General features: G+C 34.4%; 7 protein-coding genes and 1 long non-coding RNA gene across 13 annotated transcripts in view; 4 read left to right on the plus strand and 4 right to left on the minus strand.

Moving 5' to 3' along the window:
• Positions 1-4,176: 4,176 nt before the first annotated feature.
• Positions 4,177-5,407, minus strand: LOC148194990 (uncharacterized). The gene is made up of 2 exons (XM_088094084.1): positions 4,739-5,407; positions 4,177-4,236 (listed from the first exon to the last, which is right to left on the minus strand). Exons 1-2 carry the CDS (start codon positions 5,405-5,407, stop codon positions 4,177-4,179), a joined length of 729 nt encoding a protein of 242 aa, XP_087950210.1.
• Positions 5,408-13,823: 8,416 nt separating this feature from the next.
• On the plus strand, positions 13,824-23,209 carry LOC124825789 (putative serine/threonine-protein kinase SIS8). 3 transcript variants are annotated; one of them, XM_088094592.1, is made up of 13 exons: positions 13,857-15,841; positions 16,594-17,031; positions 17,248-17,351; positions 17,796-18,988; positions 19,128-19,168; positions 19,459-19,527; positions 19,892-19,992; positions 20,310-20,388; positions 20,495-20,593; positions 20,687-20,755; positions 21,113-21,162; positions 22,212-22,388; positions 22,765-23,209. In XM_088094592.1, the coding sequence occupies exons 1-13, from the start codon at positions 15,398-15,400 to the stop codon at positions 22,895-22,897; spliced, it is 2,997 nt and encodes a 998-aa protein (XP_087950718.1). In that variant the 5' UTR covers positions 13,857-15,397; the 3' UTR covers positions 22,898-23,209. The 3 variants fall into 3 exon arrangements, 2 of the variants coding, with proteins under 2 accessions (XP_087950718.1, XP_087950719.1); XM_088094593.1 differs by having other exon boundaries at positions 15,700-15,841; positions 16,575-17,031; XR_015780849.1 differs by lacking the exons at positions 20,687-20,755; positions 21,113-21,162; positions 22,212-22,388; positions 22,765-23,209 and adding an exon at positions 20,190-20,235 and having other exon boundaries at positions 13,824-15,841; positions 20,495-20,555.
• Positions 23,210-24,150: 941 nt separating this feature from the next.
• LOC148194991 (peptidyl-prolyl cis-trans isomerase FKBP17-2, chloroplastic-like) lies at positions 24,151-25,500 on the plus strand. Its single transcript, XM_088094594.1, is given in 4 exon segments — positions 24,151-24,205; positions 24,208-24,499; positions 24,800-24,844; positions 24,945-25,500. Coding segments are annotated over 4 exon segments (732 nt in total). The 5' UTR covers positions 24,151-24,165; the 3' UTR covers positions 25,300-25,500.
• Positions 25,501-26,538: 1,038 nt separating this feature from the next.
• LOC124828517 (eukaryotic translation initiation factor 3 subunit C-like) lies at positions 26,539-30,808 on the plus strand. The gene is made up of 4 exons (XM_047301829.2): positions 26,539-26,697; positions 27,124-27,180; positions 27,269-29,062; positions 29,709-30,808. Exons 2-4 carry the CDS (start codon positions 27,157-27,159, stop codon positions 30,678-30,680), a joined length of 2,790 nt encoding a protein of 929 aa, XP_047157785.1. The 5' UTR covers positions 26,539-26,697; positions 27,124-27,156; the 3' UTR covers positions 30,681-30,808.
• Positions 30,809-45,273: 14,465 nt separating this feature from the next.
• On the minus strand, positions 45,274-48,100 carry LOC148194992 (uncharacterized). The gene is made up of 2 exons (XR_015780819.1): positions 47,391-48,100; positions 45,274-45,547 (listed from the first exon to the last, which is right to left on the minus strand). It is a non-coding gene; the product is annotated as an uncharacterized LOC148194992 (long non-coding RNA).
• A 5,650-nt stretch (positions 48,101-53,750) lies between these two features.
• On the minus strand, positions 53,751-55,714 carry LOC124839332 (transcription termination factor MTERF6, chloroplastic/mitochondrial). The gene is made up of 2 exons (XM_047315121.2): positions 55,576-55,714; positions 53,751-55,271 (listed from the first exon to the last, which is right to left on the minus strand). Exon 2 carries the CDS (start codon positions 55,263-55,265, stop codon positions 54,273-54,275), a length of 993 nt encoding a protein of 330 aa, XP_047171077.1. The 5' UTR covers positions 55,266-55,271; positions 55,576-55,714; the 3' UTR covers positions 53,751-54,272.
• A 2,308-nt stretch (positions 55,715-58,022) lies between these two features.
• Positions 58,023-59,568, plus strand: LOC124839331 (uncharacterized). The gene is made up of 2 exons (XM_047315120.2): positions 58,023-58,126; positions 58,299-59,568. The coding sequence occupies exon 2, from the start codon at positions 58,302-58,304 to the stop codon at positions 59,439-59,441; it is 1,140 nt and encodes a 379-aa protein (XP_047171076.1). The 5' UTR covers positions 58,023-58,126; positions 58,299-58,301; the 3' UTR covers positions 59,442-59,568.
• A 2,659-nt stretch (positions 59,569-62,227) lies between these two features.
• Positions 62,228-72,089, minus strand: part of LOC148194993 (uncharacterized) — a 15,577-nt gene continuing 5,715 nt past the window's right edge. For all 4 annotated transcript variants that reach the window (XM_088093854.1, XM_088093855.1, XM_088093856.1 and 1 more), the window contains 3 exons: positions 70,328-70,849; positions 68,870-69,207; positions 62,228-68,179 (listed from right to left, as the gene is read on the minus strand). In XM_088093854.1, coding sequence (XP_087949980.1) covers positions 68,021-68,179; positions 68,870-69,207; positions 70,328-70,849 — 1,019 coding nt within the window. In that variant the 3' untranslated portion in view covers positions 62,228-68,020. The remainder of the gene's footprint in view (positions 68,180-68,869; positions 69,208-70,327; positions 70,850-72,089) is intronic.

A 72,089-nucleotide genomic window follows, 5' to 3' on the forward strand; every position in this document is an offset into this window, starting at 1 on the left:
GTTGTAAGCTTTCATTTGAACCGAACAAGTTAGAATTCTGTGACTGGTAAGTCCTCATCTCTGCACTTCGTTCATTCAGTTCATGCGAACCAAAATTCTGGTTGCATGCGTGGGTTAGGGGTCTGATCTGTCTATGATTTTGGTGTAATAGATTAAGTGGAAGTTGTTGAGTAAACTTCTGGATAGAAAGCTGTGAGAGCAAGAGTGAAACCCTAGCATTTGGAAGTTCACTGCTGAACCAGGTAAGGGAAGCTTAGTAATTTAATTTAATGCTGTTTTAATGTTAATGACAGTAATGAAGTGCACTGGATGTTGAATTGTATGAAATATATGAATTTTAAGTATGCATGTATGAGTATGTTGCACTGGTTGTGTATGAATGTTAATGTTTGAAACTGTATATTAATGCTGGTATGTCTGCACTGGAAAATGATTAATTCGGGTTGATCAGATGTTGAGAAATGTTGAATTTTATGCAGAAAATGTGCTGTATGATTTGGAATATTATTGAAGCTATGTAGAATTTGGAATGATATGTTTGGAACTGGAAATTTCTGTATTGATGATGGAGTAATATGAATTCTGTAATGTATGAAATGTAGGATGGAAATGAAAACTTTAAAATTTTGAATCACATGAAAATCTGTGAAGTTATCGAGTTGAAAAACCTGGAAATTTTACCTTCTCTGATCTATCATGTACGCTCGTCATCGAACGGTCTTATACCGTTCGGTTTCCCTGGAAAATTTCTTAGAATAAGGATTCTTTCATTTGGAAAGGACCCTGATCTGGAACGAGCGTTATTAGTTGTCAAGAGTTAGGCGTGAGCGTTCGGCTTAGCCTAGCGTGTCCAACTATTGAAAATAAAGTGAAGTATAGTTAGGACGCTCGGTTTTGGTTTACCAGCGTTCGTCCTAAGTGGCGCTTTGTATTATACTGAGCGTTCGTCCAAATGAACTCTCGATCTTAGATTGAGCGTTCGTCCTAGTTAGCGTTCGGTCTGATACCGAACGTTCGTTCAAATGCACGATCGTTCAAATGCACGTTCGTTCAAATGGTGTTCGGTCATTGACCTGACGTTCGTCCTAAAGAGGGTTCGGTTTCTACTGAACGCTCGTCCTTACCATTGTTTCGTGGGCGAATCTTGTAACGTTCGTTCAATTGATTAATTAACGTTCGGTCTTTGACTGGCATTGTTCGTTTCCGAATTTACAAAGGCTCTGATTATTTACTTAAAGTCATGAAAAACTGTAATGGTTCTTTTCATTTAATCTCAAGTCTTTATACTTAGAATTTTTCCTAAGTATTATTTGGATCTTTTAGACTCAATTTCAATTAAATTAGTTAATTGTATCAGTGTCCGTGCATGAATAAGGGTGCGTTTCTTTTGTTCAGAAACGTGAATGTATGAGTGCTGTAATATGTTCTTCCCCATCTATTGAGAGATGAACGTCCTTTAAAAAATTAAGAGAGTGGAACACAGAATGAAAATTTGATTAAGAGAAGTTGTGAATATGCGAGAATGGTTATGTGAATGAATTCTATCGGATTGGATTGTGAATGAGCGTTCCAAGGAGGAACGTCTCCATGATGTGAATATGAGAGGTAGTGTAGTATGACCATGGTAAAATCGCTGATGGCTGTTCATCCTGATATTCCGTGATTGCTCATCCTCATGTAGAGGAGAGTAGTTCATGCGTGGGAATGGCAGGAGACACTAGTCCTACATAGTACTTTGGGCTGATAAGGGTTAACCTCGGGTGGCAGCTGATGCGAATTCCAGTTATTACGTCACCCGGGTGCACGAACGCCTGCGGTTACATGGATCATACAGTCCGGACAGTCTTTAATTATGAGAATTTGCATGAGTTACTGTATGCGTGGATATATATGTATCTAACGATGTATGAATGGTATGATTGATTTACTATGTTTAAAAATTATGCTGATTGTATTGAATTAAATTACCTAAGCTTACCCTTGCAATTTCCTTGTGTTGTCTACTGTATATGTACGTCCGTCTTGTCAATGCGATGATCATCCGTTGTGGATGTGAGCAGATGGAGAGGCACCTCTTGAAGATATGCTAGAAGAAGAAAATTTGGAGGACGCCAACCTGTTAGAAGTAGAGGTTAAAGCCGAGCCTTAGCGCGCTCGTTAAGTTTTAGTCTTTGGTTTATCTGTATAGTTTTTTTTTGGGACGTTCGGTCAGTTATTTTGTAAAACCGTTCGTTCTGATTTATTTCCTGTTACTCTGAAACGCTCGTTAGTTTGTACTGCAGCCGTTCGGCTTCGGAACCTTGAACTCTGTTTAATTTTAAAGACTGTTTACTGTACTGTTAATTGTAATTAATTCTGATCTATGGTAATTACTATATTTTGGGATGTTACAATATATATATATATACTTATTTTCTTATATAAATAAAAAGTAAATAAAAATTTCATCCTCGTGTAATATAAAATAAGATGAAAATAAATTTTATTTAGAAAATAGACAGTAAAATTGACAGTTTGTATTTTTTTAAGTTAAATATATTTTTAGTCTTTGTAATTATATGTAAAATTAAAATTCATTTATTTTAAATTTCGATATATCAAATAGGCTTGTTAAATAAGTTTATATTGAAAAACTTGGTCCGAACCATGTGGATTGGAACTAAAAAAAGTCCCTCTATATTATGACCAATTTATAGGCTTTTATTTTTAGTATGAAAAAAATATAATAATATACTGTAAATTTGAAAATAATACATTTATAGTTTAATTCAATTACAAGTCTGAAAACTCGTCAACAACTGAAAATAATTACAATTACTTTATCTAAACATTAAGAGTTTCAAGAAACAAAATATTTCAAGCAACCCTTTTATTTCTGCAATGACATAATAATTGTTGCACTAGCCGTGAAATCCTGAATGTAAGGATTATCAAAGATTTTTATTAATCATAAAATATTATTAGTCAAATATCATTCATCATAGGTCATGTATCCTTCAAGTTGCTATATTTAAATTTAAGTGATTTAATATTTAAATTAATGTCCTTAATATATCCAGAAAATATTAGAACAAACAAAAAAAAAGTGAGGTGAAAGCTATTTGAGATAGAGGATAGGGTTTTGAATATAAGAATCTGAATTAATATGGATGTCATCCAACTTTAAACATAATAACGTGTAATCTTTTTAATTTAACAATGCTAATTATTTTTTTTACTTGTTAAAATGTATTATAATTAATATTTAAACTGAAATGTGATAAAATAAACAACTCAAATATCATTTTAAGATGTATTTGACATGAAAAAACTTAACAAAATTATGTTTAAAAAATTATATGTATTTATTTTTAAAGTTTAAAAAATAAATTAATAAAACTAAATTTTAAATTCGCATCAAATTTAAAGAATAAATAATATTTATTTATTTTAACTTAAAAGAGAGATAAATTAGATAAGGTTTCGATTTAAGGTAAAGATATTTATTTTACTTTTATTGTAATTATTTAAAAGAGGTGAGATGATAAAGAGAAGTTATTATATGATGGTTTAATCATTCACGAAGTCCTTTTTTTCGCGTGGAATCTCAATTTAGTCCCTTTGTTTTTGGAAATCTCAATTGGGTCCCAAATTTATGAAAATTGCAACAATTGGATCCTTTCCGTTAAATTGTCTCCAACGGCGTTAGTGTGTGTCTGACGTGGCACGCTGTAGTCTGATGTGGATGACGTGCAGTTAACAACTCACCTCCAAATTTTCCTTTTAAGAAACAGCCATCCAAACCTATAATCTTCCTACATGACACGAAGCTGTCCTTACAGGCCTTCATACACACATATAGTCTCTTGAAAATTGGAGTGTCCTCATTAGGTTCAACATGAACTTTCACAGTTGAACCAGGATTTGACCGAAGCAACTCATTGGCATAGTCATACACTCTTCTATATTGTTCTTTAAAATCACCTTCTATTTGTTTGGATGCCATTGCTTTTGCCCTACAGGTTGTCGACCGTGAAACACCAATGTTCCACTTCTTAGAAACTTTGTTATGGAGGTTATACAGATTAATATTTGGATTGTCTTTCATAGTCTTCTCTAACCTCCCACTCAACCATTTTGAAGTCATTAGACGGATGTTAAATTCTCTACTGCAAGTGTGGTTGTCTACTATTTTCCTTAGCTGCCATGTCTTTTCAGCTGCCTTATATGCACAATATGCATTCCAAGGACATTTCCCTTTTGCCCCACAACATCTGACACCCACTCTTCTTTTGTCATTTTTATAAACCTTTAATTTTCTACCATTCTCTACTCCATAGGTTCTTATAGCTTCTGTAAATTCTTTTTTGTCACTGAAATACGTGCCCACTTCCCATTTATATTGTTCCATACTTTTGGGCATTGAAAAAACACCAAAATCCCCATGGTCATCCCTGTCATCATCTGTGTTATCACTTTCCACAACACTCTTCAAACTGTCGGATTCCCAATCACTGTCAGATAAACCCCTAGGTCCACCAACTTCAACTTCATTAGTACCTTCAAATATATCAAATCCCACTACATCCTCTTCGGACCCATTCCAACTGCTAACATCATACTCATCACTTTCTACTCCATTACCCTCTACCTCACCCTCTACTTCTGCCTGCCCCTCCACATCAGACTGGACGTCTACATTCACACCATTTCCCTCTACTTGAACCTCTGCCTCCACACCAACGTCCTCTACCTCAACCTGTGCCTCCACACCAACATCATCTACCTCAACCTGTGCCTCCACACCAACATCCTCCACACCAACATCCTCCACTGCATCCTCCACTGCATCCTCCACACCAACATCCTCTACATCCTCTACCATACCCTCTATATCAGCCAGTACATCAACCTCAACTTCTATCATTTCTGATTCAGGTTCTACAGCAGGTGCTATTGTCTGACCCTCTGCTTCACCCACTGCCTCAACATCTGCTACACCAATCTCTATCTGAACTTCCTTTTCAGCACTCTCTCTCTCAACTTCTCCCTCAACACTAGGTCTATCAATTTGGGGTTCAGATATGCATTCCAACTGCAGAAGATACTCAGGTTCACACACCCTATGTATAACATAGAGGTGAGCTTCACCATTCAACATAGCAATATTGATCAGATGACAAGCACCCTTGTCATCTAATAAAGGTTCCAAACAATCTTCTAATACAGGACCACGACCCAATGAATACCATAAGTCCTTTATATTCCTATAACCCATCTCCTTTAGAATGCTTAATATTTCAAAATAACTCCATCGATCAGGGTCTATTTTTATAGTTGTGGTTTCACCATAGTGATATCCAAATGTCCCATTATTCTCAAATTTTCCCCCATGGTGAAACACGACTTCAATGTCTGAGTTGGCCATATTATCTAATATAAAATTGGTCACAGTTAGTTAATCTATGCTTAACCCTTAACCCAAATGATATCTAAGCAAAAAACAAAGCATAAACATACTACTGTACAGACCATAAACAACTCAAACAAAACAAAACCACATTTATGACATTAAATAAAGCAAATGCCACAACACAGTACCACACACTATGAAGGGGGACCACAACGACAACGTCGCAACACAAACAAAGCAAATGCACTGACAATGGGGCACACAACACAGACAAACCATAAAATAAATCAAAACTTCTGGGGGGACCACAACGAAAGCAACGAAACATAGAACAAAACCTACCATAAACGCACCTTCCAAAGTCGCTTTTCGTTATTTACCCCACCAATGGTCGTCCACTCACAAATGCTTTGTCTACAAGTTCTCACCAGTTCCCGCGATGACTTGTAATCTCGAAACACTGCCTGCCTCTGCCTTCTTTCTCGGTCATGCCCTAGTCTCGAACAAATGAGCCCTAAAACCTTTATCCCCAATTTTTAATACAACCACAAATGGAAATGGGAACCCTAACACCACGTAAGCAAGCAAACTATTCCGTATTGACACCTCACCAAATACGACTGCCACATCATCAGTCCACTAACTCCGTTTCCCTCTATTTAACGGAAGGGACTCATTAGATTCAAATAATTACAAGTAAGGATCCATTCAACTCACTTTTCTATAAAGGGACTAATTTGAGATTTCCGAACCAAAGTGGGGACAAAATTGGGTATTATGCCTAAAAGTTACGATCTAAATTATTGAAATTAATACCGTGTTTTTTTATAGTTCGCGATGTTATTATAATGTTTAAAATTATACATTCAATTTTTCGCATTTTATTTATGTTTGTTTTATTTATTTATATTTCTTTCTATTGTAATAGTTACTTGATATAATAAAATAAAAAAATTACATAAATTGAATAATTGTCTTAAACTACTTGGGTAAATATCAAATATTCTTATTGATTCACTTTTCATTGAATTAATTTTAATATTAAATAATATATTTTGATATGCATAAAAATTTTACATTCATTTAAAATTATTATTATTATTATTATTTTTTAAAATACAAATATTTATTTCTTTATGATATTTATTGTGTGTTAAATAAATGTATATCACCTGTTGTTATTTAATATTTGCTTCAATTATTCTTCTCTCAATATTTCTCTTCCATTTAAACTTTTTTTTGTTATTTTATCCTGATGAAGCTTCTTATTCTGATATCTTAATAATGTTTATATTCAACTCTTCTTCTCGGTTATCCTTATCTTAACACATTTATTTTCTATCCATACAATAATTGTCAAAATTTTCAACTTGATTATCATCAACAAATACTATATAATATATAACAATTTATTTACAGAAATGGTACTATATTTTTGAAAATTGAAATTGCTTGTGTTATAAAAGTATGTATTTGCAATAATGTTAATAAAAGATTATAATTTTTTATTTTTTTTCAGAGGAGAGTTTTAGAAACTCAAGCGGAGTCGCAAATGACTGGAAAGGAGTTCACTCACAAATGTGCTGGAAGTATCAACTCAACAAAATCTAATCTCCTTTCTCAAATCCATGGTCCATTAACAATGTTTTAGGCTTTTTTCTTTTTTAGTGATTTGGGGAAGATGATTTGAATGAATTTGAGGGTAATTTTTTTGTTGTTTTTTTGAGTGGATTTGTGGGTAATTGAGAGTGGATTTGGAAGTAAAGTTTGTGAGAATTAGTGTAGGATTTGATTGATGTAACATATTTAAAAAATTAGTATAATTGTTAAAAATTAAAGATTACCAAAATGCCCATAATTATTAAAGTAATATAAAATGTTATTTATTAATGTTATATTTAATTATAAAAATGTTTATAAAGAGACCAAAATTATAAATAATTTTTAAAATTAATTTTTAAAAATTATAAAAATTATAATGTAGTAAAATGAATTTATTTTAAATGTAGTATTTGTTTGTAATATAATTTACTACCAAGTAGTATAAATTTATTTGTTACAAAAGTGAGATTGATTAATTTTAAACAAACATATAATTAAACAAAGTTATAATATTACACGACTTTGCAAAAAAAGTGGCAACATAATAACATACAAATATATTTGTAATAGTTCATGATGATGTTGCTTCAGTGAGGTATCGTTGTAATGTATTGAAACGATATTGTATTGGCATCCTATTAGACGTCTTGTATGGGATGGATGCGAAGATAAAAAGTTGAAGCACCGTCTGAATAAATTCTGATTGTCAATGTTCATAGTCCGTAATAAGTTTTCAATTTCTTCTATAGTTGGATTAGATGATTGAATCCTAGCATTTACCAGGGATATTCGATACTCCATGGCCTGTGTATGTCGTTCAAGAGCAGCACATAGTCTTCTTGATTGATTAATTTGATTTTGCAGTTCATCAATGATTCGAGAATCCATCTAATTTGCATATCATTAAGTTGACAATAAATAAAAATAGCAAAGTTGATGTGAAAGATAATAACATTGAAAAATATGTAATGCAATATTTCAAACACATAAATCAATTTAAGAAATAAAAAGTCATGTAATAGATTATCGGAATAATAATGAACTTAATCATCTAAATGGTGAAGAATCAAGTTAACATTCTAATTGAGTTGAGCAAATTGGTGGTTCATGTCGAGGGAAAGGTTTGCCAAGTTATCTTCAATACGTTGAACCTGCATCTGCATTTGTTCCATACCTTGTATTCTATGCAAGTCTTGTACCCCTTCCCACATTTGACTCATCATATTAGGATTTGAAAGAGGTGGAGGAGGTTGCACAGGGTTGTCATGATGGTGTGGTTGCTCTTCTTCTTCATCATCATTGACATTGTGTTGTCAAACACCGTTGACATTAACAATATTCAACCTCTTCAAAGAATTAATTGAAAAATGATGTTGGTTCCCAATATGAGTGCTGGCATCGACATCAACATGTACTCCAATATATTGCATGATTTGGGTGATAAGAACACCATATGGTAGGGGTGTGTCATTGGTCTTGCATTTAAGCATATGCTACATGATGTGATGAGGCCAATTGACTCATCATATTAGGATTTGAAAGAGGTGGAGGAGGTTGCATAGGGTTGTCATGATGGTGTGCTTGCTCTTCTTCTTCATCGTCACCGACATCGTGTTGTTAAACACCGTTGACATTAACAATATTCAACCTCTTCAAAGAATTAATTGAAAAATGATGTCAGTTCCCAATATGAGTGCTGGCATCGACATCAACATGTACTCCACAATATTGCATGATTTGGGTGATTAGTACACCATATGGTAGGGGTGTGTCATTGGCCTTGCATTTAAACATATGCTGCATGATGTGATGAGGCCAATTGATAGCTATATTATTTTTAAGCACCCATAACATAAAGATATCCTCCTACAATAACCTTGCAAAGAAGTTTGAATCATAAGAAGGAACCACTTCGCTGCCCTCATGCACCACAATCCCCCACTTTCACCTCTTTCGTACCAATGCAACACACAACCATTTCTTTCGTACCAATGCAACGCACAACCACCTCTTTCGTACCAATGCAAGTGAATAAAAACTGCTTAACATACGAAACAGTGGAACTCATAATAATTTCCTTTCATTATGAACAAACAAAACAAAAGACCAATTTACACACATACAACACAACAATCACTTACTCGAATCACAATAAACAAGGATAACTTTGCAAAGAGTCCATGATATTCACGAAGGCATCAAACTCCTCTCAATCTCCAACTCCACTGCACGTCATAACCTGCAACATTATAATCGCTTGTTATATCATTTTTCAGAAACAACAACGTTCATGGTGACCTCATCAACGTCCACCACCTTAACATCGTTGTCTTCTTTGAGAACAGCTCCACCAGCGACCACATTCGTCTTCAACAACTTCACCAGCTAACCAAGCCCCCAGTTTTGCTTCGTAAAACTTGCAACACAATGAAAACGTTAGAGGTGATGACTTACAACGAACTCCTTCCACTGCCATGGCCGGATCAATTCTCCGCCTCCTGCATGCACTGCTTCATGGACCTCTAGATGTCAATCAAGGTTCTGACCAGAGGACTCAACATCAACCATGTTATATATCAGATCACCCAATGGACGAAGCATGGAAGAACGATCAAACTTGGTGTTGCACAATAACACAGCTCGTAACCAAATCCGCCTCTAGACCACGCTCACCCAAAAACCTGTAACCGAATACAACCTCCAAGAACTGAATACACCATCCACCATTCCTATAATTTTGCAGCGTAACCGAATACGCAGTCCCCGTAACCGAATACACTCATTCCAAATTTTTTTCTGATAAATGGAATCAGATACAGTGTCTGGAACCGAATCTTCAATCTTCGTCTTCAACCTTTGCTTTTCCATCTTCATCTGCTCTTCGTGCTTCAACCTTTTGTTGCCCATCTTCAACGCATCTTCACCTTCTTCTAATGGTAACAACCAAGGTCCACGATCACCACACACCACTCTCCATTCGTGGTTGTGAGGTTTCAGAAAAAAAAAAAAAATGATGACGTGGCGAGCCTCGAGCGCGCCACCTCAGCGACGCACGCTGGCAGTGGGAACGCACGCTGGCAATGGGAACGCGCGCTGGCAGTGTGAACGCACGCTGGCGAGGTGGAAAGACTCTGATAAATCCTCCACCCTCCACACGCTGCACCATTTTCGTTTCTGAATTCCCTCTTGCTTCTCTCTACGTTCGCTGCACCTTCTCTCTAAGGAACCACCGTTTCATCTCCTCCAATTCTGGGATCCGGCAGAGGAAGGACGAACGTCATCCAAGGCTTCCCGAAAAGCCGTTCGTTTCAGACTGAGCTGGTAAGCCTTTTCCCACTCTCTGGACGTTCGTTTTCCGCGTATGCAAAATCAATTCTGAGTTGTACGTTCGTTATTTTCTTAGAGTGGAGTGGTTTTGATTTTTGGTATTGGGGTTCGTCTGAATAGTGGATTAACGAGCATTGGTGATAAGGACTTGAGTGGAGAGCGTCTGTGTGCGTCTGTGAACGTTCGTTCATTTCCAGGTAAGGAAAGCTTATTTGATTTAATTCATGTGGTGTGCCTAGTATGAACGTTCGTTAATTTACTGCATGAAATTAATGGATGATTATGTTATTTATTGTTGACTGTTATCAAATCATTTAATGTTTAATATGGTATATATATTTCAATGTAATAAAAATATGTTAGAAATCTATATTAACTAAAAGATAAATTAAAGTTTTTATAATAAAAACTTTATTTTCCAAATTAATTTTATAAAATGAAATTAAATTTTAAATTTACTTCAAAATAATATTTTGATCGTTTATAGAAATAAAATGAAGTAAAGAATTAAAAAACAATAATATATTTAATGCATATAGAACAAATAGAAAAAAATAAACAACCATAGACATAGTGAAGTAAAATTAGAATAATTGATGAGAATAATGAAAAGGGTTAGTAGTTAAGGACAAAAAGCGCCGCCCTTGCCATTATCATTTCTCTTGTTTTTATAATTATCGTCCTTTAAGCATTTATTATCATATCATTGCTTTACCTTTTTCATTAATGTTCTTATCTCTTTCTTTTTTTATTTATTATTTATTCAATTTTACGATTTTTGATTTGCACCGAGTCATGTCACTTTGAACAAATCCAATGGAATTCTTCTACTTTATTAATTTCTTCTATAAGAAACTTCTACATTTTTCTCCAACGTCATATCCTATTTTTATAGTAACTATATTGCTTGATATTGAATTAATTGCATTTCAACTAGTTAATCAGTCCACTCAACTATAATAAACAAGTAATGTTAGTTTAACCAGTCAAAATCATTGTTCTTTAATTCAACATAATGACAATAAAAACTAAGTTTAAATCAAATGTGAAATATTGACTATATATCTCTTCAAATATACAAACAACAAATCATAATAAATCATAAAACTTAACAAAACAAAGTTAATATATAGTTTAGCAATATCTTAAAAACTTACTAATACACGTTTAACGATACATGTTAATCGATAATTAAATTTCTTAATTAGAAAAACACTTTTAAATACTTTCTAATCATATTTTATATTTGATTTTTTTTTATTTTAAAAAATTTGTGATAAAAACCTTTTGTTGTAAAAAGTTTCAGTATATTACCAAATGTTTTTCTTTGAATTTAGGACAAATTTAACCAAAATTTAGGGATGTTAATTGGATTGGGTTACTCATAATTTAATCTAATCGAATTAGGTTGAATTTTATTTATAATTTGATAGAACCCAAACTAACTCACTTTTATATAAATTAGATGAAGAATTTTATGTACAAACTAAAAACTCTTACCCTTATATTTGTATTAGAAATAAATTATTTTATATAATTATTTTTGTATCTTAAATTAATTTGTCATTTTTTCAAGAATTAAAAAGTTGATTAATTTAAATTGGATTCCAGAAAGTTCTATTTTAAAAGTAGTTTGACAGAAAGGATGACGAGAATGTCCTGTTAATTAGGGCACCGCGAGAACGAAATAGCCACGTCACCCACTTTCCACCCTTCCAAGATTTTGGTATTTAATCCCAAACATAAAATATAATAATCTAATTTCTAATTTTTATAAATTTCATAAATTTGTCAGTGTGTTACTTACAAATAAAACTAATTTTTAATATGTTAGAAAAAAAATATCTGTTTAATCTTTGAGAAATTATCCGTTTTTTCAAAAGTACTATTTTAAGATATTTATAAATATATTAGATTGTAATTTAAACTATCAGATAAATTTATTTTATCCGGAATTTGAATTGTTTACACAGATTTATTTAATAATTGTTGAGAGAAGAAATTTTTTTGTAGAATATTTTTTAATATTCAAATTAGTAAAATATTAATTTTTTTAAATAAGATGAGAGTAAATATTTATGAAGTAAATATATTAATTATATTTATAAAATTAATATAAATACGAGCACCTGTTATATTGAAATAATACTTATTTAAAAAATAGAATAACAATATAATAAATAATAATAAAATAATAAATAATAACTCATATAATCTAAAAAAATATATGTTTAAATTAATTTTTAACGAAGAAGTTTAAATTTTTTTTATTAAACTATATTATTTAATATGTCTATTATTAGAAAATAAAATTTAAATAAATATAAACAACCGTTATCATTTACTCATAAGTCACTGTTGTTCATGGGCAACGACTTTAGGGTTATGCATCTAAGAAATTTGTGGCCAATAAAATTAGTGGTCATTAATAAAACAGCAATAAGTGTTGTATTGCAGAGTAACAGCTCACGTCACTTTTTCTTCAGTTTTCCTTCTTTATCTCTAATGTATTTATTTATTTATTTATATATAGATAATGAAACTTTAATCAATTTTTTCACAATATTTTAAAATTATTTATGTATCATTTTATAATCTAAAATTATTCTATTATAAAAATAATAAATCATAAATACTAACGTAAATCAATCATAAAATAACACGTAGATAATATTAAAATATTATGAAAAAATATTATCAAAATATTATTATCTTTATTTATAATAGATCACTCCAATTGAATGTCAAAATTCAAGAAAAAATTGAATGAAAAATATTTAATTCAATTTAATTTCAGATATAATTTCCAAATTGATTTAATCTAATATAAACCAAAGTTATATACATATACGTTAAAATTAATTTAATCTAATATAAATCAAAGTTATTTTAAATTACTATATCAAATTTCGTTTTTCCAATATTCAAATCAAATTGTATTTTCTTTATGAAATTAAATATTGTTGTTTTCAAAACTCAATCAAACCGACTGTATGGTCAACACCGCTATTTTTACCAACCAAAACTAATTAGTCAATACCTCTTCTTCTCTTTCATTATTTTATTTCTGGTAATTACAGTAATAAGTACTTTTAAAAAAATTATAATTTTGCAGTTATTTATAGCAATGCTTAAGACTGATGTTTATTTTAGTATTAATAAAACTCACAATAATAAATAAACACCTATAATTACACTTCACAATAGTAATTTTATACAATAAAAGAGTTTCGGATAAAACATAAAAAAAATACACTAATAAATTATACTGCATTGTTTTTAAATTATATGCTGTCAGTCTATATAAGTGTTTAAGCATGTTGTTATATACAGATTTAAAATTAATAATTTATTTGGAAGTAAAATTAATGTATTTAAGTTGCCCTATTTTATAATTTTATGAAGAATCCTAGACGTGTTTTAACAGGGAATTTTTTCTTAAAAAAAATGTTAAATAAAACCACATAATCTGATTTCTTAAAAAACCAAATGAATCTCGTAAAAAAGCTAACTTTTTTTAAGTAGAGGAATTTTAATTTTCGAAAGGGCTAAACTGAATGCGTATCACCGTTACGTACGAAAAGAGAGAGAGAGGGTAATGCATCACTGCTTTATCAGCATTTCATTTTGTGAAAGAAACCTGACAACTAAGGATTTAAGGAAGTAAAATTGACTAAAGAGGTTAAATTTAACGGGACATGTGAGACAAGGTTGTGTTAAAACATGTTTAATATTTGATGAGATTTGAAATATAGATGTTACAAGTGCCCTCCATGGACAGTAATAAAGTGAAGCGATGTGTACAGTGAGTTGGTGAATGATTGGAGAAGAAGAAGAGTAACGAGAAAAGGAAATGAGAAATGATATTGTGGAAAAGTAGAAATGGTGGAGGCTAATAGGTAAAGGTGAAATGTAGTACGAAGTCTAGTAGACTCTCCACCATGTATAAATTATGGAGAATGGTGGGATGGAATTTTTTATGGTGTAATACTGTGTTGGAAGCACTAGGAGTGTAGCACACACTAGATTTAGTTGAAAAAGGAAAAAGGAAAGGGGTAATAATGGGTACCGTTATCCGCGAGTAGCATAGAACCGAACAGAATTGAAGAGAGCATTGAAAAGGTGGGAGCAGAGTGCGGGCTACTCAAGTAGAAGAGATGAGATGAGATGAGGGTGCACATGAAAGTGAGTTTTTTAGCCACTTCCACTTCAATGAAATGCCCTTTGTCCTATACTTGCATATCACTAAGGACAAAGATTGGGTTTGCTTGAAATAGCAAAAGTTGAAGACTCAAAGCAACCATTTTTATTTTCCAACTTGTTCATTCTGTATGCCAATTCTGAGTAGTTCACCACAAGCACCCAACTCATGCCACCACCATCACCACTTTCATTTGGGGCTCCACTAAACACACAAACACACAGAGATAAGGAGGAGGAGGAGGAAGAACAAAAGAAAGCAAATTTGTTGTTTGTGTGTGTTTGTTTCCCAGTCCCACCACCGAGTTTCCCTTTAATTTTCTCTCTGGGACTGTGAAGTACTTGTGACCCTCTATCTTCTCAAGTGGGTCATGCTTTGTGGCCCCTACCTTCTCCCACTTGCTCCTAGTCTCTGCTGTCTTAGCCTCTGCCCTTTAATGTTGTCTTCGCGACCCTCTTGTCTCTTCCATTTTTGTGCTCTTATTCCTTCCACAAACAGAAACAAAGATCCATTCTTTCTCCATATAGGGGCTAAGTGATTTTGGTTTCCCTGCTTCCTAAAGGTGGTGAATGGTATCAAACATCTGTTTGTGTTTCTTTTGGAATATTTTAGTCTTGTCTGCTAAATAGGAGACTGCTCCAGCTCAATTAAACCATCTGGATCGCCTCACTTGGAAGCTTGCAAGGCCTGTTGCTTGGGGACTGTTGTTTGGATTTGATTGTCTTGGTTCGGGAGCTGTTTCACAAAAAGGGGTTCTTTGGATAGTTTTCTAGATACCGGAGACCATACTTCGAATCAGAGAGATTCATGCTTGGTCGAAGAACGAAATGGAGAGGTTTCCACTTCTTTAGTATTCAGTACTCTAGGGAATAGATATGAAGAACATTCTTAAGAAGCTTCATATCATGTCTAACCAATCGGATGATGCACAGGGGGCTACTTCATCAAAGAGCACCAAGTCCAGTGACGGTTCATCTTCCACTACCCCTAAGAAGCTTTCGAATTGGTTGCATTCAGTTTCTAATAGGCAGAGTCCCAGTCCTCCGTCTCCTAATCTTGCCAGAGGAGAAAGAATGGACCCATCTGATTCAGTGAGCAGTGGTGGTTTGGATGTTGTGTCTGATTCAGCAAGGCGTGATTCGGAGTCTAGCGCGTCTAGGGATCCTGAAGTGGAAGAGGAATATCAGATACAACTGGCTTTGGAGCTGAGTGCAAAAGAGGATCCTGAGGCTGTACAGATTGAAGCTGTTAAGCAGATCAGTTTGGGATCTTGTGACCCTGATAATACACCAGCTGAAGTTGTGGCCTACCGGTACTGGGTAAGTCATTTTGTTAGTCCATTGACTTCAAGGCCAATGTCACATTCTTCTAGTTGTACTTATGAGGGTGCCACAAGAGCAAAAGTATCATCTATTACAAACCGAGATTTGCAATTCAGAGATGTTGCTTCATTTTCATAACTTGAATCATGGAATTGTGATATAAAGCCTGAAGAAAGGGAGGTGTGTGTGTGGTGTGGGGTGGGGTGGTGGTATTTTGAAAGCAAAGGATCTGTGACTCTTTATATTGCATTTGACCTCACTTGTTTTTTGTCTTTAAACGTTCTTATCTGTATGAGATGACTAAGATAACAACTCATGATTGTTGGAAGAATTTTTCCATCATTAAATATATCAATAGCACTCTGAACAGTGCCGTAGGGCTGGAGCTTCCAATATCACTCAGCATATTTGCTCTTAGAAGTTGGAGTTTTATAATGGTTACTATTTCATCCATATCATATACATTGAAAAAGGATAATCAAGTTGTGCTTGAGATGCAATAAGAAATCTCAATTGTGACTTATACGACATATTTCCTGGCATCAAACGATTTATATTAGTAATGGTTTGCTGACATCTTGGGATAGTAATTTTAGAGTTAATGATGCTGAATTGATCAGGATGTCGATGCATGAACTGATGAAAGCTAACTTCTTTCTTTATGCCACTTAATCACTTAACTGTAATATGTCCTACTTTATATTCCTTTCTGACTTATCTCATATCGTAGATTTATCCGTGCTTCACAGAATTACAATGCTCTTGGTTATGATGACAAGATCTCAGATGGTTTCTATGATCTGTATGGCATCTTGACTGAGTCAACCTCTGCAAGAATGCCTTCTCTAGTAGATCTGCAAGGAAAATCAACCTCAATTGATGTCACATGGGAAGCAGTCTTGGTCAATAGGGCTGCTGATTCCAACTTGTTGAAACTTGAACAAGAAGCCATGAAGATGGCTGCCAGTTCAGGAAAAGATTTTGAAGTAGTTGTAAATAGCAATTTGGTACACAAGCTTGCAATAATGGTAGCTGACTATATGGGTGGATCAGTTAAAGATCCTGAAAGCATGTCTAGAGCCTGGAGGAGTCTTAGTTACAGTCTAAAAGCCACCCTTGGCAGCATGGTTTTGCCTCTTGGTTCACTGACCATTGGATTGGCTCGGCATCGAGCATTGTTATTCAAGGTGCTTTTCCTAATATTCTTCTTTCAGGTTTACATTCAATGAAGAATGGTCTGGCCGAGTAAGCCTATAGTAACATTGGTTATGGTTAGATTTAATCCAAAAAATATTATTTCAATGAGCAGTCTGAAACGCTATTTGCTATGAAATTTTTGTTATACTCTTCTAGAAGCTTCCATGATTCATCTAATAAAATTATATTTATCTTTCTAAATGTAGGTTTTAGCTGACAGTTTGGGCATTCCGTGTCGATTGGTGAAAGGACTGCAGTATATGGGTTCTGATGATGTGGCAATGAACTTTGTCAAGATTGATGATGGAAGGTAAGCACTCTAAAAGTTGGATTTTGTGGTATAGACAAGTGAGCAGCATTATTTGTTCATATATAGTTCTCTGAGGTAAGGTAAGACTGCTTACAACTGTCTATCCTCTCTAGACCCTAATGAGTCATGGTCATTGAAACAAGGTTTCTATACCCAAGTACAACAGTTTTACCTGTCTTGAATGGCAATGCTAAATTTCAGTGGAATGGGCATGAAATCTTGTTTCATAATGTTTCCTTTGTCATATATTGTTCCTAACTTGAAAATGTGTTATATTACTATTTCTAATACTATTTAATTTCTTTGTTCATGTCAGGTTTTCAATAAATCCTTTAATATTGCCTAGAGCTGAATGTTCTCTTATTCTTTTTGTAACTTCCTTAAGTAGAAGTTGCAAAGCCTTGCTATCATGTATCTAAAAGTTATGACTGATATGAATTTCAGGGAGTACATTGTGGACCTAATGGCAGCTCCTGGAGCACTTATTCCATCTGATGCTACTGCATCACACATTGAATGCGATGGATCTTCTTTTTTGGCCAGTCCTTCATCAAGAGAGCTAGATTCGTCCAATGCAGCATCGTTCAGTAGCGGGGTTGGAAGTTCATCTGAAGAAACTTCAGACTGTGGAGGGAAAGAATCTGGTTTGAGTGGGTTTGCTACAGGCAAGGAAGATTTAAAGAAACCATCAAATGAATCCAAAAGTACCCCCTATGCAGAGAAGATCAGAGTGAAGGATTCTTCCGGTAGAACTAACTATCCATACACGCATGGACGATCTCCTTCTTGGACTGAGGGCATCAGTTCCCCTGCAGCACGTAGAATGAAAGTCAAAGATGTTTCCCAATACATGATTGATGCTGCTAAGGAGAATCCTAACTTGGCTCAAAAACTTCATGACGTTTTACTTGAAAGTGGTGTTGTCGCACCTCCAAACTTATTTTCTGAAATGTATCATGGGCAGTTAGGTACTCCAACTGGGACAAATTTTCCTACTGAACAGAAAGATGAAAATAAACAACCAAGTGTGCAGCAAGAAATTAAGATTGATGACAACCTAGTTCCTGCTCGATTTTTGCCTCCTTTGCCTTACCACAAAATTCTTCGCAAAGCAGCTCCCGGCAGTCATCTAGATTCTAAGCCTGTAGATGGCTTAGGAATTGGTCTTCCCCTTGATACAGGGGAAACTGTTGGACAGAACATACCATCTCAGGCAGAAGCAGCTCGGGTAAAGTACGGGAAAAATGTCCCAGTGGCAGCGGCTGCAGCTGCTGCAGCTGCTGTTGTTGCATCTTCTATGGTAGTTGCGGCGACAAAATCAAACACTGACTCTAATCTTGAGATTCCTGTAGCAGCAGCTGCTACTGCTACTGCTGCAGCTGTTGTAGCAACCACTGCTGCTGTCAGTAAGTATGAGCAGGACAGTCGAAGTGATGGGGATACAGAGGGTGGTGGTTCTGAGTCAAAGGGTAGTGGTGATGGAGAGCCTAATCCTTTAGGAGAAAACTCGGAAGGTGAGAGAAAATCTGACAGATCAGTAAGTAATGACAGCAACAAATCTGATTCTGCACTGGATGAGGTTGCCGAGTATGACATTCCATGGGAGGAAATCAAAATGGGAGAGCGTATTGGACTAGGTATTGGTTGTGCATTGTTCTATATTAGTCGTACATTTTTCTGTTTGACAGTGCTAGTGTTTAGTGGAGCACTTGGTTGTTGTCCTTGTTCTGTAGAAAATCTCAATTTGCTATTGCGTGGCTTGTGTTTGACATGCAGGATCATATGGGGAAGTTTACCGTGGTGAATGGCATGGAACTGTGAGTATCATACCATCATGAACCTTATCTATTGGATTATTTAGTGTACTACAGAAGTTTTTCATCTTTTTATTATTATTGGTAGTCTAGTCATCGTTGTTTGGATTGAAATGTGAGCCTTCACTACTGCAATTGCACCTTTGTATATGCAAGTACAACATTTTATAAAATGTGATTTTGTTGCAGTATTTCCTACCTAATTTATTTTACCACTTGTCAATATATGTATAGCCGTTGTTTCCTATTACATTGTGTAGATTTACAGTATGTTCCCTCTCTTATTTTTTCAGGAAGTTGCCGTAAAAAAGTTCTTATATCAAGATATCTCTGGTGAATTACTTGAAGAGTTCAAAAGTGAGGTAAGGACTTCCTACCTACGGTTTTCTTCTTTTTCCATTTCTACTTATGTATGGTCCCATATGATCAATGATTCCATCTGAGTGTACAATAGTTTGGTCTCGTCAATAGATAATATCAGTAGAGACTTTAGAGTTTTAGTGAGATAAGTGGATCAAATGGAAGATAGTTTGATTGAGTTGTTTCTTTAATATTTCTAATTTAAGATTTACCATTTCAAAATATTGTGTGAAGTAATTTTGTGTCAATTCTTCAGCTATTATGTAATATTGGTTGTTTTTGTTGTGCCACCATCTCATTTACATCTTTATTTGGTTCCCTGTTGAATGATGGAGGTGCTTGTTTAATTTATGTAAATTGCAATAGGTCCAAATAATGAAAAGACTGAGGCATCCAAATGTTGTTCTCTTCATGGGAGCAGTAACTCGGCCTCCAAATCTTTCAATTGTTTCTGAATTTCTTCCTAGGTAACTTGAATTTCTTCATTTCCTGAGCTTAATGAGACTGATCTTGTGGATTCTCAATTTTTTAGAAGTCGATATTTGCTTGCCCTACCAGCTTAATCAATTAAATAGACAAATAGTTGTTATTGTTCTGAGACAAGAGTAATGCTTCATCTTCAAAAAATTATTTTCTAAAATCACTTTATACTGATGTTTGTTAGGCTGGTAACGTAAGAAGTCAGAAATTATAGATAACCACACTCAAGGGTATTTATTATACTTGATTAATATCTTTCTGAGTTTGATTCTTCGAATACTGAGATGTAGATAATCTTTTGCAGAGGGAGTTTGTATAGATTAATTCACCGACCTAACAATCAATTAGATGAGCGAAGGCGGTTGCGGATGGCCCTTGATGCTGTAGGATCTTGTTGTCTCTTAGTGAATGCAGTTTCACTCGGTAAATTATTGCTGTAATAACCAGAGATGTCATGATTTATAACCTTTCTCTCTTTTGATTATTCAGGCCCGAGGAATGAACTATCTGCACAGCAGTACTCCAGTGATAGTGCATCGTGATTTGAAGTCCCCAAATCTTCTTGTTGATAAAAACTGGGTTGTAAAGGTTCTGATAACTAATCTTGTGATATGTGTTCCTTATAGTGTTGTGATTGACTTTATTTGTTGATAGGTTATCACTCTTTTTGCTGTTGAATAGGTATGTGATTTTGGCTTATCACGAATGAAGCATAGCACCTTCCTTTCTTCCAGATCAACTGCGGGAACAGTAAGCTATCATAATTTTGATTCCTTTGTCCAATAGCTGTTGTAAAATCTGTCCCCTTTATGAAATAATATCATGCTAATAATCATATGTTAGAACACAAATTAAAGACACTTGGTATATCCTTTACCAAAAAAATAATTTTGGAAGGCTGAGGATTTTCTTCCCTGTAAATTTTTAAACTACGGTTTTTCTGTTATGCTTTGGCTCTGTCGTTTTGAAGCTCCTAATTTGGGCATTGTTTATGACATATATTTTCTTGCATCATCATTCTTTTATCTGCAATGATGAAAGGCCACCTAGTAGAACTTATTGGAATTGGATATGCAAGCAAATACTTATGTGTATGATATGTTTCAGGCTGAATGGATGGCTCCAGAAGTGTTGAGAAATGAACTTTCAGATGAAAAGTAAGCTCTGTTATTCTTGGCAGTTGTTGTTTTGCTTTAGGGACACGAAGGTGTTGTGAAAACCCTTCCAATCCCACCACTCTTCCTCTATTTAACATTGCCACAAATGAATGACTAGCACATTGTGCATGCAAATATTTATGTAGATTTCATTAGTTTAACAAGTAGGCTGGACAGACTGATTCTTTAGCCTATTCTAAATATCAATAGCCAAATTTATGAATTTAGATTAAGTGCACGTTTGATTCAGCTTATTTTGAAGAAATAATTTTTCATGTTTGTTAGCTTTCTGAAAGAGCTTTTGGAAAAGTTATTATTTGCTAGAATTTATACTATCCCAAGCAAGCTAATTATACCAAACAGGAACTAACTGCATGTCAAACTCGGTAATTAAAAAGTTGGATAATAATAACCTTCAGATGCTATATGGAAGGTTCTACAATGTTCAGGTATGGTTTTTAAGGCTTTACACTGAGGAAAAACATATTTGAGGTTGGAGCAATGAATCACGATAGGGTATTGGACAGATTGAGTTCCACGACTGGAGATCAAATGTCTGTCTTCTATAGTTTGATCATGAGGAATCTTTAGATTTCTTAGCATCAGGCTGATGATGAGAAACAGAATCATCAGTTGATCTTGGATACTGCAGCTAGGTCGAATTCTCCAATGTGGTCCATATCTCTTTTTATTTTTTCTGAAATGATAATATTAATAAAAACATTCATGGTCTTGCACCTAAAAACTAAAGATTTTGGGAGAGTTGGTTCTTGATGCTAACATCCACATTTTTTTCCTAGGAGGAATGTAATATTCCATTTTTTCTCTTTGCAATTAAAATTATTCTTTTATCAACAAAAAAATAAGCTTGGTTAACTTGGTTAATCCTCTGGAATCTTCGGTTTTAGGTAAAACAAAACAAGGTTTTTCTTTGCAGTTCACTAAAAACTGTTCTATCATTGTCTTGTCTCAAACCAATTTTCTTGTTGGCTCAGCCACTTCTTAAAACTCAATGCTTTTATGATGACAAGTTGCTACTCATTTTCTAGGTGCGACGTTTTCAGCTATGGCGTCATATTGTGGGAGCTCTCTACGTTGCAGCAACCCTGGGGAGGAATGAATCCAATGCAAGTTGTTGGTGCTGTGGGTTTCCAACATCGCCGTCTAGACATTCCAGATGATGTAGACCCTGTCATTGCAGATATTATCAGACAATGCTGGCAGACGTGAGTGTACTTTCAATCATTTTGTCCTTCCATTCTGAACTATGACTCAAATATGTTTATACTGTTCTATTTAACAATATAGAATTGTGGCATATCACTCTGAGAAGCTGTTCTTCTCATTCTGTTTAGACTGTTTGACGTTCTCCAACTCTATGGATGAATTTCTAAGTTTAAACGGTGAAACAGTTGGAGATGATATGTTTTCTTATTTGAATGTGATCTTTTAAAGGGCATAAACATGTTTCTAAGGTTGTACATACGAGGTTGCAATAATATATCTCAGTCATTGCATGTAATAAATTTATGCACGTGATAGAATATTTTTCTTTTCTACAATAAGATGTATGACTGGATATTCTACTTTTCTGAATTACAGAGATCCAAAGCTGAGGCCAACATTTGCTGAAATCATGGCTGCTCTGAAGCCATTGCAGAGGCCAATTACTGCTTCTCAAGTGCCTAGATCAAGTGCTCAGTCATCACGAGTTACTGAATTTCCCGCAGGATAGAAGAAAATTATACCACTAACATTTTGTTTTTCATTTTACTGCTATAAATGTGAGGGCAAATTGTAGAGTATTTACCGTTTGGGATTGACAAAAGTGATTGGTTCAGCTAACTTACATTCTCATTCAAGGTTTTCACTCCTCTAGTTCCTTCTCCTTCTTTGTTTTCCTCCATTTCCTTTTCTTTTCTGTGTTATCCACAGTGCTGTTAGTGTCAGGTTGTACCATTTGTTTGTACAAAATTCTTTGAAACATGTTGTAATCAGTGTCTAAATTTTGTTGTTCATAAATAGTAACGGAAAATTGCAACTGTAATTTGGATAGAAGAAAGGATTAACATAATTGAAAGTTGCTTGCTTCTGTAATTAGTGACCATGTTAACTGGGTTAATGTGCTAAGTTCTCTGTGAGCCTTGCATTTCTCTCTTGGACTTGCACACTGTTAAAGGAAAAATAATGTTATTTATTCAGTTGTTTGTGTTTCTAGAGACTGAGCAACAACATAGGTTTTGTATTTTAGTGGAGTTGGTCTCACTTGGTTGATACATTAACTAGTATAATTTATATTTAGTGAATAAGTTTAAATATATTTTTAATCAATTAAACTCAGATTAAGTTTTAGTTCATCTATCCAAGTGTTTCATACTAAAATGTAAGCAAACATCTGATTTAATATCTGATGATAACACATTATTAAGGCAACGACTAGTAATTGCTAATTATATAAATAAAGTTTGTAGCGGTATTTAGATCAAAAATATTAAAATAAATATTTTCAATTTAAAAGATTAATTTCAAATTTGAGGATCAAAAGAAAATTTACCTCAGATTTTAAAAGACTACTGACATATGAGGCAACAATTACCATGCTTCATATTCCACAAGCAAATATTGTTCTCTTTAAATTTTCTGCAGAGTATGTTAAGATATATATATATATATATATATAATAGATTGGGAAGATTGAGAGCCATGATGTAGCTATAGTTGGCATTGGTAGGGAAACTTTTCCCTTTTCCCCTTTAAGACAGAAAGAAAGAAAGAAAGAAACGTGTTATTTTTGTTTTACTGTAAAAGCAGAGAATCAGTTCTGCATAATTTATACGTAACAGCTAAGGTTTTATAGTTTATGTTATCATCTGTGACATGTGCAACTAAAGGCTAAGATGGATCCTGAGAGGGATAAGGTGGGGACCACAATCTCCTAACTGGACCTTGTGAGATATTTCTTTTTACCTTTTCTATCTAAACCAACTTTCGTTCATCCTCAAGATGGCTACTTTTTTTGGTTCCCCACCAATTTTCTCCCTTCCCCTTCCAGAACTCATCACATTTCTTCGTCAACAGGAACTCCACCACCAACTCCTCCACCAGTTCCTCCACCACAATCTCAGCCCCCGGTGTCCAATGAAGCTAAGCAACAGAAGCCCATCAAACCAGTCACTTCATCCACTAAGGTTGAATCCACAGATTGGATAGCCACTTCCTTGACCAGAAGGTTTGGGCTAGGAGCAGGTCTTGCATGGGTTGGTTTTCTTGCATTTGGTGTCATCTCAGAACAAATCAAGACTCGCCTTGAAGTGTCTCAGCAAGAGGCAAATACAAGGTCCGTGTTCCTAGTTTCTATAGATCTTAGGATTTGGTTTGTACTGTAATGTAAAAAGTGTCCGAGTCTTACAAGAACTACATTTATCATATCCTTAATCACTACTTAAGTTTTACTTAATCTTTTTGGCCAGCCCTTTTCTATAAGTAGACCTTTTTAAGGCAGGTTAGAACTCATTGCAATTAAGATGACTTTTCAACATCAACCCTCTTTTCTTACATTCACCAAAATTATGCAGCAAAGCTTATATATATTAGTTGGTTCTTTAGTGATGACTGATGAGATTCTTGTATTGCATAGGAATGTTGAGAAGGTGGAAGAGGTGCTGCTGCCTAATGGCATAAGGTTCACTATCTTTCACACTCTATCATATGCTAGGTGGTAATTTTATACAGTTATAGGCCTCATTTTCTGATGCGTTATTTTCTGATGCGTTGAATTACAGGTACTATGAATTGAAAGTTGGTGGTGGTGCTTCACCAAGACCTGGTGATCTGGTTGTGATTGATATCATGGGAAAAGTTGAAAACAATGGAGAAGTGTTTGTGAACACATTTGAAGGAGAGAAGAAAGCATTGGCTCTAGTGATGGGATCAAGGCCATACAGTAAGGGAGTGTGTGAAGGGATAGAATATGTGCTAAAAACTATGAGGGCTGGAGGCAAAAGGAAGGTAATAGTCCCTCCTCAGTTGGGGTTTGGAGAGAATGGTGCTGACTTAGGCACTGGTGTGCAAATTCCTCCATTTGCAACCCTTGAGTATATTGTAGAGGTTGACAAAGTCTCCATTGCTCCTGCTTAATGATTGAATGCAAATTTTCCTCTAGTAAGTCCTACCATTGTTCATAATTCCTTAAACCGATAATGCAGGTTGCTCAGCTTGTATCATATAAGATTATTATCCATTTTTTCTCTCATTCTTTTCAATTGGATTGAAAGGTAATATACATTTCAACAGTGAACAAGTTTGTCTAACTGCAATAATATCAACTGTTAGCAGTAATATTCAACTTGTACCGCACTTCTTATCACTCTGCATATGCTAAATTCTAGTTTTTGCTATTAACATTATTTAGAAGAAGTTAATCAATAGCATTGGCAGCTGTAATGAAGAATCAAAAGATATCAGTTTTCATTTATCAGTAAAGGGTCAGCTAAAACAGATGAACCAGAATCTTGTGAGGGATTTGGATGAGTTAGGATGCTTTGTACTTTTAACCTAAATCTCAAGGAATGATTGGCCTGAGATAAGTATTTGAATGTGGTTTCATTCCAAACAATTGAAAAGAAGTACCTCACCAATTTTTGAAAATATGATTTTATATAAAGCATGGATTATCGAAAACATTTCATCCCCTGCAAAACAAAGTAATAGCCACCCAACGTTAATAGGCTTAATTTTAGAAAAAAACTTTTTTGATTAAACTAAATTTCTACTATTACTTAAAAAAACATAGAATGAAGAAAAAATGGATTTTTTTTTAGTTTAAGTTTTTTATAAAAAAAATTGAAAAACAATTCGTAATTTTAGGTTTAGAGAAAATAATAAACCAAAAAATTTATTTATTTTATCTAAATTATTTTTAAAAAGTTGCAATATAAAAATATTATTTGAAATATTTTATTTATTATTTCAAAAATAACATATACTAATAATAGAAAACGCTTTGTATTATAATTTAATAGCACATGACCATATTCCTAAGCTTGCTAAATTTATTCTAAATTTTGAAAACTTCACATCATCAACAAATTAAAAATGAATTCATGTGCTTTTTTTTCTCTTATATCATAATTATTTTAAAATCATATCAATTACTATTTTTAATTGAATTAGAATGTAAAAGTTTTTATCTATATCTGCATTAAATGTATTTATTTTTACAATCAAGTGAATATTATATTTATTGTTTTCCCATTTTTCTTTATATATATATATATATATATATATATATATATATTTATTTTTAATTTTTAATTTTTAACTTTTGCTTTCTCCGTTTTCTTCTCTAGTAGTGCCCTCTAATAACCCTATTTCCTTAACACTCCCAACATAACACGTTACACAGCACGTAGGCTCTGGCCAGTTTAGTATACAAAACCCCTAATTCTTCTTCACCAACGTTGATTCACTCATCACATTCCAAATCTCATTCATTCTCTGTCTTCTCCCTAATCTCTTCGTTCGTATCGCAAATCGGTAGGCACGCCATTTTGATCTTCTTTACTCTGTCCGCATTAATCTGTTTATGTATGCATGTTTCGTTTTCTCTGTTCCATTTTTCGATTTATTTCGTTTCCTTTTGCGCTCGAGTGAAACAAAGGCGTCTACTTGGGTGTCATTGTATCACCCAACGTTGTGGGTTTTTCTCATAGTTGGTTTGTTTTGGTTGAGAATTTTGTTACGCTTAATTGACAAATTTAGTGTTGAATATTGAGTCATGGGATTGTTGTTGAATAACCGATCGTCCCTGTGCTTTTCTTTTCCGTAAATTTGGAAGAAGACTCAATAGGATAGGGTTTTTCATACTTTTTTGTGAGACGATTGTTTTAAAAAAATATGTTTTTTTATCTGATTTTATGCTTTCGCCATACAGCCACAGTTTTATATTATGTTCATTTGCAGATTCTTGACGCTCCTCGCGACTTTTGACAAAGGATGGCTTCGAGATTCTGGACCCAGGTTCTTAGCACATTCTTAATTATGTTTTGATTCATTGAGTTGTGGAAAGTATGCGATATCAAATCGTGTTTTATTTACTTAATGGCAGGGTGGAAGTGATTCCGAGGAGGAGGAGAGCGATTATGACGAGGAGGTCGAAACGGCGGTTGGTGATTCTGCCAATCAAGCAGTGACAAGCAGGTACCTGCAGGACAATGCAAGTGACAGTGATGATTCCGATGGCCAAAAACGTGTTGTCAGGTCGGCTAAAGACAAGCGTTTCGAGGAGATGGTTTCCACTGTCGACCAGATGAAGAATGCCATGAAGATCAACGACTGGGTGAGCTTGCTAGAGAATTTTGACAAGATTAACAAACAGCTTGAGAAAGTCATGCGCATCACTGAGTCGGTGAAGGTCCCCAACCTTTACATCAAGGCACTTGTGATGTTGGAAGATTTCTTGACTCAGGCTTTGGCTAATAAGGATGCCAAGAAGAAAATGAGTAGTAGCAATGCTAAAGCCTTGAATTCAATGAAGCAGAAGCTGAAGAAGAATAACAAGCAGTACGAGGAGTTGATTAATAAGTGCAGGGAGAACCCTGAGAGTGAGGAGGAGAAAGAGGAAGAGGAGAGTGAGGAAGATTATGAAAGTGATGATGAGATTATTGATCCAGAGCAGCTTCGAAAACCAGAAGCCAAATCGGATTCTGAAGCTTCTCAATATGACGATGAGAAGCCAGATGAAGGTCCTTGGGACCAAAAGCTTAGCAAGAAGGACAGACTTTTAGATAGACAGTTCATGAAAAACCCTAGTGAGATCACTTGGGACGCTGTTAACAAGAAGTTTAAAGAGGTTGTGTCTGCTAGAGGAAGGAAGGGAACTGGGAGGTTTGAACAGGTTGAGCAGCTCACTTTCCTAACAAAAGTTGCTAAGACACCTGCACAGAAGCTGGAAATTCTGTTCAGTGTGGTTTCTGCTCAGTTTGATGTTAATCCAGGTCTGAATGGATACATGCCGATAAATGTATGGAAAAAATGTGTGCAGAACATGCTGATCATTCTTGATATTTTAGTCCAGTACCCAAACATAGTGGTCGATGATTCTGTGGAACCAGATGAGAATGAAACTCAGAAAGGTACTGACTATAATGGACCAATTCGGGTTTGGGGTAACTTAGTTGCTTTCTTAGAAAGAATTGATGTTGAGTTTTTCAAGAGCTTGCAATGCATAGATCCTCATACACGTGACTATGTGGAGAGACTTAGGGATGAACCCACGTTTCTGGTTCTTGCTCAGAATGTTCAGGAATATCTTGAAAGAGTTGGAAATTTCAAAGCCGCATCTAAGGTGGCCTTGAGGAGGGTTGAGCTCATTTACTACAAACCACAGGAGGTTTATGATGCCATGAGAAAATTGACTGAGTTGACCGAAGCTGGGGAGAACGGAGGGGATGCAAGTGAGGAGTCTAAAGAATTTGAACCAAGAGTTCCAACTGCATTTGTTGCTACCCCAGAGGTTGTGGCACGAAAACCCACCTTCCCTGAGTATAACAGGACCTTGATGGATGTATTGGTATCTTTGATATACAAATATGGAGATGAGCGAACTAAAGCACGTGCAATGCTCTGTGATATATATCAGCATGCACTTCTTGATGAGTTCTCAGTTGCCCGTGATCTCCTGCTTATGAGCCATTTGCAAGATAGTGTTCAGCATTTAGACATTTCAACGCAGATACTTTTTAACAGGGCTATGTCACAGTTAGGTTTATGCGCTTTTCGGGTTGGACTGATTTCTGAAGCACATGGCTGTCTGTCTGAACTCTACTCTGGTGGAAGGGTGAAGGAGTTGCTGGCACAAGGTGTGTCACAAAGTCGTTATCACGAGAAGACTCCAGAGCAGGTATTGACCTCCTATTTTCAATTGATTGATACTGTGGAAGCTTATTAGGTGCCTGTCTTTGTTCAGAGTTCAATGCATTTGTTGTTATTACTAAGTTACTGAAGGAGTATTTGTAAGATAAGCTTATGTATACGTGTATGATTATGCTATTTTTCTTATCATGATGTTTTCAAAAATATATCTTAAAATACCTAGATCCTCCTCAGGCATTACGTGTTAAACTTAATTTGTTTAGTGAAACTATGCTTTGTTAATCGATGCATTGCAATTAATCAGAAAATTATATGAATATGTTTAACTGCTTAGATGTGCCATGTAAATTAGTACTGAAGAGGTAAACCTTTTTATATGAAAAATGACATCATGGGGAGAATTTATAGCCAAAGAACTGAAAGAAATTGAAGTAATGTAAAACTAATAATCATTTGGTCAGCATGCTGGTACTCAACTCGTCAAGAGAGGGCTGATCTGGCTTTCTTGTTTTTTTGTTGGTTCTGCAATTATCAGGTTGCTTCCTGATAGACACTAACTTTTCATCTTGTGATTGGACAACAGTATTTTAATGCATTTTAAATCAATTCTTTGTTCTAGAATTGGATAAATTACATTTTAATGTTGCTGATAACTCTTCTCATTTATCTTTCAGGAAAGGTTGGAAAGAAGACGGCAGATGCCATATCATATGCACATCAATCTTGAGCTACTGGAGGCCGTACATCTTGTATCTGCTATGCTGCTGGAAGTTCCCAACTTGGCAGCCAATGTTCATGATGCCAAACGGAAGGTCATTAGTAAAACTTTCCGACGCTTGCTTGAAGTAAGCGAGAAACAAACATTTACTGGTCCACCGGAAAATGTGAGAGACCATGTTATGGCTGCTACAAGGGTTCTTCGCAAGGGAGACTTCCAGAAGGCGTATGACATTATTGTGACTCTTGATGTATGGAAATTTGTGAAAAATCGAGACAGTGTGCTTGAAATGTTGAAGGACAAAATCAAGGAGGAGGCATTGAGGACATACCTCTTTACCTTCTCTTCGTCTTATGAATCCTTGTGCTTAGATCAGCTCACAAAATTTTTTGATCTCTCTGTTTCTCGTACTCACAGCATTGTCAGTAGGATGATGATCAATGAGGAGCTTTATGCAAGCTGGGACCAGCCAACCGAATGCATTCTTTTCCAAGATGTCGAACACTCTAGGCTGCAGGCATTGGCATTCCAGTTGACCGAGAAGTTATCTATTCTTGCGGAGAATAATGAAAAAGCAACAGAAGCAAGGATAGGTGGTAGTGGACTAGATCTGCCTCTAAGGCGGAGAGATGGCCAGGACTACGCAGCCGCCGCAGCCGGCAGTGGAACAACATCTTCAGGTGGTAGATGGCAAGACCTGTCCCTTTCTCAGCCAAGATCAGGCAGTGGGCGTACCGGGTATGGTGGTGGTGGTGGAAGACCAATGGCATTAGGCCAAGCAGCTGGGAGTGGCTATTCAAGGGGACGAGGAACAGGTGCTTCATATGGAGGTTCAGGGAGGACTGCTCAAAGGGGTTCAGGATTAAGGGGATCCCATGGCGATGTGTCTACTCGCATGGTTAGCCTCAAGGGAGCAGCTCGTGCTTGAACAAGTTTTAGATTTTCTTCGTATCAGTTTTGATAATATGACTAGGGCTCTATAGCATTCTGCTTTTCTTTTTTGTAGCATTCTATTTGGTTTTGATTTTATCTAAATTTCCATTGCATTGTTTATTATATTTTTAGCCCTTCTCAATTCAATTTTGTAATAAGGTTTTTTACAATTACTATTTTTAACATGATAGTATTAATTACCATATACATACATAATTTCATTTGTAGAGAACAGTGTTAAAAGATGTTTTCTAACTTATGGAACTATCTTATTGTCCATATTATGTAGGTGTAAAATCAATTATGGGACTATCTTATTGTCCATATTGATTAATAACAAGATTGATTATGTATTTACTTAATATTTTTTTCATCAACTTATTATCTATACTAGGTGAACATATTTTCTTTTTCATTTTACCTTTTAAATAATTACTTTTTCAAAGTAAAATATGACCTTACTAATTTTACCCATTTTACTTTTTATGTTCATTATTTTAAGTTTAACCTTTTGTTTAAACTGAATTATTTTTTAAAATTAAAATAATTTATTTTATCAAATAAAAAAACACATACACCACGTGTTTTATGTCAATATTCTTTTCAACCCATAAATTTACAATATACAAGATTTATTAAGATAGAAAAAGAAGAAATTAGGAGTTGGATTAGATAGGATTTAGGCAAATCTATTATCCAATTCATAAAAAAAATATTTGATTGGGTTGAGTGTTTTTTGTTATTACTAATTCAACTTAAAGGTCAATTAGGTTAAAATTTTGATTTTTTTTTTGTCACCATCATAACTTCTGTATCAATCTAGTTAAAAGAAAATGTGCTTTTACAAAAATTAATTTAAGATTTTAAGTTAATAAATATTTTTTAAACTAATTCAAGTAAGTAAATAAATGAAGTTATAATAAAAATAACATATTGTTCATAATACAAATATAAAAATAAGTTTTATATCATTTTACTGAATCTATCACTTAATCTATAAAAATGAAAATTATTTTAAATCTATAACAGTAAATTAGCAATCTAGACTAAATGCATAACATCAAATCTATTACTAAACATTTTCAATCTAGTTTTTTTTTTAACTTCTAGTTAATTTTCTATTCAATTTTAACTATATGTTAATTGATTTTATTAAACATCGGAAACATATTCTAGTGTTAAAATCCTTCTATATATATATATATAGATATAAAAAAAATTAGAAATGTCAAATGTAACATCCCAAAATATAGTAATCACTATAATTCAGAATTAATCACAATTAACAGCTACATTAAACAGTCTTTACACAAATAACCGCTGCGCCAAAAGAATACAGCACTTATATAAATAAACAGTACTGTTCAGTAACTTACAGCAGAGTTTACAGTGTTCAGAAATCCACCAAAATACATAAAACAGATCTGCATACAAAATTCTGCAGAATTATATACAGAACTTCCAAAACTCAGTACAGAAAACATAACCTCTACTACTAATCTAATCCTACTGCTCCGATTTTACTTCAACCTCCACAAGGTTAGCATCCTCCACCTTTTCTTCGTCCAACACTTGCTCAAGGGATACACCACCATCTGCTCACATCCACAACGGATGATCATTGCATTTTGACAACACGGATTATACATGGACAATAGACAACACAATGGAAACGCAAGGGTAAGCTTATAATATTTAATTTATACAATCAACACATACATTTATATTTAAATCCACACATACATCATGCAAGCTCATCAATTAACAATCATACAGATACTTATATAATAGACAGACTGTCCGGACTGTATGAACCGTGTAGCTACAGGCGTCCTTGCACCCGAGTGGTGTAGTAACTGGGTAACACCAAACAGCTGCCACTCGAGGTAAGTCCGTTCTTACGTCGCCCATGTTAACTTATGGACTAAGGACCTCCTGCCATTCCCACGCATGACTACCCCCTTCTACTTGAAGAGGTGTATCACGGAATATCAGGATGGACCAAGCCAGCTTAGCATGCCCACAGTCATACTTTACAAAAATCAACAATCAATCATATTAGAGACGTTCCTCCTTGGAACGCTCATCATAATTCATTTCCAATAATTCATTCCACATATAATTCACCATATTAAACAGTTCACTGAATCCATATTTCCATTCTGTATTCCACTCTCTTAATTTCACGAAAGTTCATCATTTAATAAATAGAAATTTACATGTTACAGTACTCTGCATCCTTGTTTCTGAACAAGAGAAAAGAACCAAGGAACTCACCTAATACTCTTTAAAATTTATAATTTGAAAATACTGATCTTTAAAAGACATGAATGATACTTAGAAAGATTTTGAATGTAACGAGTCCAGGTAGAATCCAAAGGATAACACCAGTAAGACATTGTTTAGATAAACAGTCAATATAATTTGATTTCAGAAAACAGCACTGCCAGAAAAACGAACGTTAATTAGCAATTTGGACGAACGCCAGTTACGTTCGCTCAGAGTTCAATGGTAAGGACGAGCGTTCAATTATAAAACCGAACCCTGCTTTGAACGAACGCCAGGTAAATGACCGAGCACAATCAGAACGAACGCTGGTAAAACCCAAGCGTTATCTAGGACGAACGTTTCGATATAAGACCGAACGTCAACTTGGACGAACGTTCAATATAAGGACGAACGCTCTCTTAGAATGCACGTTCGACATAAGGTCGAACAACAATAAGAACGAACGCTCAATCATGAGGACGAGCGTCAATAAGGACGGACGCTCGACTTAAGGCCGAACGTCACTTTTTTATAAAGTTTTAAATACTTAGCTGTACTGAGCAGATCGAAAGCTCATTCACCCAATTGGGGGACGCTCGTTCTTGAGCAGAATTCATTCCAAATGAATGAATTCCAATCTAAGTCATGCTAACCAAACACCGAACGGTCTAAGACCGTCCAGTGACGAACGTCCTTTTAGCAACAGAGAATGATCAGAAATTCAGATTTTTCACACTTAGTAGAATTTTTCCCAGATTTCAATTTTTCTAACTTTATACTTTCATTTCAGATTTAATTCACTTCCAACATGTTATCATACAGTTTTCAACATCTAATTCATTCCAAGTATCCAATAACCATACTCAGTTCATGCATCATCAATTCAACATGTAATCAAATCAAATCCAACATCAAATATCATTCATCCAAGCCGTATCAGTTCATGACAGACCCATCCAAACTAGAATTCATATCAGATATCATAAACCATTCTTAACAGCTCAACCTCATAATTTTCATACATTCCAAACCAACATGCAGATCAATCACATTATCAGAAAACCAGATTTCATAACTGTGGTCATTTACACAGCTCGAACATCATACATTTAATACATGCACATCAGATCATAACACATACAGTATAAATTAAAATTATAGGCTTCCCTTACCTGTTACTGCAGTGAAATTCCAATTGTTTAAGGTTTATCTTGATCACTCACAGTTCTCTACCCAAATGAATTCACTCCACGACTTTCACTAAATCTAAAATACCAAAATAACATAAAGATCAAACCTATAACTCATTCATGCAACCAGAATTTTGATTAGCATGAACTCAATGGACAATTATGCAGAATGAGAACTTACCAGTTCAGTTCTCAATTCTGTTCGAATCAAGTTGATGTTCACGGTGCAGTGACAGTGTTTACAGTATCTGAAACAGAATTTGAGGAGATGATGAATGAGTAATTTTAGAGAGAAGATGAGAGTTCTCAGAAACTCAGATTTTTATCCTTGCATGCAACTGATACAGTGTTCCTAGAAATTTTAAGATTAGATTGTGGTTTGGAGCTTACCAGTTACAGAATCAAAAGAGGTTCGGATCAAAATGGAGCTTGCTGGCCCGTGAATGTTCCTATGGTTTCAGAAAACGGATTGGAGTTGAAGGAAGTGAGTAATGGTAGAGAGAAGATAAAGGTTCTTAGTGAGAAGTTGGAGAAGATGAAAGGTTTGGTTTTCTGAGGAAGACGAAGTGTGAGTGTGAGTGAAAGAGTTTTCTCAAAACTCAGAATTTTGAGTGGATTCCACATCAAACAAGAGAGCGTTTCATAGTCTGCCACTTGCACACCAAACCCTGCTTGGAATTCTCTCCCGTGACACTTGGCGTGTGTGCATGCACAGATTGGTGCGTTTTTAATGCACTGAGTGTGTGTGACGTGGTGCAGTTTCCAGAGAATGGTGGAGCTTGATTTCAGTGCATTGCAGGAAGAGATTTAGCAGATTTGAAGTAGGATTAAATCAACTCAGAATTATAGTGCACTAATCTGGTTTAACACAGAATTATCATTGTTTAATTATATAGGGTCTTACATTCTCCCTAACTACAAAAATTTTCGTCCTCGAAAATTTATAAATTACAAGCAAATAAGTGTGGATATAATTCCTTCATTGCACTCTCTACTTCCCACGTTGAATCTCCAGTCTTAGCATCCCACACCACCTTCACTAGACGAAGGTCTTTTCCTTTATGCAGTTTGGTGCGTTCATCTTCAATGCGGACTGGTTGCAGCTCCAATGTTCTGTCTTGACGCAGTTGGATGTTTTCCAGCTCCAAGATATGAGAAGGATTAGATATGTATTTCCTAAGCTGAGACACATGGAAAACTGGATGTAGATTTGATAATTGAGGAGGCAACGCAAGTTCATAGGCTACTGGTCCAATCTTCTTCAATATTTGATACGGCCCTATGAACTTGGGAGACAACTTCTTTGGACGTAATACTCTTCCCACTCCAGTGATTGGATTCAGTCTCAAAAACACATGATCACCTGCAGCGAACTCCAGTGGTCTCCTTCTCCTATCCGCATAGGATTTCTGTCTGCTCAAGGACGTTTTCAGTCTCTCCTGGATCAACTTCACTTTATCAGTAGTTTGCTGGATGAGCTCAGGTCCAGTTAGCACGTTCTCTCCATCCTGAAACCAGCAAAGTGGCGTTCTGCACTTCCTCCCATAGAGAGCTTCAAACGGCGCCATCCCAATGCTAGCTTGAAAGCTGTTGTTATATGTGAATTCCACAAGAGGCAGCACCTCATCCCATGCGCCTAAGTGATCTAGGACGCACGTCCTCAGTAGGTCTTCTAGCGTCTGGATTGTACGTTCAGATTGGCCATCCGTTTGAGGATGATATGCTGAACTCATCTGCAGCTTGCTCCCCAACTCGGCTTGTAATGATTGCCAAAAACGAGATGTGAATCTCGTGTCTCGGTCAGAAACTATGCTTGAAGGCACTCCATGTAGACGAACAATCTCATTAATATACAACTTGGCCAAATTGGTCATGGACATCTTCAGATTCACTGCCAAGAAGTGTGCGCTCTTTGTCAACCTATCCACAATCACCCAAATTGAGTCATGGTTCCTAACTGTCCGTGGTAGATGGGTCACAAAATCCATGGAAATGCTGTCCCACTTCCATTCAGGAATTTCCAGTGGTTGAAGCAGACCTCCTGGACGTTGGTGTTCAGTCTTGGCACGTTGGCAAGTCAAGCAAGATGCTACAAATCGTGCAACATCACTCTTCATTCCAGGCCACCAGAACGAACGCCTAAGATCTTGGTACATCTTAGTCATACCGGGATGTATGCTAAGACGGCTATGATGTGCTTCCTCCAGTATAATCCGCTTCAGCTCTCCATCATTGGGAATGCACGTTCTACCAAGGTAACGTAACATACCATCCGTTCCAGCATTAAATTCTTTAGCCTTGTCTGTACCAAGTGCATCAAAGATTTTCACCAAGTTTTCATCTTCACGTTGCTTCGTCCATATACGATCAAACACATTGCTTGATATCCTAAGGTTGCAGCACTTGATGCTGTTCGGTTCTAACTCATACTGCAACCTTAGATCTCTGAAACTCTCCACTAAGTGCAGCTCCTTCACCATCATTAACGAGACATGCACTGCCTTCCTGCTTAATGCGTCTGCCACTACGTTTGCTTTACCAGGATGATAAAGCAACTCAAAATCATAATCTTTTAGGAATTCCAGCCAACGCCTCTGCCTCATGTTCAACTCCTTCTGGTCAAATAAATATTGAGGCTCTTGTGATCACTGAAGACTTGGAAAGTGGATCCGTATAGATAATGCCTCCAAATCTTCAATGCAAACACAACTGCTGCCAGCTCCAAATCATGCGTTGGATAATTCTTCTCATGTATCTTCAATTGCCGAGAAGCATACGCCACTGCCTTCTTCTCTTGCATGAGAACGCACCCCAAACCTTGGTGAGATGCATCACAGTAAACTTCAAACGGTTTGGCAGTGTCCGGAATCACTAAAACTGGAGCGCTTGTCAACTTATTCTTCAGCTCTTGGAAGCGTTCTTCACACAAATCCGTCCAAGCAAAAGGGTGATCTTTCCTCGTAAGCTGCGTCAACGGTGCTACTATCTTGGAAAACCCTTCAATGAAACGCCTATAGTAGCCCGCAAGACCAACAAAACTCCTCACTTCCGTGATTGAACGAGGACTTTTCCATTCCAACACTGCACGCACCTTAGCTGGATCCACTGAAATACCTCCAGCCGAGACCACATGTCCCAAAAACTGCACCTCCTTCATCCAGAATTCACACTTGGACAGTTTGGCATAACATCCCAAAATATAGTAATCACTATAATTCAGAATTAATCACAATTAACAGCAACATTAAACAGTCTTTACACAAATAACCGCTGCGCCAAAAGAATACAGCACTTATATAAATAAACAGTACTGTTCAGTAACTTACAGCAGAGTTTACAGTGTTCAGAAATCCACCAAAATACATAAAACAGATCTGCATACAAAATTCTGCAGAATTATATACAGAACTTCCAAAACTCAGTACAGAAAACATAACCTCTACTACTAATCTAATCCTACTGCTCCGATTTTACTTCAACCTCCACAAGGTTAGCATCCTCCACCTTTTCTTCGTCCAACACTTGCTCAAGGGATACACCACCATCTGCTCACATCCACAACGGATGATCATTGCATTTTGACAACACGGATTATACATGGACAATAGACAACACAATGGAAACGCAAGGGTAAGCTTATAATATTTAATTTATACAATCAACACATACATTTATATTTAAATCCACACATACATCATGCAAGCTCATCAATTAACAATCATACAGATACTTATATAATAGACAGACTGTCCGGACTGTATGAACCGTGTAGCTACAGGCGTCCTTGCACCCGAGTGGTGTAGTAACTGGGTAACACCAAACAGCTGCCACTCGAGGTAAGTCCGTTCTTACGTCGCCCATGTTAACTTATGGACTAAGGACCTCCTGCCATTCCCACGCATGACTACCCCCTTCTACTTGAAGAGGTGTATCACGGAATATCAGGATGGACCAAGCCAGCTTAGCATGCCCACAGTCATACTTTACAAAAATCAACAATCAATCATATTAGAGACGTTCCTCCTTGGAACGCTCATCATAATTCATTTCCAATAATTCATTCCACATATAATTCACCATATTAAACAGTTCACTGAATCCATATTTCCATTCTGTATTCCACTCTCTTAATTTCACGAAAGTTCATCATTTAATAAATAGAAATTTACATGTTACAGTACTCTGCATCCTTGTTTCTGAACAAGAGAAAAGAACCAAGGAACTCACCTAATACTCTTTAAAATTTATAATTTGAAAATACTGATCTTTAAAAGACATGAATGATACTTAGAAAGATTTTGAATGTAACGAGTCCAGGTAGAATCCAAAGGATAACACCAGTAAGACATTGTTTAGATAAACAGTCAATATAATTTGATTTCAGAAAACAGCACTGCCAGAAAAACGAACGTTAATTAGCAATTTGGACGAACGCCAGTTACGTTCGCTCAGAGTTCAATGGTAAGGACGAGCGTTCAATTATAAAACCGAACCCTGCTTTGAACGAACGCCAGGTAAATGACCGAGCACAATCAGAACGAACGCTGGTAAAACCCAAGCGTTATCTAGGACGAACGTTTCGATATAAGACCGAACGTCAACTTGGACGAACGTTCAATATAAGGACGAACGCTCTCTTAGAATGCACGTTCGACATAAGGTCGAACAACAATAAGAACGAACGCTCAATCATGAGGACGAGCGTCAATAAGGACGGACGCTCGACTTAAGGCCGAACGTCACTTTTTATAAAGTTTTAAATACTTAGCTGTACTGAGCAGATCGAAAGCTCATTCACCCAATTGGGGGACGCTCGTTCTTGAGCAGAATTCATTCCAAATGAATGAATTCCAATCTAAGTCATGCTAACCAAACACCGAACGGTCTAAGACCGTCCAGTGACGAACGTCCTTTTAGCAACAGAGAATGATCAGAAATTCAGATTTTTCACACTTAGTAGAATTTTTCCCAGATTTCAATTTTTCTAACTTTATACTTTCATTTCAGATTTAATTCACTTCCAACATGTTATCATACAGTTTTCAACATCTAATTCATTCCAAGTATCCAATAACCATACTCAGTTCATGCATCATCAATTCAACATGTAATCAAATCAAATCCAACATCAAATATCATTCATCCAAGCCGTATCAGTTCATGACAGACCCATCCAAACTAGAATTCATATCAGATATCATAAACCATTCTTAACAGCTCAACCTCATAATTTTCATACATTCCAAACCAACATGCAGATCAATCACATTATCAGAAAACCAGATTTCATAACTGTGGTCATTTACACAGCTCGAACATCATACATTTAATACATGCACATCAGATCATAACACATACAGTATAAATTAAAATTATAGGCTTCCCTTACCTGTTACTGCAGTGAAATTCCAATTGTTTAAGGTTTATCTTGATCACTCACAGTTCTCTACCCAAATGAATTCACTCCACGACTTTCACTAAATCTAAAATACCAAAATAACATAAAGATCAAACCTATAACTCATTCATGCAACCAGAATTTTGATTAGCATGAACTCAATGGACAATTATGCAGAATGAGAACTTACCAGTTCAGTTCTCAATTCTGTTCGAATCAAGTTGATGTTCACGGTGCAGTGACAGTGTTTACAGTATCTGAAACAGAATTTGAGGAGATGATGAATGAGTAATTTTAGAGAGAAGATGAGAGTTCTCAGAAACTCAGATTTTTATCCTTGCATGCAACTGATACAGTGTTCCTAGAAATTTTAAGATTAGATTGTGGTTTGGAGCTTACCAGTTACAGAATCAAAAGAGGTTCGGATCAAAATGGAGCTTGCTGGCCCGTGAATGTTCCTATGGTTTCAGAAAACGGATTGGAGTTGAAGGAAGTGAGTAATGGTAGAGAGAAGATAAAGGTTCTTAGTGAGAAGTTGGAGAAGATGAAAGGTTTGGTTTTCTGAGGAAGACGAAGTGTGAGTGTGAGTGAAAGAGTTTTCTCAAAACTCAGAATTTTGAGTGGATTCCACATCAAACAAGAGAGCGTTTCATAGTCTGCCACTTGCACACCAAACCCTGCTTGGAATTCTCTCCCGTGACACTTGGCGTGTGTGCATGCACAGATTGGTGCGTTTTTAATGCACTGAGTGTGTGTGACGTGGTGCAGTTTCCAGAGAATGGTGGAGCTTGATTTCAGTGCATTGCAGGAAGAGATTTAGCAGATTTGAAGTAGGATTAAATCAACTCAGAATTATAGTGCACTAATCTGGTTTAACACAGAATTATCATTGTTTAATTATATAGGGTCTTACATTCTCCCTAACTACAAAAATTTTCGTCCTCGAAAATTTATAAATTACAAGCAAATAAGTGTGGATATAATTCCTTCATTGCACTCTCTACTTCCCACGTTGAATCTCCAGTCTTAGCATCCCACACCACCTTCACTAGACGAAGGTCTTTTCCTTTATGCAGTTTGGTGCGTTCATCTTCAATGCGGACTGGTTGCAGCTCCAATGTTCTGTCTTGACGCAGTTGGATGTTTTCCAGCTCCAAGATATGAGAAGGATTAGATATGTATTTCCTAAGCTGAGACACATGGAAAACTGGATGTAGATTTGATAATTGAGGAGGCAACGCAAGTTCATAGGCTACTGGTCCAATCTTCTTCAATATTTGATACGGCCCTATGAACTTGGGAGACAACTTCTTTGGACGTAATACTCTTCCCACTCCAGTGATTGGATTCAGTCTCAAAAACACATGATCACCTGCAGCGAACTCCAGTGGTCTCCTTCTCCTATCCGCATAGGATTTCTGTCTGCTCAAGGACGTTTTCAGTCTCTCCTGGATCAACTTCACTTTATCAGTAGTTTGCTGGATGAGCTCAGGTCCAGTTAGCACGTTCTCTCCATCCTGAAACCAGCAAAGTGGCGTTCTGCACTTCCTCCCATAGAGAGCTTCAAACGGCGCCATCCCAATGCTAGCTTGAAAGCTGTTGTTATATGTGAATTCCACAAGAGGCAGCACCTCATCCCATGCGCCTAAGTGATCTAGGACGCACGTCCTCAGTAGGTCTTCTAGCGTCTGGATTGTACGTTCAGATTGGCCATCCGTTTGAGGATGATATGCTGAACTCATCTGCAGCTTGCTCCCCAACTCGGCTTGTAATGATTGCCAAAAACGAGATGTGAATCTCGTGTCTCGGTCAGAAACTATGCTTGAAGGCACTCCATGTAGACGAACAATCTCATTAATATACAACTTGGCCAAATTGGTCATGGACATCTTCAGATTCACTGCCAAGAAGTGTGCGCTCTTTGTCAACCTATCCACAATCACCCAAATTGAGTCATGGTTCCTAACTGTCCGTGGTAGATGGGTCACAAAATCCATGGAAATGCTGTCCCACTTCCATTCAGGAATTTCCAGTGGTTGAAGCAGACCTCCTGGACGTTGGTGTTCAGCCTTGGCACGTTGGCAAGTCAAGCAAGATGCTACAAATCGTGCAACATCACTCTTCATTCCAGGCCACCAGAACGAACGCCTAAGATCTTGGTACATCTTAGTCATACCGGGATGTATGCTAAGACGGCTATGATGTGCTTCCTCCAGTATAATCCGCTTCAGCTCTCCATCATTGGGAATGCACGTTCTACCAAGGTAACGTAACATACCATCCGTTCCAGCATTAAATTCTTTAGCCTTGTCTGTACCAAGTGCATCAAAGATTTTCACCAAGTTTTCATCTTCACGTTGCTTCGTCCATATACGATCAAACACATTGCTTGATATCCTAAGGTTGCAGCACTTGATGCTGTTCGGTTCTAACTCATACTGCAACCTTAGATCTCTGAAACTCTCCACTAAGTGCAGCTCCTTCACCATCATTAACGAGACATGCACTGCCTTCCTGCTTAATGCGTCTGCCACTACGTTTGCTTTACCAGGATGATAAAGCAACTCAAAATCATAATCTTTTAGGAATTCCAGCCAACGCCTCTGCCTCATGTTCAACTCCTTCTGGTCAAATAAATATTTGAGGCTCTTGTGATCACTGAAGACTTGGAAAGTGGATCCGTATAGATAATGCCTCCAAATCTTCAATGCAAACACAACTGCTGCCAGCTCCAAATCATGCGTTGGATAATTCTTCTCATGTATCTTCAATTGCCGAGAAGCATACGCCACTGCCTTCTTCTCTTGCATGAGAACGCACCCCAAACCTTGGTGAGATGCATCACAGTAAACTTCAAACGGTTTGGCAGTGTCCGGAATCACTAAAACTGGAGCGCTTGTCAACTTATTCTTCAGCTCTTGGAAGCGTTCTTCACACAAATCCGTCCAAGCAAAAGGGTGATCTTTCCTCGTAAGCTGCGTCAACGGTGCTACTATCTTGGAAAACCCTTCAATGAAACGCCTATAGTAGCCCGCAAGACCAACAAAACTCCTCACTTCCGTGATTGAACGAGGACTTTTCCATTCCAACACTGCACGCACCTTAGCTGGATCCACTGAAATACCTCCAGCCGAGACCACATGTCCCAAAAACTGCACCTCCTTCATCCAGAATTCACACTTGGACAGTTTGGCATACAACTCCTTCTCCCTCAACACACTCAGCACTGCCCTCAAGTGTTCTTCATGCTCGGCTTGTGTCTTAGAGTAGATGAGGATGTCATCTATGAAGACAACCACAAACTTGTCCAAGTAAGGTCTGAATATACGGTTCATATAATCCATGAACACAGCAGGAGCGTTTGTTACTCCAAATGGCATCACTACATACTCGTAGTGTCCATAACGAGACCTGAAGGCTGTTTTCTGGATGTCATCCTCCTTCACCCTGATTTGGTGATATCCTGAACGCAGATCAATCTTAGAAAATACCGTTGCCCCATGCAGTTGATCCAACAAGTCATCAATCCTAGGCAACGGGTATTTGTTCTTGATGGTCAGCTTGTTTAACTGACGATAGTCAATGCATAACCGAGAGCTGCCATCCTTTTTCTTCACTAACAGTACAGGTGCTCCCCAAGGTGACACACTTGGTCTGATAAATTGTTTCTCCATGAGTTCTTCAATCTGTTTCTTAAGTTCAACCAATTCTGCAGGCGCCATACGGTATGGTTGGACTGATATAGGGGCTGCCGTGGTCACCAAGTCTATGGTGAATTCGACTTCTCTAACAGGAGGCAACCCTGGTATTTCATCTGGAAAAATATCCAGAAACTCCTCCACAACAGACGTTCGTTCCTGCTTCAAACCTCCCAGCTCTTGGTCCTCATGTGTCATGATGAGAAAACAAGCCGCGCCCTCCATAATATCTTCCTTTAACTGACCGAGAGTCACACCAAGGCATTCCTCTTCTTCTTCTGGAAAAATCAACTCCTTCTTGCCACAGTCTATGAGAATGCGATTGGTATTGAGCCAATCCATTCCCAAAATTATTTCTAAATCTTTGAGTGGCAAACAGATAAGATTCACCTTGTACCTACGTCCTTCTACCTCAATAGGGCATCTAACACACATGGTAGATGTCCTAACTTCACCCGCAGCTGGTGTTGACACCACCAAATCAAAATTCATCTCACTCACAGCTATTCCCAACTTATCAACGCACGCCTTCGATATGAAGGAGTGTGTCGCCCCCGAGTCAAACAACACACAACAATTTATTCCATACAGCAAGCATGTGCCAGTAACGAGCGTACCTGAGCTCGCTGCTTCTGCACCAGTGATTGCATAAACACGTCCAGCTGCTTGGGCTCGTCCTCCTCTAGCCTGATTTCTGCCAGCATTCGGTGGCCTCAACACAGCTCGTCCACCCATGTTGCACTCATTCTCCAAGTGCCCACTTCTTCTACATTTCGTGCAGAATTTTCCTCCCGTGAGTTGAGGGCAAGATGAACGATAGTGTGGCCCTCCACACTGGAAACAAGTGACGTTTCCTGGTTGTCCGGCAGTGATTAATGCTCGTGATCCACTTGCATTTGACTGACCTGGGCGAGCGTAAGGAGTACTTCTCGTGTTGGCAGTACCCCTGGATACAATCGACCCTCTAGTCACCTGTGTCTGCTTCTTTTGTCGTTCCACTTCTGCCATATTCTTCTCCAATACTTTGGCTCTTTCCACCATTGCAGGAAATGACCGAATGCATAAACTTGATATCAACACCTTCAGGTCGCTTCTTAATCCATTCTCAAATTTCCTACACTGCCACTCTTCACTAGTGGCCATCGTATTAAACCTCAACAACTGTTTGAAAGAATTTGTGTACTCGGATACAGATTTTCCCCCTTGCACCAGCTGAAGAAATTCTACTTCCTTGGCATAGCGAACGCTGTCTGGGAAATATTCTTCATAAAATTTGTTTCTAAAAACCTCCCAGGTGATAGGAGCATGAGTGTCGGCCAGGATAGCCCTCACACTCGTCCACCAGTGGTTGGCCTCACCAGTCAACAAGTACTCAGTAAACGCCAATCTGTTGTCGTCAGGACACCTCTTTGCATTATAAATCTTCTCAATGTCCCTCAGCCAATGATCTGCCTCATCAGGAAGACATTTGCCACTGAACTTGGCAGGGTGATGCTGAAGGAAACTTTCCAAACTCCATTCAGCATTTGGTTGAGCAGCGTTTGAAGAAGATGCTCCAGGCGCACCTCTAGTTGCAGCCAGGATCTCCATCAATTGCCTTTGCGTGTTTTCAGAATTGACACGCGATGCCTCCAATCCTTGCATAGCAGCTTGGTTTTGCTGCATCAGAGTGGCGTTTTGCTCCATCAGTGTAGTATTCTGTTGATGCAGTCGTTCAACTACGGTTTCCAACAACCTAGTGTTGCTGGACGTATCGGACTCATTCGGTTGGGGAGGAGGAGGAAGTCTAGGCGCCATTAGTTCTCTGAATCAGAGAAAAACGAGCGTTAGTAAAGTTCGAGAGTTAAAACAATAACTCATTAACATATAATAAGCACACAGCAAAACGTAGTGCACTCATACCTACAGTGTTCCTTAAAAGAACAAAACTGCTCTGATACCACTAATGTAACATCCCAAAATATAGTAATCACTATAATTCAGAATTAATCACAATTAACAGCAACATTAAACAGTCTTTACACAAATAACCGCTGCGCCAAAAGAATACAGCACTTATATAAATAAACAGTACTGTTCAGTAACTTACAGCAGAGTTTACAGTGTTCAGAAATCCACCAAAATACATAAAACAGATCTGCATACAAAATTCTGCAGAATTATATACAGAACTTCCAAAACTCAGTACAGAAAACATAACCTCTACTACTAATCTAATCCTACTGCTCCGATTTTACTTCAACCTCCACAAGGTTAGCATCCTCCACCTTTTCTTCGTCCAACACTTGCTCAAGGGATACACCACCATCTGCTCACATCCACAACGGATGATCATTGCATTTTGACAACACGGATTATACATGGACAATAGACAACACAATGGAAACGCAAGGGTAAGCTTATAATATTTAATTTATACAATCAACACATACATTTATATTTAAATCCACACATACATCATGCAAGCTCATCAATTAACAATCATACAGATACTTATATAATAGACAGACTGTCCGGACTGTATGAACCGTGTAGCTACAGGCGTCCTTGCACCCGAGTGGTGTAGTAACTGGGTAACACCAAACAGCTGCCACTCGAGGTAAGTCCGTTCTTACGTCGCCCATGTTAACTTATGGACTAAGGACCTCCTGCCATTCCCACGCATGACTACCCCTTCTACTTGAAGAGGGTATCACGGAATATCAGGATGGACCAAGCCAGCTTAGCATGCCCACAGTCATACTTTACAAAAATCAACAATCAATCATATTAGAGACGTTCCTCCTTGGAACGCTCATCATAATTCATTTCCAATAATTCATTCCACATATAATTCACCATATTAAACAGTTCACTGAATCCATATTTCCATTCTGTATTCCACTCTCTTAATTTCACGAAAGTTCATCATTTAATAAATAGAAATTTACATGTTACAGTACTCTGCATCCTTGTTTCTGAACAAGAGAAAAGAACCAAGGAACTCACCTAATACTCTTTAAAATTTATAATTTGAAAATACTGATCTTTAAAAGACATGAATGATACTTAGAAAGATTTTGAATGTAACGAGTCCAGGTAGAATCCAAAGGATAACACCAGTAAGACATTGTTTAGATAAACAGTCAATATAATTTGATTTCAGAAAACAGCACTGCCAGAAAAACGAACGTTAATTAGCAATTTGGACGAACGCCAGTTACGTTCGCTCAGAGTTCAATGGTAAGGACGAGCGTTCAATTATAAAACCGAACCCTGCTTTGAACGAACGCCAGGTAAATGACCGAGCACAATCAGAACGAACGCTGGTAAAACCCAAGCGTTATCTAGGACGAACGTTTCGATATAAGACCGAACGTCAACTTGGACGAACGTTCAATATAAGGACGAACGCTCTCTTAGAATGCACGTTCGACATAAGGTCGAACAACAATAAGAACGAACGCTCAATCATGAGGACGAGCGTCAATAAGGACGGACGCTCGACTTAAGGCCGAACGTCACTTCTTTATAAAGTTTTAAATACTTAGCTGTACTGAGCAGATCGAAAGCTCATTCACCCAATTGGGGGACGCTCGTTCTTGAGCAGAATTCATTCCAAATGAATGAATTCCAATCTAAGTCATGCTAACCAAACACCGAACGGTCTAAGACCGTCCAGTGACGAACGTCCTTTTAGCAACAGAGAATGATCAGAAATTCAGATTTTTCACACTTAGTAGAATTTTTCCCAGATTTCAATTTTTCTAACTTTATACTTTCATTTCAGATTTAATTCACTTCCAACATGTTATCATACAGTTTTCAACATCTAATTCATTCCAAGTATCCAATAACCATACTCAGTTCATGCATCATCAATTCAACATGTAATTAAATCAAATCCAACATCAAATATCATTCATCCAAGCCGTATCAGTTCATGACAGATCCATCCAAACTAGAATTCATATCAGATATCATAAACCATTCTTAACAGCTCAACCTCATAATTTTCATACATTCCAAACCAACATGCAGATCAATCACATTATCAGAAAACCAGATTTCATAACTGTGGTCATTTACACAGCTCGAACATCATACATTTAATACATGCACATCAGATCATAACACATACAGTATAAATTAAAATTATAAGCTTCCCTTACCCGGATTTGCAGTGAACGTTTAACAGTATACTTGAATCAGTCCAACTAGGGCTTTCTACCCGTTAAGCTCTTTCTTACGCTCTTCAACTAGGTTTAACCAAAGAGAACTCAGAAACTCAGATTTTATTCTTTGCATGCAACTAAAACAGTGTTCCTAGAAATTCTAGAACTAGGTTATGGCTTGGGAACTTACCAGTTACAGGATCAAAAGATGTTCGGATCAAAACGAAGCTTACTGGCCCGTGAACGTTTCTATGGTTTCAGAAAATTGTTTGGAGTTGAAAGAAGTGAGTAATGGTAGAGAGAAGATAAAGGTTCTTAGTGAGAAGTTGGAGAAGATGAAAGGTTTGGTTTTCTGAGGAAGACGAAGTGTGCGTGCAAGTGAGAGAGTTTTCTCAAAACTCAGTATTGTTGGTGGATTCCACGTCAAAACAGGCTAGCGTCTCCCAGCCTGCCACCTGCACCCCAAACCCTGCTTTGGAAGCTTCTCCTGCGACACGTGGCGTGCGTGCATGCACAGATTGGTGCGTTTTTAATGCACTGAATGTGTGCAGTGGTGCGCGTCTCAGAGAATGTTGTGGCACGGTGTTATTGCACAGCAGAGGGATTTTAAAAGCAGATTTGACATGGGATTTAATAGGATAAGCATGGATTATAATGAGCATAAATCTGGTTTAACACAGAATTACTATTGCTAATTATACAGGGTTTTACAACAACAAACATGTGATTCATGTTCTCTCTAATCGAGATGATTCTATTTCCATTCGCAAGATGAATTTGACAGTGTTTAATTCCACTGCACCAAAAGTGATGAACAAAGCCATTGAATACGCTTCGTTGCACCATCTCCAGGAGTTGACACTCATCATGGATATCAAGTCCAAACAAATACCCACTTCTTTCCTTCCCCTTGTTTTCAATTGCAAATCTTTAACCTTTCTTAGCCTTTACGCCAATTTCTCTTCCTCACCCTTGATACTTCCATCATCTCTTCCGCTACCATCTTTGAAAACCTTGCATCTCTCCAATGTCACATTCATACCGAAAGATGACAATAACGTCGAACCCTTCTCAGGATGTACTTCGTTGACCACTTTGGTCCTTCAACATTCCATGCGTGGCCCTTCAACACAGACTCTTTGCATATCAAACCCTACTGTTTCCATTTTGAGAATGGAAAACATAGTCTATTGGCATACTTTTCAACCCAAAATTGTTCTTTCTCTTCCTAAACTCACTTCGATCACACTCGAGAATAATCACTTTCCCATCTGTTATAAACTCACATGCACTTGTGATCTTCCTCTCCTTAAAGAAGTCAAAATCGATAATCGTACTCATGTACATTCTTCCATCGTTGTGCATTGGTTGCAAATGTTCTCTAACGTAAGAACGTTGATAATTTCATCTCGTACCTTAGTGGTAACATACTTTTCTTCCTTTCATGGTTATCTTTCTCAATGTTAATCTTACATTTTAAAGATTCCGACTAAAAAAATTCTAATTTTCTGTATAATCATGCAGGAATTATATATTGATCTACTGGAATTTCAACCTCCCTACTTTGCCAGATTGGAATTATTCAAAATCGAAACGGATTCTAGAACTATGATGTTTAAAGCTGAAGTAAAAAAAGTAGTGGATTACTTCCTCCGAAATTGTCAAAGAAGAAATGTTAATGTGATAGAGTGCTCAAGGCCATGTTTGTAGTTTTATGTTGTAATTGTCTTGTCTAAGTGGTGTTTTGTTGCTTGCCTTTCACAGATGATAGATTTGAACATATCATTAGTGCGAAGAATGTATTTGAAACTGATTCATTTTTAAATTTTTGGTGCAATTTTTTTATCATTTAATTAAGTTTCATCTTCTTACTAAATTTAGGTATGTTAGGTCTTTCTTAAATTATTTTTTTATATTAGTATATAATTTTTTTTCTAATTTCTTAATTAAATCATGACCTTGACACAATGAAAATAATAACATTCATTCATTAAATACATTATTATTTTTATATTAATTACAAGATAATATTATATCTCTTAAATATATATATATATATATATATATATATTATATATATATATATAAACAAATAAATAATGAAAATATAAACAAGAAATATTTAATTGAAAATTTTAAAAATTGACAACTGTACCAAAAAAGTTTAGTAAAAAACTCAATTACAACTATTCAAGTTTTCCAAAAATTAATTAAACCTGTTGTCAGTTATCTGTTTCTTGGAGCCTTTATTGTATAGCGGTGTGAAAATTTTAAATACATGAAATATGTTATATTCTTGAAAGATGCAGAAACAGAAAGTGAATCTAATATTTTTAACAACTAAAAAATATAGAAACAGGTAACTTAGGAAATAATATAATTAGAGATACGACTGTGTATTTGAAATCTGAATTTCTGAAATAAATCCGTTTTCTAGTGCTAATTTTTTAATCATTTGTCAATTAACCAACTATATAATATTCGGAATCTAAATTTCTAAAATTAATTAAAAATTATTGTACGGTCCATTTTCAATTAAGGCAGTTGCTACATTGTATTTTTCATAATTTTCCATATTTCTAAGTAGAGTTTGATTTTTGGTTACTATATGAAATTTAATTATTTTGAATATAGTATTTTTTTTAATAATGACATTACATTTTGTGGTCCTTCTAATTTCGGATGATTCTGATTTTTGTTTTTCAAAATTTAGAATATTTTTACTCTTATTATTACTCTATGAAATTTAATATTTTTACTCTTATTTTACTCTATGAAATTTAATATTTTTAACATTACATATAATTTAGAATATTTTTAAATTTTTAATATATATAGTATCTCCAAAATATTTATACATTTATACATAAAATTTGACAGGTTAAATATATATATATATATATATATATATACATACATACATATATATATATATATATATATATATATATTGTATTTTTTAAACATAAAAGCAAACTGCAATAACTATAAAAAATAATATTATACCTGCCCCTTATGCTAAGATTCATAAACCTAAGCCACGACAAAATATGAAAATTTCGAGAACAAACAATTTAAAACTTATTATCTATTATAATATATCTATTATCTATTATAATATAATATAAATAATATTAAGAAATTTTTTTAATTACTCATATTTATTTTCTTAGCAAATATTTTAAAAATTAATTTTTTATTATTTTATATTAATAATTTATTTTTATTTTATTATCATATCATATAAAAAAATATTAGAACTTTTTACTTTATTATTTATATTTATTTTGTTGAGAAATATAAAAAAATTGTTTTTCTAAACATTTTCTTTATTTATATTTATTTTGATGTCGTAGGCATAGAAATTATGTTTTCCTTTTACTTATTTTTTAAACTTATTTGACCTGTTATTTTCAAAATAAAGTATATTTCTATATTATAATTTTATTCTTAATTTTATCTTTTTATAGTTTTAATTGATTAAAATATAAAAAAAATACTAAATTTTTTTTTATTATTTATATTTATTTTGTTTACAAATGTTTCAAAAATTACTTATTAAAATATTTATTTTGTAGAAGTCCTTTTGGCAAGGCTTATGAGCTTTCAATGTTATGTTCTTTTTTTTTTTTAATCTTGTTGAAGTTTTTTTTTATGAACTTTCAAGATTCCAACAAGCACTTCTAAGTTCATCTCATCAATATTCTTTGAGATTCTTAGAGCGGTAACTTGTAGTCTTCATTTTCTGAGAAGACTGCGAAGAATTTTTTAATATTATCAAAATTGTCATAGGTTTTACCTGACGATCTTAACTCATTTAGGATCGTTTGAAACTAGTTGAACATGACTTGAATGTTCTCGTTGTCTAGCATGGTGAATAACTCGTACTTTCGAGTTAATAAGCTCAACTTTTTTCTTTTGACTTCATTTGAGCCTTTGTATGTGACAACTAAGGTATCCTACATTTCCTTTGCTCCCCTGAATGCATGTACTTTCCTACATTCTTCCTTAGACAAAGCACACATTAGTGAATTTTGAACCTTAGAGTTAAGAAGGTATCTATATTTTTGCTCATCGGACCACGAGGTTTTCTGTAAGGGCTCTCCCTTATTATCAAGGTATACAATTACCATTCTTAACCACATCTCACATATCGATGTGACAGGATTCAAAGAATGTAATCATTCTTTGTTTCCAATAGTCAAACTTTTCCCCCTTAAACAGATGAGGCATGTTGACAACATATCCTTCGTGTTCCATTGTCCGCTAGGATCTTTTCCTCAAGTTTTGTTAGGAACTCACCCTTAAGGTAAGCTTTGATGCCAACTGAAAACACTAAAAGGATGAATAATGTTTCCGAAATCTTTTCGCAAAGCAACATTTAATAAGTTGTTAAAGAGATGTATGATTTGTAAAATGTTTTTATAAGATGAGTAAGTGGAAAATGTTTTAGGTAGCAAAACAATAAACCATAGATTTTGTACTGGTTCACTCAACCTGAATTACGTCCAGTTCTCCCTTAAGCATTATTAAAGGGTTTCACTAATCTTTTACAAAGATTACAACGAGTTTAACCTTTTCAGGTTTACAATAAGTGTTCTTACCACTTCTGGTTCACCTAGTCAACATAACTAATTTGAGTTTAACCACTCCTGGTTTACAAGTATTTTAACCACTTCTGGTCTTAAGTATTTTAACCAATTCTAGTCTCAAATCTAGACAACATGTCTAGACAAGTGTTTTAATTCTCTTCAGAATTTACAAGACAAACAGTGTTTAAGAGCAAAGGTATAGATGATAACTCTCAAAGAGATTATATAAACAATACAAAGAGTTATGTGATTTGCTAAGGTTTTTCTCTCAAAAGAAATATATCTTTACATGATATATGAGTGCAGTAAGCTTGAGTTCACTATTTTATTCTTCTTTTCTCATCCTTCTTGTGTTATCATTACTATCTTCTTTTTAAACTTTTGTCTATGTACTTTTTCTTGAAAGGTGACCGTCAAACAAGGAAGTTTACTTCAGGAGAACAGATAACCTTGAAGTAGAAAATCAGACTTTAGTCTTTTTTGTAAGGGTCAGAGCTTTATCATTGCCTTAAGCAAACTGAGCTTATACGATGTGACAGAATATAAGGCTTCATGGGAAACATTTCTAGAATGCTCTTCTTCTCACATTACGTCTTTTTCTTAGGTGCAATTATTTTGATCATATCTTTCTACTTTAGTAATCTACACAAATATGAAGAATAAAGTATACAAACATCGAAACACTTTATCATACATGCATTACATGTTTTGAACGTTGATAAGCGTTAGACTCTATTACGTGTTCAAGATATCTTATCATTTGTTATTTCATTCATAAATACATTATTTGGTAAAACATACAATATACATAATCATCATATGGTATAAAAATTAGATATTTCTTTAAAGGATATAGCATTTAAGGATCTTCATTAGACTACGTTTTCTTTAAAACACTTTGTTTGATATAACACTTGTATTAAATAAAAATTTCTTTTTAGTCATAATATTAGATAAATTTTCTTTATCATAAGACATTTTGCTATTCATATAGTTTATTAGATTATTTCAAAAGAAAGACATTTTCTTTTTCTTAGTCGCGGTTTATGATTTTTAATTTATTAAACAATTTAGAAAACATTATTCATAAGTTTAATTCTATCTAAAACAAACATTATAAAATATTTTTTCTATAAACGCTATTTTTTTTAAACATCATTTCATACACAACAATATTTTATTTACTATTTATTATTAAAACCTGAGTTGTTTAATATAGAAAAATGATTGGAGAATAAGATGAGGATGGGTGCAAGTGTGACTGGTGCAGCAGTAAAATGGGGAATAAAAATTTTTGTCGGGGTGGAGGAAGAAAATATTTCTTGTGGAATTTTCTCTTGTTGAGAGACTTAAAGATTATTTTTCTTAGAGTTGGTAATATTGTTTTACATTTATTTGCTTTTCTCTTCTAAAATACTGATTGTTCTGACTTCTACTATTCTCCTTTTCAGCCCATATTTTTCCACGACATGAAAGGCCTTAAGCAAATTATTTTCTGCACCTCAACTTTTCATCCTAAAACACAATTTTTTAAAATATTTCCCTTTATAGATTATCCTGCACAAGGAACATTTCCTCATTACTCTAACTTATATCATCCAACAGAAACAACAAAGCCGTAATTGGAAATCTTCTTTTATGGGTTCCATGCTATAAAGGAGTTGAGTAGATTGAAGATGTGAAAGGAAGAGTAAATCATAAATTTGAATTTCATAATGATTTTGTTTTATAGAGAAACCAGATCAAAATTTGTTAACAAAGAAGCTGAACTAAATAAAAATTATATAATCTCACATCTGAGGAGACAATTTTATCCACCAAAGAGTAAAACATGGCAGCTAGGCCAACCTTGGTAACAAAATATGGCAGATAAGTAATAACTACAGCAAAAATGTGGTAAAAGGAGCTAGCCAACCTGTAAACCTTTTTTTCCACTTTCATAATCCAATTAACGAGAAGAAATTCAATGATGCCTGTCTGTGTCCTCGTGGAAAACTGAAAACCATGCTCCCTTGCAGCTATGACAAAAGCTGTTTCATGTAGTGACTCAGATGCATATGATGGCAGATGAACCTCAGTACCCATTTCAGGCAAACATATCTCAATCATAGATCTAAAACATAACCCATCATCTTAGATATAATGTATGAAGAGATTATGAATTTGAACAAAAGAACAAGCTTATATGGAATCACAAAAATCTGTGGATGTTACAGGACACCACATCAGAAACAAATACCAATAAACTATTAACTAATTATGAAAATCAATAAAATAGGGATTAGACCTAGTTACTCAAGGCTTGTCCTTCTAACAAACCAAACTTCATGAAGAACTTCTTCTTGTTGCAATCCAACATTTCACTCAAGCTACAATTTAAATTCTTCTCCTTTAGAAGTTTGTACCGCGGTTCTATTCTTCTCTTGAGGCCATGGTGAAAGAAACAAGGATAATCAACAACTTCATCAACTTGTCTTCCCATCACATCCACTAAAAATTTGAACCTTGGTTCTAATGAATTCTGAATGCTCTTGATCAATATAGGAGGAAAACCAACCACCAAAGCAACTACCTGTCTTTCTTGAAATCCTCGTCTCTTTAGATACGCATAATTGGGTACCAAAAGCTTGTTCACATCTCTACTCAAGATTGCTGGGAACTTCACAGCCACTGCTTGAAGATCCTGCTCACTCAGACCTATTGATTTGAGGAACTGTGAAGTAGGGCGGAGTCTTTTCTCAACACTATAACCCATAATATAGGGGTCCTTGACTATAACTTTTCCAATCATTCCATCTTTATTGAGACCAAGGCTAGCAAGAAAGTTCACAATTTCAGTCAACTTTGTTTCAATGCTGTAACTTATAAGCCTAGGATTGAGCAGTATCATTTTGCCAATATGCTTTTCAGGAATACCCAAAGCCTGAAAGAAGGCCAAAAGGGGACAAAGCTTCTCTTCCACACTGTTTGAGAGTATGTGAGGGAACTTGGCTATGGCAGTAGCAACCTCACGTGGTTTTGTTCCCAGGGTCCTGAGACATTCAACCGTGGGCATAATCTTGTCATAAAGATCCAGCGCAAGAATTTTGGGGCATTTTGAAACAATTGAGGGCAACTTTCTTTCTTCAATGCCAATGCTTCTCAAATACTCCCAATTCTCACTGGCTCTTTCCTGATGCACATCCTCAAGGCGCCTACACCGTCGGAAAATTCCTTGCACACTGTTGTCATCAAACCCTTTATCTTTGAAAAACCACATCATACTGCTCGTGATCTCCATTTTACTCTAAAAATAATTTATTTTGAGAATGAAGAAATAAATATTAGCTTACATACGCAAACACCAATAGAACTAGAAGAGTAACTGAAGCTCAAAACTTAGCACAATTCAAATTCAAAGGTTACATAACACTTTGTTCAGCACAAACAGGCATGTAAACCCGATTATTCGCACTCACAATTTTGCAAGGGAAACAACAAAGGGTTTGGAAATTTTCTTCATTGAAAGATTAAAAATTTTTGGAAAACGAAAAAGAGAATTGAAATGTTATAACTGAGAAATGGATATGGTGTTAGGAAGAGTGAGTTACCGAAGGGTTCTGCCGAATGCATGCGTGGGAGGAGAGGAGGGTTCAACACTAACAGTGAGGACGAGCTTCGCAGAAAAATTAAAATGGCCGATTGAAAGATAAGGTGTGTAGTGTTCCCCCATTTGATTTTTTTTTTTTACTTTATTATCATATAATATAAATAAATATTAGAACATTTACTTTATTATTTATATTTATTTTGTTGACAAATATAAAAGAAAATTGTTTTTCTAAACATTTTCTTTATTTATATATATTTTTATGTCGTAGGAATAGAAATTATGTTTTCCTTTTACTTATTTTTTATTTTTAAACTGATTTGCCCTTTTATTTTAAAAATAAAAATATATTTCTATATTATAATTTCATTCTTAATTTTATCTTTTTATAATTTTTAGTTGATTATAATACAAGAAAAAAAATACTAAAATTTTTATTTTATTATTTATATTTATTTCGTTCACAAGTGTTTCAAAAATTATTTTTTAAAATATTTATTTTGTTTTATTATATTTATTATGTTGAAAATTATTTCAAAAGTTATTATTTTAGTAATTTTTTTATTTATATTTATTTTGTTATTACATGTGCATGGTAGAAATGACAATCGGAATTAGTTTCATTATTTTATACTCTTAAAAAAAATTATCTTCATATATTTGTATATGTACTCATATTTGCACATGTTTAAATGTTTGAAAAATGTTTATACGTGAAAAAAATTCTTATAAAGAAAACATATTTTATATTTTGAAAGACTTAAATTTTGTAATAGGACTATAATATACTTATTATATGATTGTATATATTTCTTTTATTCACACGTTTGCTTAATACCTAAGTAATATGTAGGAAAAACTAATTTATTTTTTTGAGTTGTTACAACTTTGTTATTTATTAAATAAAAATTTAGAAAAATATAATTTGTTTTTCTTAAATTAATTAGATAAGTATCGATTAAACAAACTTAATAATATATATTGAATAAGTTTGTTCATATACATTAAATAATTCAATTCATTCTCTAGTTAAACAGGTCTTATAATATCTATTAGACAAGTTTATTCACATAATAATTAGACGAGTCTATCAATACATATTATACATTAGACTAATATATTCATATACTGATTAAACGAATTTAACAAATATTAGACGAGTTTAGTTTGCCAATGCATTGATTAAACGAGTCTATCAATAGAAATTAGACTCGTTTATTCATGCATTGATGTGTATTTTTAGCTAATCTACTTTACACATTTATACGTATCATTTATACTTTTAGAGAACCTACTAGAATTTTTTCTCATGTTTTATCCATTATATTTTTGCAAAATCTATTATATTTTTAAATTCTATTTCTATATTTTTTCTAAATAAAACTTTTTTCTAAACAAAATTTTTATATTTCTATAATTTTAAATATTGTTTATATATTTTTTCCAAATAGAAATTTATATTTTTTTCAGAAAAATAGTATTTAAACTGCATCTACTGTCAAATTGTTTAGTTGAGAAAATAAAATACATGTAAATATAGTGGTGGTAATAAAAATGTGAAAGGATGTATTACAGGAAAAAATATATTCAATTTTAAGAGAATAATTCATTTATATGAAAATTTTGAAATGCTTTATAAGAAAATATGATGTTCAATTTCAAAAGAAATTAAAATTTTAGAATTTTATTAGAATAATTTAATTACTTAAAATAAAGAATTTTGAATTTCACTTAAAAACTTGAAATTATTCATATTTTTAAACTCGTATTTTTTTCTTTATATTCTCTACTGAGTTGGGAGTTGTCGACATGTTTAATACTAAAATATTGTTATTGATGTCGATTAAGGATTTCTTTTTATTGATATTGATAGCAATTAAATTGTTAAGATTAATTTTTTTATTTTTATTTTGTAAATCACTATTATTTCTTGTTTAATAATGTCAAGATATTATCTTTCTGATAAATGTAAATTAGATTTCTTCAGTTAATATTTGTCATGATTTGTTTTTGTCAATATTTATAGTGATTATCTCTTAAATATCTCTCGGTAGTGTGTTTAGATTTTCTTTAACATATTTACAGAAAAAAGTTTCAGTCAAATCATTTTCTCCATTTAGTTATATTTGAAAGGAAGGCCTCACACCAGAATATCTATTCCGATTTCTTACAATATTAGAAATATCAGTACAAAAAACAAAGTATGGATTTTGTTTCTTAAATTATTAGATTTGATGCATCATATTTGTGCTATAATTTGAAATTGTATATTTATAAGATAAGATAATTGCTAATATATAATCATATTTATGTCATAATTATACGTGATTAGAATCATACAACACATATAATTATGTCTATAATAATTATTTGAGATTTAATGATGATTTAACACTGCTTTATAAGATGAATAAAAGTTTCCTACATATTGAATCCCTACCTTTGCTCTCTTTTTTTCATTCGTGAATTCTCATAGTTGGAAGTTTCCAAAAGGAACTTTTTTCTCTTTTTATCATCGAAAGCAGTTTGCTTTTTCTTCAAGAAAATTCTTGGTGAGATTTTCTATACTGTCCATCATGATTTTCTTTATCATTTATAATAATAATTTTCACGAACTTTTCTTTATAATTTGTGGTAAAATCCAATTCATGAATTAGTTGTTGTTTGATCTCTGTTCTTTGATCTTAACCTTTGTTGATCAATTTGTATATGTGCGTGTTTCAGAATATGGGTCGTCCAAAATTGATTTTGAAACCCATCACAAATGGGAGAGATCGTGATTTGGCTTTGATGAAGAGAAAGAAGGCATTATTGAAGACAATGTCTGAATTTTGTAGTGTGTGTGGAGTGAAAGCTTGTTTGATTATGTATGATGGCAAAGGTGATTCTCCACCATTGACTTGGCCCCAAGACCCCATTGAGATGCACTCCATCATTCAAAGGTATGAGCGTATGGTGTATGAGAAAATTCCTAAGAACTTTGATCTCAATAACTTTTTTGAGACGAGGAAGAACATGGTTGACAGTGAGATTGCCAAAGTTCAGAAAGAGATCCTTGAGACCAAATATCCCACTTGGCATCCATGCTTCAACAACCTTGGTGCTGAAGAATTGAAGAATTTCATAGCTAGATTGGACAGTAAGCTTGAAGCATGTAATCAACGAACAGTAATGTTCAAATGCAAGAAACAAGATGAAGCCCAATTCAATTTCAAGCAATGCCTGATTCAACCAGAATGTGTTGCTCCAAATCCAACCCAACTGGTTGTCATGAAGGATATTCTCCAAAACCAACTTCCTTTTGCTCCAATGAACCCACTTAATGGTAACCTTGCACCATCTTTCCAACACAATTCTGAAAAAGGCTCTAGTTCTCAATCCCAAAAGCTTAACTTTGATCCAAATCTCATGCAATTGAAGGAAGAGAACAAAGGAGTGGTGGATACATCCAATGCATGCCAAACTGATGTGCTTAAAAATCCTTCAAATAAATTTGATGTGCCTTATGATTTTCTTGATGAGTCCTTTAATCTTTTTGACCAACTTGGTGAAATACAAAGCTTGAATCAACATTGGGGGAATAATCAACAGGATGCACTTGTGGTTGGAGGAAGTATCACAACAATGAATGGTGGTGTTACCGATGATACAAATTTTCATGGAAATCAATACAATACAGAGACCTCTCTTTGCAATTACAATGGAGTTATGCAATCCTATAACTATGACGCATCATGGCAGGATATTGGTTTTCAGCAACAGAATCTGCAGCAAATGGTAACTTTACCTTCATTTCAACCATCAGTAGATAAATTCAAGCAGATCACCACAACAGAGAGCTTAAAAATCTGTTATCCTAACATATGACTTAAATAATATTTGTGGTTCTTTTTTACTCTGTCTTTATATTATGTTAAATACTCATGGTTGGTAACTTGTGTAATTTATACTTATTTTATATAGAGTTTAGTTGTATAAAATAGTACTTGTTCAATATCCATTATTTTTTGTTGAATAATAGTATGTTATTCATTTGACATATATTGAAAACTTACAATAATTACTAAAAAATAAATTTTTATATTTATAAAAGAAAAGAAAAAAATAATAAAGAATAGTGTTAAATAAATATAAAAATTTTGTATGTGTCAAAATATTATTGTTAAAAAAATGTATTTATATTAAAATTATAATAAGTGATTATTAAAAAAATCTGAAAATAATTTAAATAAGCATATCCAAGATAGGTGATCAAATTGTATGATATAAAGTCAATGATGCAATCCTTTTTTTTGCTTGACAAATTAATGTAAGATATTTTGGTAATCATGAATTAATGTAAAATATTTTGGTAATCATGAATTAATATAAGATTTTTGACAAATTCAAGTTAAGAGTTTTATTCGGATGAGGAGAATAAATTATTTGCAAGTTGATATGCAAATATTTTAGGACGTATTTGTTTCTGCAAATGGAAACTCACCAAGCGAAAAGCGATGATTGTGCAAATATCAATGCATAAAAACACAGATAACGATAAAAAACTATGCTTCAGATTTTCTTCGCTCGAATGCAAAGAAAGTAGATGGAAGTATATTTTTATAAATTTTACATTAACTTTTTCTTATAAATTAAACTAAGAATCTATTAAAAAATTAATTGAAAAGAAATAAAAATATTATTTAATTTCACTAATTTAAATTATAATATTTTATTGTTTTGATATATTTTTATTTTGAAATATAATTTCCATTTTTTAATTTAAAATTTATTTTAACTTTAGTTTATATTTTTTATTTTATAATTTCATATATTAAAACATTTTTTAATCTATCAAATTCATTAACATTATTTATAAATTTTTCATAAACTTTCATCTGAAGCCCTTTCATTTTCAAATCACACAAAATTCTATAACATAAAAAATTGAAATGTAAATGATTACATGATGAAATAGTTTCACTTAAAAAGATTTAAGAATTTGTCCTCACCACAATACCTATTCCCACTTCTTACAATAGAAATATCGGTGAAAATTAACTATTGATTTTGTTTCTTAAATTATTTGATTTGATATTGTATGTGTATGTTATAATTCCAAAGTATGTATTTATGTTATAATAGTTAATATATAACTATATGTGTTATAATAACCTGATTAGAATTACATATGTAATCATTAACTCTAAAAGATTGTTTGAGATTTAATGATGATTTAATAGAAGAACACTAAAATATATTCAACCTTTACTTTATATGATTTACTGATTTATTATTTTTTTTGTTATTTTTATTGTAAAATCAAGAATAATGATTTGAATAGTTTTGTTATTCATGAAGAATATTCTGGAGAGTCCTAAGCATTGGATTATCAGTGTTACTTTTACTATGAATTACTACTATAAATAGGTAGTTGAAATAAATTTATTATTGAAAGATTTTGTTTGGACAAATTAATGTAAGATCTCATGGTAACAATGAATAATATGGATCTTTTATTTTGGTCAAAATCAAGGAAATACATTTTCTGCAATGACTTATATAGATATTCAAGATAGTATATCTTTATTTTAAAATTGAGTAATAATTTAATTTAGTCTTAATTATGTTTTAAATTTGGTTATTAAATTTTAATTACTTTTTTTCTGATTGGTTAAATATTTAAAAGTTTTTTATTTTCTAATTTAACTTTTAGAACTTCATTTTTCTGTTTTGAATAACATGACTATTATCTTGTTTCCTTACCATCATATTTAATTATCTTTACATAGTATTTTATTAAAAAAAACTACTGATTAATATTTTTTTCTAACATTTAATATATTAAGAGTTATTTAGAATTATAAAAATATAACATTACAAATTAAAACATTATAATTTAATAAAAACTGATACAAAAACAATGACTGAAATGAATGAGTACTTACTCATTTCCTCTCCATACTAAACCTAAACCTAAACCTTTAAATTATATCCAAACATATCCATGCAAAATCAATCCAACACTCTCAAAAATAAAATAATGCTACAACACAAAAACCAAGCCAATCATAGCAATAAAATTCAAAAAATTCTTACCACCTCATATGTAAATGCAACATTGATACCCTTCACCTATGATATTTAGTACTTCAAATACCAATCTTTTGAACCATTTTTCAGTGAAATTCAATGTTTGGTCTAAGACTTATTTTGTGTTATAGCTACACCCTATATCCTGCGTACTTTATTTAATTTTTTTATCTCTTGTGATTGCTACATCATCCAAATTTGATATATAAAAAAAGTGTTGATAATTCTTGAACAACATAATCATCATATAGTTTTTCTAAGATGATAATTAAATGACTAAAAAATTGACTGAAACCTTTTCTCATTGAAAAGTAATTTTATATAAACACGCACTGTCAAACTGCAGTTTGGTAAAAGTAACCTCACAACACAATTACATGGCATGAGCTTAAATACCTGGTTTCAATGTATTTTGTTTAAATTGTTAGGATGTTCCTTTATAGAGTTCAAAAATTTCAACAAAGGCCCAAATATGTTTTACTAAATAAAAAGGAAGTTGTGGCTGAATTTTTTGGAATAGAGTAAAGTTCGAATTCTGTAAATGTTTAAAACATAATAAACCATATCAGGTACCCATGAAATAAATAAACCAAACATTTTAACTTAGTATGCTAAATATCGCATTAAATGACCATATTCTAAGTCAACTAAAGATCAAAAGAGCTACAACAAAACTTTAACAACCTTCTTCCTAGTATTTACATAGGTTTACAGCCAATTGTAAAGACAAGAATGAAAAATGGCCAGGGAAAGAAAAAGAAAATAACAATGTCTTAAAATTTCCCAGTTAGATTTTACAACTTTACACAGCGCCTTGCTTCAGGTAAGGAAGGTGAAACATGGTTAAAATATTATGGCAATATAATTAACATATCTTCTGGATTCCTGTGTAATCAAAATTTACATACCTATCAAACAGCCATTAGAGGGATAATCTAATAAAATTTTCTTCACAGACCTGCAGGCAATGGATGCAAAATCATGAAAGCATATGAAGATAGGAAGGAATAGCAGACAATCATTAAAGCAGTGATAGTCAGCTATTTAATACAGGCCAAGTCTATGAACTTATAATCCAAACCTAAAGGACTGTCGGGCAGATTAAAAAAGGTCCAAAAACCACCTCTCTTCTAGAATAAACCACATAAACATACATATCATATCATATGCACAAACACAGATACTTAACTTCCAATATTTCCATTCGATCACATATAGTTAAATTGTTCACTGTAGCATACTGATGATATAATGACAATAATATATTACTCCTTTTAAAATATATCACCTCCTGTTGTAGTTGTTATATTAGATTACCTCAAACAAGTCCACTGCACTAAGGTTGACTTATAAGTCGATACTCTGGAGAGGGTTACACTGATACGGCTGCGTAAAACATTTAAGTTTAATAAACTATATCGAAAGATACAACACTACAGGCAACACTCAACATCCTCCGGCTGTCAGCCATAGCATTAGGGATATCCTATCCATTTGTAAACCATTGAAGCAAAATCATTGTCACACAGGTAATTCAATCTTAACTTATGTTTTCTAATATACACCAATGGCAATCCTAATAAATGACACTTCTTATATCACCCGCGTACCATTATAGAGGATGATAATAGTAAATTTATTACTAGTAAAGTATATAGCAGTACAGCCAAGTATGTGATACTCAAGAATATTTACAAAATTATATTATTCTCCTTCCACCTGTGCCAACTGTTTTCCACAATGACAATAAAAGTCTAGATACATATGAAGGAAATGGTCAAGTTATCAAGATAAGCATTACAACTGATCACTTGGAAGCTTAGAAAACAATTTAGTTGATATATAAAATGATTGCTTGAACCAGAACTCAGTACAGGATAATCTTGAATGGAAATTTATATCAAGTTAGTTTGAAGTTTAAAGAAATAATGGAAAACGCGGGAAAGCTAGTTTGTTACCTCTCAAATCTTGACAACTCAATTGAAATTATCAAGGATGATGGCTTCCAATTCAGACCTGATAGTGGCCAAAATACTTTATGTCTACAATGATGATGCACATTTAAAATTAAAGACAGTATAAGCATCCCTCATTCACAATTTTGATATACCATTCTTGACAATTAATCTTTCAATAAGTTTCAGAAACCAAAGGAATAATTTTTATTAACCACTTAATAGTTTATTGCAAGTGTGTTAAGATTATCAGGTTAAGAGCAATTCTCTATCTTTCTTCCATCTGATTACCAAAAAAATTTCAAGCATTGAACTCCAAAAAAGTATATTCAGCCATTTCTTGCATAGTCAACCTTTTTATTTAGTGAATGATCTTGGTCTTGAGTCCTGGTATCTTTTATGGAAAGAGTAAGGAAGAACTCCCCACTCCCCAATTAATAGAATAAAAGACAAACTATTGAACTTGCGTCAGCACCTCCCAGTGACAAAGGCCCTAATTTCCTCTCATATATGACAAGATGATCTATGTCTAACTTCCCATCATATATAGGTAACACGCCTTATTCAGACCATGTAACTAACTCAATCTTAAAATTAACTAATGGGTAACTAACCTATTGTAACTAACTGCAAATTGGGGTCACCTAACAATACTCCCGTCCAAAAATAAAAAGCATTCACATTGTCTTCAAGATGAAATCGCTTACAGCTGCAAGTTCAACCAGAGTTCCAATTATTTGAAGTATGACAACCAAGCCAAATCCCACCCCCACAGCAGCTCCAAAGATATCATCAAGCCATTCTTGGTCAAATGCAACTAGTTGAATACCTCTATTCTTTTCCAATGACATATTTTTGTAATATTATTGGCTGTGAAACTAAGTATCAATTGGCCCAGCACAGGACTGAGATTCTGACTCCCTTCCGAATTGCACCAAGGTAAGTGGCACAAGATGATAACTATAGCAACGCTTCACTTTCTTTTGTTGGATCTGACCCAATAAATTAGAAAAGAAGCTCAGCCTACAAGCTCCATTTGCACACAACCAAAAAGAAACTAATGCCACAGTACTGGGCTTAGAACAACAGAACAAATATATCATATATGGGCTTGACTAATTAGGCTAATGAATTGGGGTTGGCTCCTTCTCCCTTCCTGTCTGTTCTACTGGTATGAGGTGGGACAGCAACCACCCCATCTTTTGACCCCACTATTATCATTGCATCGGTTACCACACACATCTTGATCTGTTAGTAATGGTAGTACAACTTGGTCAATGAGCTAGACATTGCCTAAGACTTTAACTCTTGTTAGCTCGTGAATGGAATTAATGTTTGGGCCAGCAGAACCACTTCCTTCTCGACCCTCTTCATTTTCAAGGTAACATAGACCATATCCCCACATATCAATGCTTTGGATAACTAAGACAAATCCAATCTTTCTGTCTCTGTTTCATGCGCCATACGTGTCCTTTGCCATTCTGATGATGGAATCTGGGTTGGTGTACACATGTGACAGAATGACTACCCATTCTCCTAAATGGAAGCATTTGAGTCTGGTGGTTGAAGCAGTGGTTTACACACTAGTGCCTGAGCTCCTACACAGCTGATGGTAGGTTGACTAGAACTCATCGGGTTTTACTATCTCTCACATCTTCGTCCATGCACATACTAAGGTTTCTCTTATTCTCAATCAACTGATTTGCTAAATTATCACTCTTGTTCTTTGTTTCTTTTGCTTCCTCCCCATTGATGTTCTATCCACAACCTTGATTACGGTTTTGGAACTCTAATTTTGCTGCTGGTTCCAATTAACAACAGTTTGTTTTATCTCGAATGTGAAGGTTCTTGCTTTTCACCCTTGTATCTACATTCTTGAGTCTGTTTCTCGGCTCCCATGGGTTCTCCTCATCCCAAACTCAATCCTCTTAATCAAAAGTACTCTCTGGATGAAGTCTTTTGACTGCTTCCTTCACATAGGTAAACCAAATTTCCCTTTTAATTACTCTGTTTCTACTGATTGAGAACAACAATGCCATTACAGCCTAAGATAACTCCTTTTCTAACACCATGGCCTCAAAATATTCTCTACACGTTTATTGGCCACCAATAGGCCTCTTTTCCATCAAAAGTTCGAATTATTTTCAAAATCTTCATCATACCCACAGCTACAATACAATATTCTGATACCAGTCAATAGAAATCAGATATCTTTACTGGAAAGAACAGGAAAGAACTACATCAAATTTCCCAACGCCAATAGGCCCCCAATTTCCTCCCCCATACAACAAGATGATCTATTTCTCTCCCTCCCTTCTTATTTATGGGCAACATGACTTATTCAAACTATTGAACCTAACTAACTAATTAGTAGCTAACCTATCATACTGCTAATGTGGTAACCTAACAAAGAACCATTTGATAAAAAGTTTTAGAGAATATACTTAATAGTCCCAACTTGTATCCTTGTGAAAGCCCAGACACAGGATTTTCTCTTTCCTCATCCTTATCTATTTTATTATTATTTTCACAACCCAGCCAGATGGCATTATGAAATTGAACAGAAACAATAAAGGGATGGGCCCGACACATTTAACAAATACACATCTATGCATATCATAATACGGATATTTAACCCAGGACATAACTGAAAAATCCAGAAACATGAGCCATCACTTGATTTTGAATATATTCAGCACAGTAACTCAGGTCATATGAATATCTAGATGACATAAATAGACCAGAGGAAAGGACTAAAGAATATGTAGATTTCTGATTTATTAAACAACACAAGATACATGATATATATAGATACATGGAGAATTCAAAATAAGAAAAAATTGAAGCTGGATCTACAGAAATGGTCCGGATTACATTATGTACAGGAAATCTCTTAAAAGAAAGCTATTTATTTACATAAAATCAAATTAAATATGTTATAAATTGAAACAAAGTCAACTAAGACTATGTTTGGACCAACATTCTTCTTTATATTATATCTTAAGAACTACTTTAAAGTTAAAGCTCAAAATAAGAGCTCTAAAAATAAATTAGTTGTTTGGTAATTTTCAATTTTTTTAAAGTTTAAAAGAGGACTCGAGAGTGATGGCAGAAGAGCAGAGGAAGAGAGAGAGAAAGAGGGGAGTACAAAAGACAGAAAGTGGGTACAGAGAAATTGAGAGGACAGGGAGAGAGATAGAGAAAGAGAGTAAATGACAACTTGTTTTGAAAACACCACCTAGCATTTTAAAAATAAAATAACTATTGAGAGCTCTTTAAAGAAAATGTTCCAAACTTATTTTAAGGAGAAGAGAAAATAAAAGAGTTGGCTAAATACTACCTCAATCAAATATGTATATATCATCCTGGGCTGGCATTGCAATCTACTTAATATTTCAACAGCAAGGAAAAGCGGATGCAGGAACAATTTTTCATTGAATCATAAACAGCAGGATGATGAACTAAACACTTATTTATCTGGATGTTTAGATAATGAAAGGGATTAATTTGGCATCCGTATGCTGCAATTAGTTTCAAAATGCAACCGAAACCTTAAATGAAACAAGGTTATCATCATACATAGCTATCCTCAAAACTAAAGTATCCAAGTAACTGGAACCTTAAATGAAACAAGATTATCATCATACATAATTATCCTCAAAACTATACTATTCAATTATTTTCACGAACTTGATGTTTCATGTCTATGATCATATATTTGTATGTTTCAAATTGAAAGATTAATAAATAAATAGTATTCAATCTCATCCATAGAACTGTTAACTTGATTGTCACAAATTCAGCTCTAAAAAATTTACCCCTTTTCAATTTGTACTTTCTCAGTTTTTCCTACTATTTTTTACTGTTCCTGGACAAATAGTTCAGTATTTCTTAATATATCAAACTAAAATTGCCTCTTTAGACGACAAATTACACACTTCATCAATCAATGTCCATAAGAAAATATTTGAATCATAACATTAAAGGAGTATATGTCAATAAAAAGATTAATAAAAGGTTCCATTTCTATCAGCACGCATGAAAATTGATTGGCCTTTAATATGAAACACAAATGAAATATGTAACTTTCAGAACTATATTCCTTAATATGATAAATTTCATGTACACCCCCACGGAATATTCAAACTTTTACTGTACAAGGACTAACACGAGGAAGTGAAGACAAAGAGATGGTGGCTACAACTACCTTTTGAGAGAAACACAGAACTCCACATTTGTCAACTGAGAAGAAAGGGGAACCAATTCTGGACTCAACAATAAGATAACCAATAGTTTATTTTATAGGTTAATTCATCTCAAACTCAAATAGAAAGGAGGCTTTAGCATCTAATTAGAGGCCAATTTTTTTCTTAATCCTAGAAGAAAGAAGATCAGCTAAATTTGGTCTAATGAGAAACCTTATTCTTTGTTACCATATCTCTTTGCTATGATAGGGCGGACATCATCAGCATCAGCCAAGGTCTCAAGAAAAGGAAGTAGTGACATCAGTGCGCAATCTAATGGATCATCAAACCAACTCTTTATAGGAATACCATTATTCACTTGCAACCGGAAAACCTGAAATGCATTATATAAGAATAGAAGGATTAAATACCCAAGAATATTCATTAAAGAAAATAATATCTCCCCACCCCTATCCAGGGTGATGGGAGCCTCTATGTGTTTATAAGTAGGGAAAGGGATGAAGAGTTGAGAGAAGGGGATGGAAGAGAGTTATCTCCTCTTGTATGGATGTTTAAGGATGTGAAGGAGAGAATGAGGACTATTTTCCTCTTTAAAATAAAGCCTTCAACCCCAGCCCAATCATGCGGGGAAAAGAAGAAAACTTCCTCCACCCTTCCCTTATTTAAAAACTTTCAGACAAGGTCCGACTAAATTTCCCTTCCTTTACCTTACATCCAAACACCAAAGACAAGGTTATTAAGTTATTATTAACTCATTGTAAGCAATCTCAAATTTCTTCTATTGTATTATTGTCTTGGCAAATGTTAAAGCCCAATGCTCATCTAATGCTTGCTGAAGGAGTCCAATTGATAACTTGCGAAGCTTTTACCATAATAAGTTTATATGTGCCTTAAACCTTCTAATATTTACAACAATTAGAAAAGCGAAATATTTTTAATTACCCTCAGACACAAAATAGCACTATGGTCAGAGTTGAATACTAAACAGATATTATAAACTACTTAAAACTTGGGAACTGAAGACAATAGTTGAACCAACAAAAGTGAGCAACGGGTTACATACCTGAGGTGAATTATCAATTATAGCAACTTTTGCAAGATCAACACCTAATATAGTAAGATCTTTTGTGTAATTTCCATCTGAGAAAAGGCATGATTCTCTATACATGCGACGAGAGATAAATCTTCCATCAGGATCCAATATATCAAGTAGTTGCTTTGCATATATGCTCTGGCTGGCAGTAAAAATAACTACTTCAAACATCTCTGATACTCTCTCCAAGAATGCATGGAGATACGGCCTTTGTTTCACATATACCGTGTATTCTTTCATATTGAAGAAAACACTAAAAGTGAAATCCGCATCATCACAGTGTTCCAGTGTAGAATGAACAAGCGTTTCTGGATACAAGAAAACATGACAGGTGGCTAGGTAAAAAGTCTTTTCAAACAGTAAATATTTCAAGAAATTCAGAAAAATGATAAATCTGCTTTGTATGAATGAAATAGACAAATATCATCCAGTAGAGATGCGTAAACAAATCAGTCAAACTATGCCACTGTTCGGTAGAGAGGAAAGGGAAGGACATGGGAGGGTAAAAATGATATGGTGTGTTTGGTGGAAGAGAAGAGAAGAAATACTTGAAGAGACATTATACTATTTGCCACCTATTTTTATTCATCTCGCTATCTCTCTCCTCAGCTCATCTCTATTCTTCTTTAATCAAACACCTTTTAATTTCTACATTATTTCTACTCTACCAACTTATTTCTACTCTACAGTTTCAAAAAGTATGTTTAATAGTCAGTTAATTGAGAAATTAAAGAAAAAAATTCCAACTTATTCCTAATTCTTATTCAATTAGAATTAAACGTCTTATTATATAATTGTATTAGAGTAGGCTTGGGCTATAGTACTTATCCTAAATATGTTTTGAGCTGCTAGTATTTTGTATTTTACAACAAACCATAGCACACAATATCAATTTGAGATTATATTTTTCTATTTTTTTATTCTCTTTTACTTATTACCTATATCCTGTGACTATGATTTCAACAATACGAATGTTTGTTCCTTGCCAATAAATGTATAGCATATATCCATGTTTAAATATGCATCTGATATTTACAAATTGTTTCTCTGGGCAAAATTAATATTATTTTTGACAATTTAGGTGAAAATAATAAGCTTTGCCATGTCATGGACAAAAAATATATTCACATGGATACCTTTTTTGAGCTAAAGCATTAAAAAGTCCGAAGATAAATAATCCAAATTTTATTCTTAAGCAAAAGTAAAGTCACATATTTTCATGGTAGAGACCAATCTGTATAAATAACAATTATAAAGTGAAAAAAGGTTGTCATGCATCAAAAGCAACTTATAATCATAATAAATAAGGAATGGTGAATTGATATTATAAAGATAATTTAAGTTAATGGTGTCAATTTATCTCAATGCTATATTAATAACTATTGATTATTAATATTCTGTGGGAGAAATGCTAAATTATTTTCTTACCATCTAAATCAAGCACTAGAGTTATTGATTTTCTTCTTGGAGATTGCTTAGGAATTAGGGTTGGCTGCCCATTCCCTTCTATTTCTGATAGATCGGGTAGATTCTTGATAAATGATTGTGGATCAAAGCACTCTGATTTATCCAAGTCACTTTTAACATCTAACTCCTGGTTGCAGGATCTTATCTGACCCATTGCCGAATACAAACTGGCACTTTCTCGAACCATCACAGTTTCTTCAAATGATATGAGATCAGAAGTACAGCCAACTTTAATATCATCTTCGAGAGCAGGCAGGATCATGTACTGTTCAGATGCAGTAAACATGGAAGGCTCAGCAGATGCATAATCAGATAGACAGTTGGTTTCACTGATATCATCATCAAAGGAATTTCCACCAAAGGGTAAGCTTGTAATGATCATGTCAGAAATGTAAAAGTCAGACACATCACATGTCTCATAACCACATATGGTTCTTCCCTCATCAGCTCCCAGTCCTTCCAAGTTTGCATCACCAATGCTCCCTAAAATAGAATCCAAGTATAAATGATGACAATCAAATAATCAGGAGGTAAGAGGCATACATTGTGATGCAGGCAGTTCAATATAAAAAAGAAACTTAAGAATCAAACACCTCTAACTAATCTGGTCCACTGGGAAATAGTGTTCGACTGTAAATCTCACAAATTTACAGTGTAGAAATTTTAAGCCAAAATATTACATGTTCAATCATAGGGGTATTTCACCACTTTCGTTTTAGGGCCTTAAATTCTTGTTTTAGTCAGGTGCACAGACTTTGGTTTTGTGGGCATTCTTTAACGGGTACCAGTCATGTCTTTGCAAGACCTTCTGTTTGTTTTCTGATGTATCTTATTTTAAGTTTTGTAACTGGCGTACAGGTCCCTAACCAGTACGCTATGACTATCATGCATGTCTTCTTTTGATACTTGACTACTTCAAGATTTAAAACTATGTCCAACAAACACCGGTAATTCCTATATTCAATAATCCCGATCTTGAAATGTTGAATTCAAAACCTTCCAACATCCTGTCATAGTTGCATGGTATGTAAGCAAATTATAGGGTTAGTATATGGATGCAACAGAAATTGTTGGCATAGCAGAGGGAAAATTTCATATGGAATGATTTAATAATTTCAATTATATGGTATTTTGTGACTGGAGTCCCAGGTAACAGACTTTTGAATTATGGCAAACTGTTTGTTGATTTTGTCTGAAATTTTAAAACGTCATTCCTATTTATTATTGTCTATACATGTCCCTGAAACTAAATAACAAAATGACTGGTAGACAGTAAATAAATAAGATTTCATAGAACCAATAAGATAGATAATGTTATGTTATTCAATGCAGAAAATAGCTACAGATTTGGTGGCCAAATGAAAAAATGATAATTTAATAGTAATCAATCCTAACTATTTATGAGTTTACTGGACCAAAGAGAAATTGTAAAAACTGGATTTTGTATAACCAGTCAATCTTAAATAATAAAACCTGTAAGAATATGAAGGCCTTCTCTCACAGTTACATATATTCTTAAGCAGCATCAAATACAGAATTGGATCATATATAGGATATTAACTCAAAAAAACGCAAGAGTAAGATCATATGAAAAGCAACAGGAAACAAAAAACCAAGGAGTAATATAAGAAGAGTTAGTCAGGAAACAGTACAAAATGTGGCATCTGTTCATGAATAGCAGAAGACATTCTTTATACACACACACACACACACACATATATAT

Source organism: Vigna umbellata, chromosome 7 (assembly GCF_029865625.1).
Source record: "Vigna umbellata cultivar VRB3 chromosome 7, Vumbellata_1.0, whole genome shotgun sequence".
NCBI classification, from domain to species: Eukaryota; Viridiplantae; Streptophyta; class Magnoliopsida; order Fabales; family Fabaceae; genus Vigna; species Vigna umbellata.

Coding starts and splice junctions, on each gene's coding strand:
- LOC124839332 (XM_047315121.2), bottom strand. CDS start 55,265: ATGGAGATCACGAGCAGTATGATGTGGTTTTTCAAAGATAAAGGGTTT.
- LOC124828517 (XM_047301829.2), top strand. CDS start 27,157: ATGGCTTCGAGATTCTGGACCCAG. Junction 27,181..27,268: donor CTTCGAGATTCTGGACCCAG/GTTCTTAGCACA, acceptor ACTTAATGGCAG/GGTGGAAGTGATTCCGAGGA. Junction 29,063..29,708: donor ACGAGAAGACTCCAGAGCAG/GTATTGACCTCC, acceptor TTTATCTTTCAG/GAAAGGTTGGAAAGAAGACG.
- LOC124839331 (XM_047315120.2), top strand. CDS start 58,302: ATGGGTCGTCCAAAATTGATTTTGAAACCCATCACAAATGGGAGAGAT.
- LOC148194990 (XM_088094084.1), bottom strand. CDS start 5,407: ATGGCCAACTCAGACATTGAAGTCGTGTTTCACCATGGGGGAAAATTT. Junction 4,237..4,738: donor ATGTTGGTGTGGAGGCACAG/GTTGAGGTAGAG, acceptor GTGGGGCAAAAG/GGAAATGTCCTTGGAATGCA.
- LOC124825789 (XM_088094592.1), top strand. CDS start 15,398: ATGAAGAACATTCTTAAGAAGCTTCATATCATGTCTAACCAATCGGAT. Junction 19,169..19,458: donor GTGGTGAATGGCATGGAACT/GTGAGTATCATA, acceptor TTATTTTTTCAG/GAAGTTGCCGTAAAAAAGTT. Junction 20,756..21,112: donor CCAGATCAACTGCGGGAACA/GTAAGCTATCAT, acceptor GATATGTTTCAG/GCTGAATGGATGGCTCCAGA.